Source organism: Theropithecus gelada, chromosome 9 (assembly GCF_003255815.1).
Source record: "Theropithecus gelada isolate Dixy chromosome 9, Tgel_1.0, whole genome shotgun sequence".
Taxonomy (NCBI): domain Eukaryota; kingdom Metazoa; phylum Chordata; class Mammalia; order Primates; family Cercopithecidae; genus Theropithecus; species Theropithecus gelada.
The window spans coordinates 14,138,413-14,209,967 of record NC_037677.1 but is presented as its reverse complement, the minus strand read 5'-3'; the positions used below and the strand labels follow the sequence as shown (position 1 = coordinate 14,209,967).

At 45.2% G+C, this 71,555-nt stretch overlaps 2 protein-coding genes across 7 annotated transcripts in view; both read left to right on the top strand.

Annotated features, from left to right (window-relative positions):
* Positions 1–5,043, top strand: part of CCNY (cyclin Y) — a 305,165-nt gene extending 300,122 nt beyond the window's left edge. For all 6 annotated transcript variants that reach the window (XM_025396336.1, XM_025396337.1, XM_025396335.1 and 3 more), the window contains one exon: positions 2,302–5,043. In XM_025396336.1, the coding sequence (XP_025252121.1) occupies positions 2,302–2,418 (117 nt within the window). In that variant the 3' untranslated portion in view covers positions 2,419–5,043. The remainder of the gene's footprint in view (positions 1–2,301) is intronic.
* Positions 5,044–39,542: 34,499 nt separating this feature from the next.
* Positions 39,543–43,102, top strand: GJD4 (gap junction protein delta 4). The gene is made up of 2 exons (XM_025397619.1): positions 39,543–39,779; positions 41,743–43,102. Exons 1-2 carry the CDS (start codon positions 39,716–39,718, stop codon positions 42,789–42,791), a joined length of 1,113 nt encoding a protein of 370 aa, XP_025253404.1. The 5' UTR covers positions 39,543–39,715; the 3' UTR covers positions 42,792–43,102.
* Positions 43,103–71,555: the final 28,453 nt, after the last annotated feature.

Below are 71,555 nucleotides of genomic sequence, written 5' to 3'. Positions count from 1 at the left end.
ACATCCACCTCCTGGGTTCAAGTGATTCTCCTGCCTCAGCCTCCCTAGTAGCTGGGACTACAGATGTGCGCCACTGTGCCCGGCTAATTTTTTTTGTATTTTTAGTAGAGACATACAGGATTTCATTATGTTGGCCAGGCTGGTCTAGAACTCCTGACCTTGTGATCTACCCACCTTGACCTCCCAAAGTGCTGGTATTACAGACATGAGCCACTGCAATTCTATTTTGAAATAAAATATTTTTTAAAACCCTTATCTTTGCAGATAGGTTTAAAAAAATTATAAGTCCCCCCAAAAAGCATTTCCCACCATATAAGCCCCTCAGAAAGGTATTTCTCAACCTGCACTTTTATAGGAAAAAGCTGCCAGATGATATTAACAATTGGGAATCCAAAAAGGTTTGATTCTGCTTTTGATTTTTTTTTCCAAAATATTTTTTCCATAGCCCAGTTAGAGCTGAGGGCAGCACCACCAGTCTTGGTCTGGGTTTTGGGCCATCGTTAAGCTGTGTAACTTTGGGTCTCATCACAGCATATTTGTATGTGCCTCCACCTCATATGCTCACCAGGCTCTTCCCACTTGACCTTTTGGCAAGAGGAAAAGGGATGGGGTGGTAATGAAGCAGGATCCCTGGGGAGAGACCCCTCCTCTAGAGAGGGTGTGCCCCAGCTTTTCCCCTCTGCACCTTTGTCCCCAGTCCTGCCTTGGTCTCATCCCACAGAGCCTTTCCAAGTAGTGGATGGCACAGCCGTATTCCCAGCTTGTGAGACCCAGAGGTCTTCGTGCTGCCCATGCCACTGCCCATCCCAGGTGGGATGTTGTCACTCAGTGCAGAGTTGGTGTGGCATTGTGATGGCCGGGCCACACGGTGGTCTAGAGCTGGGAGAAGAAAGCTGTTACGGATTACATGCTTAAGAAAGGAAAATGTTAAATAAAAATTTAAAAAGTAATATGTTAATTCCAAGAAGTAAACCATAGAAAAGACTGGATGCATAGCACTGGTTAGAAATAAAAATCCAGTGAGCGTTTCAGAACTCAACCATGCCCCTGTGATTGTGTGCCAGCCTTTGGAATGGAAAGCCCACCCAGTCTCCCAGTTACCTATTCGAGGAAAAATAGAAAACCCTCCCTCTGCAGGATTTCCTGCAAGGCAAATGTTGTGAAGCCTTTGCAAGCACAGATGTGAGGTAGAATCTGGCTTTCCCTGAGAGCGTGAGCCCCCTCTCAGCCTGTGCTGCGGTCCCTGGTCCCCCTCATCACCAGCCATGACTCCAGTGGCTGCTTCAGTGCTGATGAGACAAGCCGGAGCTCCTGGCAGCTACACAGCTCTGCAGGGAAGCGAGTCTGTGTTCTCTGCTGAAGAATATATGGGGCTCTGGGTCAGCCACCCTGAGAGCACAGGCCCAGGTTGGTGGAGTTGGTACCTGCCGTTCCGTCTGTTAAGTTTCTGCGAGTACGGAGAAGGGAGAGCTCACCTGCTTCTGGGGCTGCTGTACCACGGGCCCTAGGGTTTCACCGGGCCAGAAGAGAAGGCCAGTCTGTCCTGACAAGGCTGCTCTTTCTCTTCTCCAAATAATCAAAGCCTTCCCACGACTCAGACCATCCCCTCCTGGGACAGCGGGCTCAGCTTTTGTCATCAGCCGGTTCTAGCCACACCCAGTGGCAGCCCTGGGAGAGTTGTTCCCAGGGTAGCACAGCCCCTGTCCTCATCACCAAAGTGTTAATTATCTGCACATCTTAATGTTTTTGTGATCCTCCTAGGTCCCTCTTTCAGCAACCCTCTAGAGGTGACTTAAGTCCTCCATCCTTTTCTGCGGAGTCCCTAGCTGGTGGTCTGGCTGCAGCTCTCCTTGCCGACGGTGGCCGAGCTCTCCTCCCTGTGAGGCTCAGCTGCAAGCCTGTGCTTGACGCCAGCCCTGCCAGGATGGTGCTGTTCTTGCCCCGCTTGCAGATGAGGACGCTAAGGATTCGAAACAGCACCCGTGGGGGCAGGGCCGTCCCACACCCCTAGGGTGGGGAGCCAGCATTGACCGTGGTTGGGCCAATTGCAAGGTGACACTATCCTGTTATTTCACATCCTGAGAGTCTTTTCTCAGACCGTGAGCTCTTGGGAAACAAGAGCTGAGTCTACACTCCCTTGATATCTCCCTGCGGCCAGCAGAGAGCTGGGCTGCGGGCTGGAGCTCCAGAGGGGCAGGGGCTCTGCCTGTCCATCATGCAGCACCCTCGGCGCCCAGGACGAGTGAGCAATGGGCGCAGATATGGCCCGCCCTGACCCACACTGTCTCTCTTGCCCCTCAGGCCATCTCTCGCCTCTGCGAGGATAAGTACAAGGACCTGAGAAGATCTGCGAGGAAGCGCTCAGCCAGTGCAGACAACCTGACTCTGCCCCGGTGGTCCCCGGCCATCATTTCCTAACTGCGGAGGCCCGCCGGAGGCCACACCATCCCTTAGTTTCTCCTTTAGTTTGAGAAAAGACAGACTTGGGGTGGGTTTGTTTTTGTTTTTTCTTTCCTTTTCTTTTTTAACGCATAGTTCCGTCAGGCTGCCTGGATGAGCGCCCATGCAGCAAGGCTTGGAGGAAGCGTCAGTACCCTGGAGGTCCCAGCTCGCTCTCACCACTGTCAGCAACAGCACTTCCTTTGTGGAGGAAGCAGACTCGAATCCTGCAGGAGGAAATAAAGGGAAAGGGAAGTCGTGGAGAGGCAGGGAAAATGATTAAGCGGCCCGGCCCTCTGGAGCCCCCGTGGGGGCGGTAGCTGAAGTTGGTGAGCGCAGCGGTGGATGCAGAGCTGGCTGCACCCAGGGCTGGACCGGTGTGTCCTATAAGACTTCTTGCATTCCTTCTGCTGCTTTTTTGGGATGGGGGGGATTTTTGTTCGTTTGTTTTTTGCCCTGTTTTGATTTTGGTCCCACAGAGCAGGGGATGTAGTTTGTACCCACCATGGCGCAGACTTCCAAATAAATAGTACTGGTCATTTCTCTCCGCACTATTTCTGCGCGCTGTCTTCTGAGCTTTCTTCCTCACCAGTGGGCTGTGCTCGTTCCATTTCTGTACACCCTTATTTTATACCGTTTTTCTTCAACAATGGTGAAATTGACTGTAGTGCTGAACCAAAAGTATCCCTTTCCCTCCTTATTCCTCACCCCAAGAGCATTCTAGATCACATGGGTGCTTGTGCCTTCCAATTTTCTTGCATTTGTTTTTTTCCTGACCTGAAGTTGTTGTTACAAAATCAGTCAGACTTCGTGGGCTGAAGGACACTGTGCAGCAGAGGGTGTCCCCGTGAGAGTTCTGCAGAGTGCTGGGCGTGCACCCGAAGCTACCGAGTAGGAGCCATTTCTTTGTACCCCTGCCTAATCCATTCCTCTCCTTCCAAGTCCATTGTTGCAAGCAATATTCTTCTCAATTTTTATATGTTCACTTTAAATCAAAGTTAGTCTATTTGTATAAAATTTTTTAAAAATCTAAAAGAAAAAGAAAAAAAACAAGGGTGGGTTGGGTATTCCAGTGGGAAGATCATTGAAGGGAAAAATGTTACTATTTACTGAGGTATTTTTCACAGAATGACTGAATTTTAAAAAAACTCAACTTGCAATTTCATTGTGGGTGCTTAGAAAAGTTCTACAAAATTCAAACTGTGAAGGTTTATGCTTCATTAATTATGACCATACTTTTTCATTTTCTGACGATCCCTGATTTCCTTATGGGCTCAATAAGAATCTTGTATACCAAGTAAAATAAAAGAGTTAATGATAGAATATCAAATAGTGAATTTGATATGAAATCTAAGAATGTGAGTCACTTGCATATGTAATACTTTGGGTTTTTGCATATTTTCTTAGGTCACAGTGACAGGTTTCTGAGTTGTTTCCTTTTTCAAGTCTCTGGGAGGCCAGTGGCAGCAGCAGGTCTGTGTTTCACCTTCTTCCCATGTGAGCTTGGAAAACTTTGGCATTTTAATTAGTATTGAATCATGTACCTGATCCCCAAACATTGCCTGCTCTCAATGAAACATGCTTTGGAAATGGAAGGGACTCAGAAAGTCAGAATCCCAAGAACTCCAAGCCAAAAGTGCTAGGTTTTAGTGAAATTTGTGTCAAGTATAAGCAGACCTGTTTGGGCCAGAATTATCATCACAGCCTTTCTGGCCCAAACTTTCAAAAGCAAATAAACAGAATATAAAACATTAATTATCTTTCCATTGTAATTGTGATGATCTACTCTGTATGGGTACCAAAATCAGCTTCTCTCTTCAAGTCAGAGTTGAATTTAGAACTTTAAATGCAGGTCTAAAAATGTAGAAAATAGCATTTTATATTCCCTAATCTATATAGCTGAAAAAGGGATGTATTTTCTTAGCTGAATATGAATACCTCTTAAACATAAATTAGTTCCTCTCCAGTGAAGTATCTTATTTTACCAATCCATTTCAGGAAAGAGGTTCTGCTGCCTTAATAGCAGAATTTTATTTTTATCCCTTTTATTTGAATGAGAGATTTGAAAATTGAATTATGTAAATATTTCAATGCATCTGCTATTATTTTGTGGAGTTTATTAAACTACTTTAAAAAATTGTATAGTCTATTTATTGTATATATGTACATACAGTCTGATACCTAAAATTTAAAGTGGATTCCATAAAACCGGACTCAGTCTTGTTTAGACTACTGAATACTGTTTTAGCCTGTGCCCTCGACTCTACCTCTGTATAGGAAAATTTTCCATATTCATTAATTAGTATTGATCTGTATTAATTGGTTATGTTTCTTGCACTAAGGATGTTTAAAACTGCTGTAAGTGTAGATTTTAGTTTTACTGGCAGGATGAATCACTTAACACATAGTAGATACTTGAGGTTCATTTTCTTTCCTTTTTCTACATGATGACGAATAGTTATGTTTTCTTCTCTGATTTGTTCAAAGTTTGCCAAAAGAAAACACACAACCAGTACAGTACTTATTGATAAATCGTAGTTGACTGTAATTTGTTTGTAAGGCGAATTAATGCTCTACAATTAAAGCTGGATTACTGTTGAGGAACACATTGTCTTAGTGTAGTTTTTGAATGGAAAGTTTTTATCATTAATGAAGGATGAAGGAAACGACACAATTTGTTACTTTAATTTTAGATTTGATTTAAACAACAAAGTCATTGGGACAATAAATATATATCCCGATGAATCTTTTTTATTATTTGTTTTACATTTTCATTCTTTTTTTCTTTTTTTTTTTTTTTAACTAGAAAAAGAGAAAGAAGAAGTCAGGAGTTTAAAACCAAATGGGAGGGCAGATGAGAAATCCTGCCAAAACCGGGATGTGCCCTCATGCACGAGGTGAGCCCAGAGGTGGGGGCACCCATACCTGCCTCCTCTTCTGGTCTGGCTCTCCTGCCTGCCTTCTCTCGGGCTTGGGCAGAGCCATCTCCATTCTGGGGTTTCCTTTAAGCTGAGCTGCAAAGCAGAATTTGGGGAGTGAATGATATAAACTTTTCCTGCTGCTTTTGGTAACTTCTCACCTGGGGCCATATCTTACAGATTTGATTGTGGTGTTTTGTTTTTTTTTTTTTGAGATGGAGCCTTGCTCTTGTCACCCAGGGTGGTGTGCAGTGGCATGATCTGGGCTCACTGCAACCCCCACCTCCTGGGTTCAAACATTTCTCCTGCCTCAGCCTTCCGAGTAGCTGGGATTACAGGCGAGCACACCATGCCCAGATGATTTTTGTAGTTTTAGTAGAGACAGGGTTTCACCATGTTGGCCAGGCTGATCTCGAACTCCTGACCTCAAGTGATCCATCCGCCTCAGCCTCCCAAAGTGCTGGGATTACAGGCGTGAGCTACTGCGCCTGGCCGAGATTTGAAATTTTTAAAAAATGAAACACGATTCCTGGTTATTGTAGGTATCTAATAAATGTTAAATAAATACATACGTAGAACAAAGTAGTGCCTGCCTTCCTGCTGTGTTTTTTGTTGGTATGTTGAGATAAAATTCAGTAGGTTTTATGGATACTTAGTGAACCAGTTCTTTGCAAGAGCAGTGGTAGAAAGTGGTATTGGCCCTGTGTTCTTGAGCGACTCACACAGGTATGAGAGCTACTCCAGCAATTGAGAAAAGTGGCACAATAGAGACCTAATAGAACATGTCGCCTTCATATTGATACCCCATTTTGTCTGAAATCACTTGATCTCCCTTGATGTCATTGGAGTCAGTGTCTTGGGTGGGTCTTAAAGACATTATCTTCTGAAAAGTCAGCCATAATGAGGTCCTACCCTTGTTGAAAAAGAGAAGGAAACAAGAAACATGCTCTCGCACTGATACGGGAAAATGATACTTCAGTTTATATATCTTTTTTTTTTTTTGAAACAGAGTCTCACTTTGTCACCCTGCCTGGTGTGCAGTGGCACAATCATAGCTCACTGTAGCCTGAAACTCCTAGGCTCAAGTAATCCTCCTGCCTCGGCCTCCCTAGTCTCAGCCTCCCTGGGATGAAGGGTGTGTGCCACCATGCCCACCTAATTTACTTTTTATTTTTTATTTTTTGAAATGGAGTCTCGCACTGTCACCCAGGCTGGAGTGCAGTGGCACGATCTCAGCTCACTGCAACCTCCGCCTCCCAGGTTCAACTGATTGTCCCTCTCTCATCTCAGCCTCCCAAGTATCTGGGACTGCAGGCAAACACCACCAAACCCAGCTAATTTTTGTATTTTTCGTAGAGATGGGGTTTCACCGTGTTTGCCAGACTGGCCTCGAACTCCTGACCACAAGTGATCCTGCCACCTCTGCCTCCCAAAGTGCTGGGATTACAGGTGTGAGCCACCACACCTAGCCAGGCTAATTTATTTTTAAATTTTCTATACAAAGGGAGTCTTGCTTTGTTGGCCATGCCGGTCTTAAATTCCTGGCTTCAAGCGCTCTTCCTGCCTCATCCTCCCAGGGTGTTAACGTCTTAAGCTGCATGGATTTCAAGGCAAGGCCTGCAAACAGCTTGGTTAAGGGGCTGACTTGCTGTTATTGAATGCAGCGCCCTGTTGGAGCTGTTGCACCCAAACAGGGCTAGGGAGATGCCCAGGAGTACTTACAGTCACAGTGGTGGGGCTGGGGTTTATACCTCCAAGTCGGCGGGCTCCCTGCCTGTTTTCCTGTTAGATTTTCTTACTAAGTTTGCATATGTGAAGGGGCTAAAGGTCCTGTCTGTCACTCTCCTCATCAGTGATCAACCTCAAAATGAGCTTCTTAATCTGGCAGCTGCTGTCTGTGTGCACTGCAGCAGGTCTGAGCTGGGCACAGCACCCGGGTGAGGACTTGTCCTGGCAGCTATATCTGTCCTTCGTAGGTTTTTGTGAAAAGAGTTCTGCAGAACCTGTTACAGTGAGAAGTGAACTCAAACGTGATGTCTGACTTAATGATGTTCAGATTCTACACGTCTCAATAAACTTCCCTGTGTCCTTTAAGGGACTTCGTTTCACTGAGGGGCTTTCCTTTTAAGAATTTTTGTTTATATAAATAAGTTATTTCAAATAAGGGATAAAAGAATGGCATTACAAAATGTAGTTTGGGATAGAAGTATTAAATGTAGTGAGAATTTATGCCTAAGATGTTAACATTGGCATTGATTTGTATTGTCATGGAACCTTGGGTTTTAGTCTCAGTCCAAAAGATTAACTTGCTCTGTGACCTTGGACAAATTACTTGACCTCTCTGGACCTCTCAATGACCTTGGCTGTGAGGGAGACTCTTGTTTTCATCACCTGTCTTAGTCTGTTTCTGAACACGCTTTTCTCAGCCATTCAGTCACAATTGTTGGACGCTCCTCTAAATGTAGCAAGACTGGACATAGTAAAAGCCAAGTGCAAGCCTACTGGTGACAGAAAACCCAGGACGAGGGGAAGTCGGTTGTGTTCTGCAGGCCCTCTCCTAAAGAAGGGTGGCCATGGGTAGAAGCAGCAGGTCTTACAGGACCTGGGTACCGAGTTTTCCGCTGCTGTCCCTCCTTCCCCAGCTCTCCCCAGTACAGCTGAATGAATGCCCAGCGTGGCCTCTAGTTGGCCGTTCCTGGACCTGTTTTGTGAGTTCTTGTCCACATTGGTGGATGCTGGCAATCTCGAAACAATGGAGGTGGGTGTGTGAATCCACTGCCAAGTGCCTCTGTCCTGAAGAGGATGCTTTGTCATTTCTGTGAGCTCAGGAAGCCAGTCTTGGAAGATAAGGATTTTGCACCTCCTCCCGTACAGACACCAGCATTGGGTGGGGGCAGTGCGTGGTAATGATGACTCTGCAGGGGCAGGATCCCCCAGGACCAGGCCTTGGTGCAATGTAGTGGGTATGTGGTCTGGCAGGTCTCATGGCTGTGATCCATCCTGAGTCACTTCATCTTTAAAACAAAGAAATGTGTGACTTCCAGAGCCTTTCCCCTAATATCCCATTATGGTTATGCTGGGTTTTGCAGGAGCAACCTCGAGACTAATGAGAGGTTTAGTCACCCCTGCAATCTTTGAAAAACAACAAATACAGGATGTGGAAAAACCGAGAGTGAGGCACCCGGACCCCCGAATGCTGGGTAGCTCCTTCCCTAGTTTATGCAGCATCTTGTGCTGAGCTGCGGCCCCTTATGTGTAAGCAAAACTCAAAACAAAATTCCTGTTCTAGAATATTATCTAGAAAACGTGTACTTGTTTTATACGGATGTAATTCCTTCAACAAATATTGAGCTGGACACTGTCTAATTCATGTTGGGGATGGATGTGGCAGAAATAGACGAGGTCTTGGCTTGCTTTGGGGATGTTCTAGTGGAGCAGCTGGTCAAACAAGTTAGCATGTAAAAAGGATTGTGGTAAGTGTCAGGAGGGAAATTGAGTAGTTATGATAGTAACTAGGAGGTGGCAGCTTGGTGAACATGATCTTTTGAGTGGACATCTCCGTGGAAGAGATGGGGAGAAGGAAAGATGATTGGAGATGGGGATGTGGTTGGAGAAGAGCTGATCAGCCCAGGCCTCACGGGCATTGCTGAGGAACACAGATTTGAAGACCGATGGGAAACTACGGTAGAATTTAGTTAGACTGCACCATGCCAGGTACAGTTCTGGTGCTCAAGGAGTGGGTGTGACAGGCAGCACGGTTCCCACCTGGATGGCCACAAGCTGGAGAGAAGGGCCACATGCACTTCAGAGGTTACACATAGGAAAAGAAAGACCAGTTCTTGTCACACTTCTGGGATGAACCATCGGTAAGTTGTAACAGATAATGTGTTCCTGAGGTTAGTCCAAATCCTGAGTACCCATAATCTACCATGCAACATACATGATGGGACTATGTCAAGATGAAAAACCCGGGCCCCTTCTCTCAAAAGCTGTGTTTGGGCTGGATCAATGAAAACAGACACGTTTTCATCATAAACACATCTTCATCCTAGCATGAACATGAGGTGGAATCTCTGAACCTGTCTTTCCTAATAAAAATATAGACAAAGCGGTTCTTGAACATGATTTCTTCCTGCAGACACTCATGGGTTATATAGTCATTTATCTTGTGTTCAGTATTTTTTTTTTTTTTAGTACCTTGAAGCTAATGTGATTTCTACCAAGAAAATCTAGGAGAAACAATTGGAAAATTATAAGAATTCAGTAAGATTATAGTTACAAGATTAATACACAAAAATTGAGTTATCCAATTTACCAGCAGTAACCAATTAGAGAATATAATGGAGATGGCATTCAAAACAGCAACAAATTGTTACTATTTTGCTGCACATGCCTATAGTCTCAGCTACTCAGGAGGCTGAGGCAGGAGGATCACTTGAGCCCAGGAGTTCGAGACTGCAAAGAGCTGTGATGGCGTCACTGCACTCCAGCCTGGGTGACAGAGCAAGACCTTGTCTCTTAAGGAAAAAACCCAGACAACAAAATGGCAACAAATTATATCGAAGAACAAAAACATTTATTAAATGCTTATAGTGTGCCCTGCACAGTTTAAGCACTCAGCATTTGTTAATTCATTTAATCCCCATAACAATTTCATGAGGTAGGTGCTGTTATTCCCAGATGAAGGTGCTTATTAGGCTTGGAGAGGTGAAAACCCTGGTCAGTAAGTGGTAGAGCCAGAAAACCTGATTCCAGAGGTTTTTTTTTTTTAGAGGCAGGATCTCACTGTGTTGCCCAGGCTGGTCTTGAACTGGACTCAAGTGATCCTCCTGCCTTGGCCTCCCAGAAGGCTGGGATTACAGGCATGAGCCACTGCACTTGGCCCAATCCAGAGCTTTTTCCTCATCACTCTGCTACTTGGTCTTTCACTGCCGCTGATAAGGGAGAAACCCATCTAGAAACATGCTATGCTGGATTGAGTAGTGCCCTCTAAAAATTCATGCCAACCTGAAATGTACAGATGTGACCTTTTTTGGAAATAAGGTCTTTGCAGATGTAATTAGTTAAGATGAGGTCATATTGGACTAGAGTGGCCTAAATCCCTGTAAGGAGAGGGGGGTCGGCAGACACAGGGCCAACACACTGTGGAGGTGAAGGCAGAGGTTGGAATGAGGCAGCCGTAAGCCAAGGAATGCCAAGGTTGGCCAGGGCCAGCAAAAGCTGGAAGAGACAAGGAAGAATCCTTCCCTGGAGTTTCCAGAGCATATGGCCCTGCTGGCACCTTGATTTCACACTTCCAGCCCCCTAAATAGTGACAAAATAAATTTCTGTTGTTGTGAGCCATCCAGTGTGTAGACATTTGTTATGGCAGCCCTAGGAAACTGACACAGGTGCAATTCCTAAATCGAGAAAATGCCGGCCGGGCGCAGTGGCTCATGCCTGTAATCCCAGCACTTTGGGAGGCCGAGGCGGGCAGATTACTTGAGGTCAGGAGTTCGAGGCCAGCCTGGCCAACATGGTGAAACCCCGTCTTTACTACAAATACAAAAAGTTAGCTGGGCATGGTGGTGTGCGCTTGTAATCCCTCGGGAGGCTGAGGGAGGAGAATCACTGGGACCCGGAAGGCAGAGGTTGCAGTGAGCCGAGATCACACCACTGTATTCCAGCCTGGCCACCGAGCGAGACTCCAGCTCAAAAAAAAAAGAAAAGAAAATGCCAAACTTTGCTGGCAGTCATCACGAAAAACCTGAATGAAAGCGACGTGCCATGTTCCTGAGTGGGAAGTCATAGGACCCAACAAATGTCACATCTCTTGTTCCCACTCCCCCTTTTGTCCAGTGTGTTCTCTAAGTATACCAAGTTCTGTTCCGATTCAGGAACTTTTTCTGCGTTGTTGTTTCTGTCTGGCATGCTTCCCCCCGATACCTGCATTGCTCACTCTTCTCACTATCTGCTGTTTTTCTTGTTCACTTGATTATTGTCTGGTGTGGCATTTTTCCAGAAACAAAGCACTGATCTCATATTTGGAGGTACTTCCAATTGTCAAAGCTTTCTTCTGCAACTCCCTGATGTAGGTAGAACAGCTGTTCCATCCCTATTGCTTTTCAGTCGAGCCGAGGGCAGTGTTAGGGAAAGAGCAGTCTCAGTAAAGAAGCGTATCACAAATACAGGGGACTCTGGCTGTCAACTGAGGAAGTGTGAACAGTGTCAGTCTACAAATATGTGCCTTAAACGTAACATTTTTCCGGAAACACAGTACTGATCTCATATTTTGAGGTACTTCCAGTTTTCAAAGCTTTCTTCCTCATCTCCTCTGCAGCTCCCTGATGTAGGTAGAACAGACGTCTGCTTCAATGCCATGTCCTCACAGGCCTCCTCTGACCACCGCCCTCCGCCTGGGGAAGGGGCCCTCCTTGTTGCTCTTGTGTTGCCCAACCATAAGCCTTGCACGGCTCTCCCCACTATCTGCTGTTTTTCTTGTTCACTTGATTATTGTCTCGTGTGGCATTTTTCCAGAAACAAAGCACTGATCTCATATTTGGAGGTACTTCCAATTGTCAAAGCTTTCTTCTGCAACTCCCTGATGTAGGTAGAATGGCTGTTCTATCCCCATCACTTTTCAGTAGAGCTGAAGTGCAGATAGGGTAGGTGACTTGTCAAGGTCGCATCATCCGCAAGCAAACATCTTGCAGTTAATCTACAGCTGCCCCTAGAACCACAGAGCGTGGCAAGCCCTCCTGCACCTAGAATGCTGACCCATTCCCCACTGAACCCCAGGACCCGATACATGCCAGGCCCTGTCCAGTGAGTGAGTGGATGGGGTGAGGCACAGGTCCAGAAGATCAGGACAGGAGTCAAGGCATAGTCAAATCTTGAGCAAAAGGAGCAAAGCTGGAGGTATAGAAATGGAGATAAAGTGGTTCTTGAACATCATTTCTTCCTGCAGGCACTCATGGGTTCCACAGTCATTTATCTCGTGTTCAGTATTTTTTTAGTACCTTGAAGCTCACGTGATTGCTGCCAAGAAAACCTAGGAGAAACAACTGGAAAACTATCAGAATTCATCACACCTGTGAGAATGGTATGGAGAAAAGGACGTCCCTTTGCACTGCTGTTGCGAAGGCAAATTATTACAGCCATTCTAGAAGACAACATGGAGGTTCCTAAAAAGACTAAAAAGAGAACTGCCATGTGATCCAGCAATCCCACTTCTGGCTGTATATCCAGAAGAATCGAAATCAGTGTGCTGGAGAGACAGCTGCACTCCCATTAAAGCACTGTTCACAATAGCCCAGACAGGGAGGCAACGTAGGTGTCCATCACTATGTGAAATAAGCCAGGCACAGAAACAAATATCGAATCATTTCACTTACATGTAGAATCTAAAAAAAGCCGCACTCAGAAGTAGAAGAGTAGAGTGATGATTACCAGAGGATGGGAAAGGAGGAGGATGAACAAAGGGGAGAGCTTCACCAATGGGTACAAAATTTCAGTTAGCAGGAGTAAGCTCTAGTGATCTATTGCGCAAACAGCTACCATAATAAATGCATTGTGTATTCCAAAGTTGTAGATTTCAGTTGTTTTCACCACACACACAAATAACTATGTGAAGTGATGGACTTGTTCAATAGTTTGATTTAATCATTCCACAATGTAAAACATGTATCAGAACATATTGTACCCCATAAATATATACAATTGTTTGTCAATTAAAAATAAAAAGTAAAGCTATGAGGCAGCTTCAAGAAAGAGGCAGAGCTTGAAGCAGGTGTGTTGTAGAATCTGGATATGTAGAAAGGAAAGGAATTCCAGCAGGAAGCGCATGAACCAAGAGTCCGGAGCCCACCCGCTCAGCATTGCTGAGGACAGTGTTAGAGAAAGAGCGGTCTCAGAAGAGAAGCGTGTCACAAATACAGGGGACTCTGGCCGTCAAGTGAGGAAGTGTGAACAGTGTCATTCAGTCTACAAATATGTGCCTTAAACACAACATTTTTTCCAGAAACGCAGTATTGATCTCATATTTTGAAGTACTTCCAATTTTCAAAGCTTTCTTCTTCATCTCCTCTGCGACTCCCTGATGTAGGTAGAACAGATGTTCTATCCCCATCGCTTTTCAGATAGCGCTGAAGTGCAGAAAGGCTAAGTGACGTGGCAAAGGTCACGTCATCAGCAACCAAACATGACTTGCAGTTAATCTACAGCTGCCCCTAAACCACAGAGCGTGGCAGGCCACACCTGTCACATGAATCTCCATGCACGTTGTCTTTGGAGAAAAGACAGCTGCAACATTTTAGCTTTAAAAAGTACTTAGCAAATAATGCACCTACAAGCAAGAATGGTGTCTGGGGATCCTGTTATTTTTATTGTTGCTGGATATAGAGCCCACACAGATGGTAAGTCTGGCTTATTAATGGCATTTTGCAGAAATCTACGAGTTACTATTTCAGAATTGCTGCCTGGCCCCCAAGTGACATCCCCTCCCCACCAGGTCTCAGTTTAAGAGCTTCAGAGAATCTGGAAACTCAGGGATTTCATGCGTAGTCACCACCTGTCCCCTCTCTGAGGCTGTGGCCCCTACTTTAGCAGGTACGGTTCTGCTGGACTGGAGTTTTATTTTTCTGAGCTTGCAGTTTCTCATTTTGAGGTTTGAGGTGTTTTTCCAGCTCAAAACCCGCCCAGCCCATGACTTTCATTGAATGCCTCAGTAGGAATTTCCTTATTGTTCACGTCTTATCTCAAAAGTTGTGTCTTCATTGGCCTTTTCTGTGCAGCTCATCTAAAGTAGCACCAGTCCCTCTGTCTCACCCCATTGCTCACTGTCAGCCCTCCTGATTCGATTTCTTTGGCAGCATGTCATTTATCTGGTGGTACCCTGCTTATTCCTTACAATCTAAGTTGTGTGCCTCTCATCAAAGGCAGAGCCTACCCTTCCCCATCTGGAACAGAATGCTGACTTCCTTGCTTGCTAAGCAGGGGACAGTCTCTGAGCAAAGGGAAGAGCTGATCTCACACAGGGCCTTGGAAAGCATGAAGTTCAGGGATATCAGTGCCCGGAGCATTTAGGGATTGGTGGGCATTTGCCTATGTCAGCATGGTTACTTGAGCAAGACTTGCGGATTGCCTGGCCTTGGCTACTGATGTGAAATCCTTGTTGATCAAGGAGAATGGGTTTTAAATTGGTTCTGATGGTCACTTGTTTCTATGGCCAAATAACAACTAGCCCTCCCTAGGAGGATAGAAACTTCATATCCCCGGAGCTCAGTAAGAGCTCATACGCTCTGTGAAATCAAGGATCTTCTGTCTTGCTCATCTCTGCATACCAGAGCGGAGAAAAATGCCCACACTGGGTGAGTGAATAAAACAACCCAATGGGCTGGGCGCGGTGGCTCACGCCTGTAATCCCAACACTTTGGGAGGCCAAGGTGGGCGGATCACTTGAGGTCAGGAGTTTGAGGCCAGCCTGGCCAACATGGTGAAACCCCGTCTTTCCTAAAAATACAAAAATTAGCTGGGTGTGGTAGTGGGCACCTGTAGTCCCAACTAGTTGGGAGGCTGAGGCAGGAGAATGGCTTGAACCAGGGAGGCAGAGGTTGCAGTGAGCTGAGATTGAGCCATTGTACTCCAGCCTGGGAGACAGAGCGAGACTCCTTCTCAAAACAAACAAACAAAAAACTAATGAAGGACTGGCCCCAGCTTCTCCTGTGGTGGATGGAGCTGTGAGACCTTAACTTGGAAGGAAGGAAGGACTAAGCAAAGGTGAAAGACGGATGTTACTCTGTTATTGCAGAGGGCAGAACTGGAGCCAGGAATCAGCAAAAGTTTCTGAGACATGGATTTCCGCTCGGTATAAGGAAGACCCTTTAAGAGTTATAGTCGTGCAGAGTTAGAAACAGCCAGGGGCCACCTTCTCATAGGTTAACCAGCGGTTATTGTTGTCCGCTTGCTTTAGCACAAGCCTGTCATACAATGAGCTCCTCTGTGGAACCCCAGTATATACAGATCAGAGGCACGCAGATCTGTGTCAGTGGAAGAAACTGTGGAGAGCCAGTTCCAGCCACATGGCAACCCCTGACACACCCTGACCAGACTTTACGGTTCTAAGAAGCAAGTGCAAGAACCACTCATTACATTATTTAAAAATTCCTCCCGTTATTCTGTGCAGTGGGCGTCTGCATTTACCACTTTTCAGCTGAAAGGACTTAGGGGAAGAGAAGGTAACTTGAGGGTGGCAGAGCCAGGATTAGAACCCATGCTGCTCTGATTCTGAAGTCACGCTCACAATCATGCTACCCTATCACCTCCCATTGAAGTGAAACAAGATCGTCCATTGCTAAAAAGAAGTCTGGGGGGCAGGGCTTGGTGGTTCATGCTTGTAGTCCCAGCACTTTGGGAGGCCAAGGCAGGCGGATCACGAGGTTAGGAGATCGAGACCATCCTGGCTAACATGGTGAAACCCTGTCTCTACTAAAAATATAAAAAATTAGTCGGGCTTGATGGCGGGCGCCTGTAGTCCCAGCTACTCGGGAGGCTGAGGCAAGAGAATGGTGTGAACCCAGGAAGTGGAGCTTGCAGTGAGCCGAGATCATGCCACTGCACTCCAGCCTGGGTGACAGAGCAAGACTCTGTCTAAAAAAAAAAAAAAAAAAAAAAAAAGTATATGGGAGAAAGAACAAACTCCGTGTGATTTCTTAGTTTTTCAGATTCTATCTGTTAATTTTGCTTCCCTAGAAATCTTAATGACTTATTTATTGATGACAGAGATGAATCAAGAAAATATTGCTTTACAGGCAGGTGGATCACCTGAAGTCAGGAGTTCGAGACCAGCCTGGCCAACATGGTGAAACCCCGTCTCTACTAAAAACACAAAAATTAGTGGGGGGCGGTGGTGGTCACCAGTAAGCCCAGCTACCAGGTAGGCTGAGGCAGGAGAATGACTTGAACCTGGGAGGCGGAGGTTGCAGTGAGCTGAGATCACGCCACTGCACTCTAGCCTGGGTGACAGAGTGAGACTCTGTCTGAAAAAAAAAAAAAAAAGAAAAAGGAAAATACTGCTTCAAAAAAATCTTGTGAGTGCAAATTCATTGCTTGAAAGGAATTGAGGACATCTAAAAGGATTTTCTCACTAGCCACTGGACTATTTATTAGAGAACCTAGTAATAAACACCCATTAAAATATTTTCCCATCCATTGCCCCATTAGGTGTCCGGTTTGTTCATCCACAGTGCCTTCTTCATTCTTAACTTCATGCTCCAATAAATGGGGACTTTGAAAGGCCCGCCAGCTGGTACTGGACAAGGCATTTTGCACATGAAATTGTACATTCATGGGTGCTCGAGGTTTGTTTGTTTGTTTGTTTGTTTTTGTCATCTTTGTTTTTTGAGACAGGGGCTCTCTCTGTCACCCAGGCTGGAGTGCAGGGCTCACTGCAGCCTCGACTTCCCAGATTTGAGCGATCCGCCCTTCTCAGCCCTGCAAGTAGCTGGGACTACGGGCATGTACCACCACGCCTGGTTAATTTGTTTGAATGTTAGTAGAGACAGGATCTTGCTATGTTGGACACTGGTCTCCAATTCCTGAGCTTAAGCGATCCTCCCATCTTGGCCTCCCACAGACATGAGCCACCGTGCCTAGCCGGTGCTTGAGGTTTTCAGGTCCAATTACAACATTTTATCTTTTCACTCACTAGTCAGCAGCAGAGATTGCTCACAAGAAAGTATACTGAAGTACTGTATTTTATTATCTCCACTACAGGACCTTTCCTTTTGCAAACTGCTTGACGTATTCCTCCCTGAAACTTTTGTAATGCTGTAATTGTGCCACAAATATAAGCTCCAAGGACTCTGCTACAATAAAAACATTTAATGTGAACAAGGTAAGACAGGCTCTAAATCCTCCCCACGCCATTTTCATTTCCCCAGGACTGTTCTTTTTACTTTACAGAGAACACAGATTTGACCTATGGGAAAAATACATCCATGGTATCCAATCAGCCTAACTCAGTGCAACATCAACCTCATTCTGCTACTTTCCCCGAACAGGGATGGCCTTTATGCAGCTTCCCCTGAGTGTTAATGATCAATCTCTTTGAACCAAATCCTGGGGAAATCTGAATGCCTCTAGCTGTTGAAATATCTTTGATTTTGTGAATAATATTTTCATATACTTATGCATCTTGTTCTCTGTGTTCTCTGTGTAATCTGTTACAAAAATAAGAAGAGTTTCGGTATTCAATGACATGATGTCTTTCCCAACCACATTCTGCCTGCACATGAAACTCGTCAAAGTAAACGAGTCGACGGACAACCGGGTGCCCCTATGGTAACATTCTGGCAATCAGACCTGTGAGCAGGAAAATGTCCTGAAATAACCGGAGCCAACTGGGCACAGCGCACGACTTTCCAGCATTGCAGTTTATTGTTTTAGAGCCCAAGCCCCAGGCAGGGTGCTCAGGACCCGCGGTCCTTGGCGACTGGGGAAGATGGTAGAACATCACAGATGAGGGTGCTTTACAAGAGCTCACTCATTTGTGAGAGTCAACTCACTGTGGATTCAGGAGGTCTGAATGATTCCAGCCCTCTGTCTTTTCTTGGAGGAAGCCAATTCGGGCAAACCAATTGCCACCCACAGAGCATGGCTCTTCACCAAACCCCAGGAGGGCCCAGGCCCGAAGACTGCATTGCTCCAGCTTCCTATGGCAGAAAGAGGGTTATAAAAATAGCTGAGGCAGCAACCGTCTTGCTGCCTGAGGAGCATAACCTCATGCTTGTTTGGAAAGACTTGAACTGGTAGCTGAGGGTGCAAACAGGGCAGCTGCATTTGGAGAGAAAAGGATGAAAGAGGAATGAGGGGAGAAGGTGGGAGGCAAAAATCAAAGGTGTGGAAAAGATATGTTATGGTGGGTTAGGTTAGTGGATATCTCCACTTCAACAAGACCTTCCACAAAAAAACTGATGCCTCGTGCCGAAATCAAGGTCCTACTGCATCTGCAAGAAGGGAAGTTGCGTTTGGTGAGAGCCTGTGATACAAGTGATAAAGACGGAAGCTTACTGTTGAAGAACCATGAAATGCCTCCAATGGGCAGGCCATTAAACAGCAGTTCATCTACTTGAGTATTTCCAGGGCTTTGTCACCAGCTCAGGCTGTCCTCACATCCTGCTGTCACAGACACCTCTACTTGACGGAGGCCACCTTCCTCCCTCTCCCCGGCCCTGTGTCCCACACCTGTCGCTTCTTAATGAGGGACCCCATCTGCCTGGGTGCCTGGGCCAGGAGGCTTCCTCTCCTTAGGTTCTCTCCACCCTCATGCACACTGATCGCTCTGGACTTGGCCTCCTCATAACCCCTGGGTTCCATCCCGGGCAGCCTGGTGAGCACTCGTCTCCACCGCTGCCACCTTCTCACTCCTTCTCTTCACAGCAGGTGATGCCGTCTTCCTCAAGTGCAGATCCGATTGTGTCACCTCCAGCAGAGACCTTCAGTGACTTTCCATTGTCAATCGGGTAGAACCCACACTGTCCCAGGACCAAACAGGGCCCTGCTTCCACCCTCACCTTGTTCCCACCTGGGCTTTGTTTGTCCTGCATTTCAGACAGCGCCCGGTACCCTGCAGGTTCACTCCCAGCTCTGGGGTGTTGCATATGCTGCTTACTGCCCATCATGGCCTGGCGACCCTTGAGTCCCTTCGGAGCCCGCCACACCTCTCCTTTAGAAGCAGCCCTAACCGCAACACTGCGCCCTGCTGTGCTGCTGTCCTGAGGGAACCTTCCTGTATCCCATTCCACATGGAGACCCCCTGGGCAGAGACTGGGTCCCGTAGTATCCCTAGTGCCAAGCACGATGCCCACATGTGCCACTCACTGAATTAAAACTAGCAACTAAATAAAATGTGAACACTCAAACATATATCACACGCACTGGTTGCAGACATGCTGTGAAGGCATCTCACCTCACAAAGGTTGCATTTTGACTCTTCCTCAAGAGTAAATGGCCACAAGAGATTGGAAGTGGCTGAGCAGAAGGTGGTCTGCAGGAACTGCCCAGCACCCACCCCTGCCCCTTGGGAACACAGGTGGGTCTTCGCGGGTGGAAAACACACTCTGTAAATAGCCAAGTGAGTGATATTATGAAGTCAGGGGAGGCACTGTATGGAGAAAAGCTATAGAAGTGGAAATATATTAGCCAACCCAACTTTAAGGGAAATGACTGTCCCATGAAACTGGGCTGGAAATGCTCCAAGGCAGGCTGAGCTGGGACCTGATGCTGTGTGAAGAGCCCAGAGGGAAGGGTGAAGTGTGGAGAACTCAGACTGAATGTGACGGGTGTGAGCGCCCCACAGAAGTTCTGCATTGGAGGAACACCCACAAACTTAGGGAGTTGGCATCCAAGTAGCTTGGAGGTAAGCTGGAGTTATTTCTTCTTCCATTGTGCAAAGTCCTTCAAAAATATATTTGATCTAAGCTCTCAGGCACCACAGGAACACACAAGCATTTGCTCTCAGCCTGGGCGTGTTTGGTGGTGACAGCAAAGGCACCTGCCCTCTAGAACCGCCTAGAAACAGCTGGCAGAGAAGAGACAGCCTGTAGCTTACCCCAGCTTCTGTGGGTTCAGGCTCCCCCGCAGTGTGTGCTTGCTTTCCCTCCTTCCCTACCTCTCCCTCTTTCTCTCTCTCTGTCACACACACCCCGACACACCTCTATGTAAAATGCCTGTACCCCAAGAGATCAGAATTAGGGTGTTCGCTGCACCACCAGCTCTGCTTCTGAGTGTCCAGGGTCAGGTTTCTTGTGGCCACAGTAAGTATTGCTTGAATTGCACACAATTACCCCCCTCAGAGGCCCCTGTGCCTTAAGAGGACTATACAGAAAACACCCTCTGCAAGTGTGAGCCTCCTGCGTGTACCTACGTGTGTGTGTGTGTGTGTGTGTGTGTGGTCAGCTGTGGGGTAAACGGAAAGACCACAGCACTGGAAGAGGCGGCTCTGAGTCTAGATTCTTCTGTGATCTTGGGCAAATTCCCTCACTTTCTGCTAGGGCTGCAAGAACAAAATACCTCAGAGAACATGCGGTGTTTGGTTTTCTGTTCTTGGGATAGTTTGCTGAGAATGATGGTTTCCAGCTTCATCCATGTCCCTACAAAGGACACAAACTCATCCTTTTTTATAGCTGCATAGTATTCCATGGTGTATATGTGCCACATTTTCTTAATCCAGTCTGTCACTGATGGACATTTGGGTTGATTCCAAGTCTTTGCTATTGTGAATAGTGCCGCAATAAACATATGTGTGCATGTTGTTCTCACTCATAGGTGGGAACTGAACAATGAGATCACTTGGACTCGGGAAGGGGAACATCACACACCGGGGCCTATCATGGGGAGGGGGGAGGGGGGAGGGATTGCATTGGGAGTTATACCTGATGTAAATGACGAGTTGATGGGTGCTGACGAGTTGATGGGTGCAGCACAGCAACATGGCACAAGTATACATATGTAACAAACCTGCACGTTATGCACATGTACCCTAGAACTTAAAGTATAATAATAATAATAAAAAATAAATTAAAAAAAAATACCTCAGAGACTGGGCGACTTCTGCAGCAGAAACACCCTCTCACTGTCCTGGAGGCCAGAAAGCCGAGACAAAGGTGTGGGTGCCGTTGGTCCCTCCCGAGGCCTCTCTCCTTGGCTTGCAGATGGCGGCTTCACCCGGTGCCCGCAGCATCTTCCTTGTGCGCGTGCCTCCCTGGTGTCTCTCTCTGGTCCTAAGCTCTTCTTCTTAGGACACCAGTCAGATTGTATTAGGGCTCACCCTAATGGGCCCATTTTAGCTTCATTACCTCTTGAAAGGGCCTGTCTCCAAATACAGGCACGTTCTGAGGTACTGGGGGTTAGGATGTTAACAGATGGATGTTGGGGGGACGTGTTCAGCCCACAGCACTTTTCTCAGCTTCATTTTTGCTCTTGATGTCTGACAGAGTCGAGCTAGTGATTTCCGAAGTCCTCTCTGAATCAACCAGTACCGTCTGAGTGCTCTCTGTCTCTCTCTCTCTCTGTCTCCCCTGAGACTACAAATACTTAGGTGGCTGTGGCCATGTGGTTTTCTTTTTCTTTTTTTTGGAGATGGAGTCTCACTCTGTCGCCCAGGCTGGAGTGCAGTGGCATGATCTAGGCTGACTGCAACTTCTACCTCCCAGGTTCAAGCAATTCTCCCGCCTTAGCCTCCCAAGTAGCTGGGATTACAGGTGCCCGCCACCAGGCCCAACTAATTTTTGTATTTTTAGTAGAGACGGGGTTTCACCATGTTGGCCAGGCTGGTCTGGAACCCCTGACCTCAGGTGATCCACCTGCGTCGGCCTCCCAAAGTGCTGAGATTACAGGCGTGAGCCACTGCACCCAGCCAGCCTTGTGATTTTCTTTCTGCATGTCCCTCTCCATCTGAAGAGAACACCCCTCCCTCTCCATCTCTGTCAGTTGCTGGTGTTGTAGCTAAGGTAATCTGAGCTGTCCCCATCTCTAGCTTGCACTTCAGAGTGGCGGTCAGGGAACAGAAAGAAGGCAAGGCTCGCATGAAGGAAGATGGGGCCCAGCACAGTGCAGCCCTGCATGCAGGGCTCCTTGAGGTCACAGGACCATTCCTAGTTAGGGCTCCACCCGACGGGAGGCCCAGGCCGACCCTGGCTCTGGGCACATCCTCATTGTGAGTGTGTGGATCGGGAAATACACCTCACCCCACAGGTCTCGATTGGCTCCTGTATCTGCTACCAGCCCCATCCTAGTTCAGAATCGGTGAGTGTTACCACATTTTTTTTTCCTAAGAGATGAGGTCTCCCTCTGTTGCCCAGACTGGAGTGCAGTGGCATGGTCATAGCCTTTTCTCTTCTCAGCTCCAAAGAGAGGAAGCACATCTGTGTAGTTACTGTCAGAAGCTCATGCATATCCTGTCCTTGCTCCCTTAAATAATGGCTCCTAATGGCTATATTGAAAGAGCTGTACTCTGAGAGAACTTTGGATATCCAGCTCCTGGTCTGCCTCAGTATCCAATTTAACAGAAGAGAGAGAGAAACAGAGGCAACTGCTTTTAGAGTTTGGTTGTTCCTGAGAAATGGTAAAAGTGCCTTGCAATTTCCATCCTGTTTCAGTTCATTGCTAAGGCTTTTATTAAATAAGGGCTTAAAAAACAACCACAACAACAAACTTGAGCCAAAACCAAAACGACATAAACAAAGGCACATTTAATTTCAACCCATCTGTCTTTTGTCAGAAAAAGACCTTCTGTTTTTGATCACTCTGGCAACAGCATGGATTTTGTTTTTTAACAGCTAAGTAAGAAGTCAGAAATAGAAGTAAGAACTCCACACCTGTTGCTTTTAGGATCAATTATTTATTGATGTCATAAATTGCATAGAGGAAGGCATTTTGCTGCAGAAGCTAATGGAGCTACAGTACAGTAGCTGTGCTAATCAGCTCAGCTCGAATACTTTTTATTATTGTTGCTGTTTTTTTGTTTTTGGTTTTGTTTGTTTGTTGTTTAAGACAGAGCCTTGCTCTGTCACCCAGGCTGGAATGCAATGGCATGATCATGGCTCACTGCAGCCTCGACTTCCTGGGCTCAAGTGATCCTCCCAACTCAGCCTCCTTAGTAGCTGGGATGACAAGCATGCACCATCACACTGGCTAATTTTTTTTTATTTGTATTTTTCATAGAGGCGGAGCTTTGCCATGTTGCACAGGCTGCTGTCAAACTCCTGGGCTCAAGTGATCCTCCAACCTCAGCCTCCCAAAGTGTTGGCATTACAGGTGTGAGCCACTGCACCCAGCCCAGCTTTAGAAACAGGCTCAACCCTTTGGACTCTCCAGCACTCTACACCCACTTTCACTCTAGTACCAAAATTCACTGCTTCCTTTGGGAACTTTATATTTGTTTTAGTTGTTAAGTTAAAATATTTTCACAATCACAGGAGGCCATCAAGTTTTGATTTGCAATCTGAAAGGAAGACAGGGGATTCTTTATAAAGAAATGGACAACACGTTACCCTCATTACAGAAGATGTGGCGAGGGGTGTTATCCTCTATGCCTCGTGACGTTTCTCACAGAAACAGGGCTGTAATACCTGCATTGTGAGAGGAATTTCAGGCATGGGGGAGAATTAGGTGTTGAATTACCAAGACATTTCCTCACCTGTAAAGGTTGAGAGCTCCAAGTTTATAGTTTATTTATTGAAAAATAGAAAGCAGGCTGGATGTGGTAGCTCACGCCTGTAATCCCAGCACTTTGGGAGGCTGAGGCAGGAGGATTTCTTGAGCCCAGGAGTTTGAGACCAGCCTGGGCAACATAGCAAGACCCCATTTCTACAAAAATTTTAAAAATTAGCCAGGCATAGTGGCACGTGCCTGTGGTCCCAGCTACTCAGGAGGCTGAGGCAAGTGGATTGCTTGAGCCCAAGAGATTGGGGCTGCAGTGAGCCGTGATTGCGCCATGGCACTCCAGCCTGAGTGACAGAGCAAGATCATGCTAAACAAAATAACAATAATAATAATTGAAAAGTGGGAGGTAATAAACAGTATGGCATGCAAGGTTAAAAAATAATAGAACAAAACAACTTTTGTCACTGAGAAAAACAATATTTTACTCTTACTAGTATAAGAATTTCTTATCATAAGCATCCTTTTCCTTGCAAATGGGAGAAAACGCAATGAAAACAGAAATATTTTGGTTTCTTTTTCTAATCCATGTCTCAATGCTCACAGCATTTCTGGAGAGCCACAGGGCTGGAAGCAAGAGTCTTATTCTTTTGTAAAACTTCAGTCACGGAGAGTTACAATTCTAGTTCATTTTCCATGTCTGTTCTTTGCCCTAGTTCATTCAGGCTGCTATAAATAAATACCATAAACTGGGTGATTTATAAGCAACAGAAATTTACTTCTCACAGTTCTGGAGGCTGGGAAGTCCAAGGTCAAGGCATCAGCAGATTCAGTGTCTGGAGAGGGTGCTTCATGGTTCCTAGACCAGCACCTCCTTGCTGTGTCCTCACATGGTAGAAGAGGCAGGGCAGCTCTCCAGAGCTTCTTTGATAAGGGCACCAATCCCATTCATAAGTGCCCCACCCTCATGACCTGATCACCTCCCAAAGACCCCACCTCTTCATATCACATCACCTTGGGGGTTAGGATTTCAGCATATGGATTTGGGGAGCACATAAACATTCAGACCATGGCATTATTCTTTTTGCGATTTTTTTTCTTCTTCCTTCTCTTCTCCTTGGTTTTCCAGCTCTTCCTTTCTCTTGTTTTTCATTTTTGTTTCTTTCCTAAGGCTACATGGTCTGCCCCATACATGATCATGCCCAGGCTGACTTTATCATTTTCATGGCCTGGTTAGAATATTTTATTTCAGGTTGCTTGCAGAAAGGCAAGTACATACCTTCATATAGAAAAGACAGATTACAGATTCATGGGAGGAAGTATTTTACTCTATCTCTGCATCCCCAGGATAAAGGTAAATTGGGATCGAGGTTGATGCAGATGATCAGGCAGAGGTTTCTGCTCATGGCCAAGATAGAATAAATAGTACTGGAGTAGACCTCCCATTATAAATAACTTAAAAAACTAGACAAAATATGGGAAGCAATAATGTTTAGCTATTGAAAGCAGGCAGCAAAGGATCATGCTCTCAGACAGAATGGAAAGAAATGAAGTAAGTCCTATGATAGTTTGAGCTTTTACCTGGAGGCACTTTTTGAATGGCACCCAGGAGGCGTCCAGGTAGGGCATAGAGGTCTCACTGAGTTGAGAAGCCAGAGATCAGAGATTAGGGAGGCTGGCACAGTTGAGGTATGTAGGGCGAGACCCAGAGAGGAGGAAGCTATGCAGAACGCCAGAAATCTACATCGAAGTCCTCTTGAGTCTTGGGCTGAATATTAAACTGTGCATGCAAAGCATGGAACTTGAAGTGAACAGCTTTGGGTGGAAGCTTTAAGCTGAACAATTCTAAGTCTCACACAGGGCAAGGAGACATTTAAGTTCTGACCAGCTACAGTTGGGAGATCTCCTTAAACACCTGAGAAATTCAGTCAAGACTCAAGAAATATAAAATCTTGGTAGTAGGGCTAAGTTAGACCCATTTTAACAAAGCTTAAAATTAGCCTCAGAAAGACCAAGCTAATACACAAACAACTTAACTGCCTGCCAAACCAAAATTTAACACTGTTTAAAGGAAGACAAAATCAAGACATTCAACAACATAACACATATAATGTCCAGCATCCAATAAAAATAACTAGACAGATAAAGAAACAAGAAAATGTGACTCATAATAAGGAAAGAAATCAATCAGTATAAATAGATTCAGAAATAGATCCAGATGATGGAATTTACAGATGAGGAACTTTAGACCAGATGAGGAATTTTAGACCAGTTATTCTAAATATGGTAAAGAGTTTAAAAGAAAACAAATATAATGAGTAGAATCACTACATTGACATCAGAAAAATATTCTTCAGGATAAGAAATATTACTAGAAATGAAGAGGGACATTTTATAATGATAAAAAGGTAAATTCACCAAGAAGACATGCAAATCTTAATATGTACGCATCTGACAACAAAACTTCAAAATACATAAAACCAGCCAATCAGGAAATAACATCTATATCTACTGTTTTAAATTAAAAAAAAAAAATTCGACACAGATATTTGCAAGGTCATTTTTATCAACATAGATCTGTTAAGTACACTATCGTTGGGCATTAACCTAGGTGACAGGAAAACACTTTAACAGATTTGACGTTGGTCTTAAGAATCTCAAATAGGGTTGAAATACAAAACACATATACAGATATTAAAAGATCAAAAGATATGTGTCATGTTGTATTTTCCTTAAATGTTTGCCTCTCCATTTTTGAATCCAATAAATCATTAAGCTCTTGTTGGCTGTTTTCCATCTTGAAGTATTGGTGCTTAGCCTTACAAAGCTTGAGGTAGCTGCTTAGTCATCCCTGATATGTTCAAGTGTCTACATGAGCCCTCTCCTTGGGTCTGCCAGAACCTACAGAATTGGAAATCTATTGGAGACTCATTGCTAACATTACAGAAGACACGGGTCTAGAGGTCTCCTTTGGGGTTCCAGTTAGGCTTATACCGCAGCTGCCACCCCACTTTCTACCATTCTTCAGTCAAGTAGTGAGCTATGAGTGCACTCATGTTATGAAGAATACGTCTTGAAAAAGGAAAAGGATTAGTGTTCAGGGTGATTCACACCCATTATAGTTAAGCCAGCAAAGCCCCACTTAGGATGAGAGAGGAGCCACCCCTTGGGAAAATCATTTATATATCTGCTTTAAATACACACATTTAGTCTTTTAAAATTCAGTCCCATTTCCCAAGGAAATTGCCTGGAAGTAGTGTTGGGATTAGAATGGATTACCCTAACAGAGCCTTTCCATAAACCCAAACTGAGCTAACAAGAAGGGCTCTGTGTTGCCCTTAATCATCCGTTGAGTTTTCTTATGCCAGCTCTTTCCAAGAAAGATTGAAGTTGCTTGCCAGCACACCTGCTGTAGATCTTAGCTTGTTCCAGAAAGGAGAAGCAACTTCTCAAAGATATGTCTCTTCTAGTCTTTCCTGACAATGAGAACTTCTCCATGAAGCCCTCCGTGAGTCTCCCAGTGACTTCCATCTTTGTGTCAAGTGGAAAGAATATGGACTTTGGAGTCAAATCAATTGGTATAGAATCCCAGCCTTGTCATCTACAGCCTGCATGGTGTTAGGCAGTTGTGAAATCTCACAGAGACTTATTTTCTTCTCTGTAACTTACCTCACCCACAGGCATGTGTGTGTAATGCAAATACTATTCTTCATAGTGTGAGTGCACTCATAGCTCACCGCTTGCTTGGAGAATGGCTAGAAAATGGGGTGGCCACTGTGGGACAAGCCTAACTGGAACCCCAAAGGCGATCTCTACTCCCATGTCTTCTGTAACATTAACAACGAGTTTCCACTAGATTTCCAATTCTGTAGGTTCCGGCAGACTCTAGGGTGGGGGCATGTAGACACTTGGACTAGCAAGGATGACTAAGCAGCTCCCTCAACCTTTGTAAGGCTAAGTGCTAATGCTTCAAGATGGAAAACAGCCCCAGGTGTCTCCTTCTTGCTCTCTTCATACTCTATTATAGACCTTACTATTCATGATTGTTATGCGGCCATGCCTTCCGCCTCTGGGGACCTGGGAAGCTGGTCACCATACTTGCTGTTGGAAGTACACTCACCGGCCTCCCTCTCCTACAGGGGAAAGCTTACGTCTTACTCACCTGTTCGCAGTCCCAACACGTTGTCAGGCACACTGCAGATTGCTCGGTGTGTTGAAGGACACTCTCGTTCCTTTTCAGAAACACTCAATAATAAACTCTCATTCCCTCCTTTAGGGAAGTGAAAAACAGAACAACAAAAAAGCAAAAGCAAAAGGCTCCTTCCGTTTTCTCCTGTAGCTGCCTCACAGAATGGGTCCTCTTTAGGCTGAGGTCAACACTTCTGTGGCATATGGGGTGGGGAGAGTCCATGTTAGGCCCAGTTTCTCCCCTCACTGGATGGGTGGCCTTGACCCATCGAATACAGAAGTGAAGTGCATGTGCACCCACCAGGATTGGTGGCTCTCAGGGGAACCAGATCACACTCATGGGTATAAAAGTGATCCTTACGACAGTGGTGCCACCAGATCAGAATCGGCCCTTTCACCCACTTGATTTGAAGCTCTTGTCCGTTTTACTCATTCTTAATTTTCTCATACTTAATTTTCCTGCTTTGTTTTTTGTCTTTGCTTTCATGTGGAAATAGAGCTTGGCAATTGCATTGCTGGCTTCTGTGGAGATCCAGGCCATAGCCACAGTAAACAAAATGGAATGTTCCCTACCTTCCTTTCATTTGTGTTCCTTAAGAGAAAATTTGAATTAAAAAGACCTCCCAATATCACCTCTCTTCCAAATTGCTGGTGCAGCTGGGCGCAGTGGCTCACACCTGTAATCCCAACACTCTGGGAGGCCAAGGAAGGAGGATCGCTTGAGGCCAGGAGTTCATGACCAGCCTGGGTAACACAGTGAGACCCCTATTCTACAAAAATAAGTAAATTAGCAAGGCATGGTGGTGTGTGTGCCTGTGGTCCCAGCTACTTAGGCTAAGGCAGGCAGATTGCTTCAGCTCAGGAGCTTGAGGCTGCGGTGAGCTGTGACTGGGCTACTTCACTCCAGCCTGAGTGGTGATAGGCAGCAGAGAAAGACCCTGTCTCCAAAAAACAAAACAAAACAAAACAAAACAAAAACAATTGTCCCACAGGGTGGGACATTAGTTCAGAGATAAATTAGCTGTCGCCTCTGCTTCAAGACACCACTGTCTGGCCTTTCTGAATATATCCGCATTTGGAACAAACCTCGTCCTAAAAGTGGCTGTGAATGTTTGGAGGGTTGGCATCTAACAGTTGTGCATTTTAAAATAGATTGAATTCCTTCATTCCCTCTTCTAATATTTCATGGCAGAGAACAAAGAGAACGCATAGAGGGAAAACGTGGACTAGATCCTCTCTCTTAACAAGACTCATTCATCTGATGCTGAAGTCACCATGATGACAGCTGCCTGTATCTCTGTTCCCTCCCCTCCCTTCCTCTCTTCTCTTCCTTCCTCTCTTCTTTTCTCCCTTCCTCCCTCCCCGTTTCCTTCCTTCCTTCCCTCCCTCCCTCCCTCCTTCCTTCCTTCCTTCCCTCCCTCCCTCCCTCCCTCCCTTCCTTCCTTCCTTCCTCCCTCCCTTCCTCTTTCTTTCTCTTTCCTTCCTTCTTTCAGTTATTATCTAAAACATAAAAATGAACAGGAGGTCAATATGAGGACTCACTAATCCTGAATTTGGCCTTGCTCTGTGTGATGCTGGAGCTCTGCAGCATGGAAAAGTATCCGTGACATCCTATTGGCTCCCTTCCCCATCCCAGGCCCTTACCTTCACAGAAAGGCCTGCTTCCAGCAGCGGTGTTTCTAACTCACACTATAGTGAAGATGACTGATAAGACATAGTGAGTTGCCTCTCCCAGAGAGATTTTCATTTTTATCACCCTTAAAAGACAGAGGACCTCGAGAATTTAATATTTGATGTTAGACAAGAGGCATAGGTGTGTTGAGGCAGGAGGTCCTACCCAGGGTCCCTAAGCTGCCTGTCTGTTATCCAGAAGGGAAAGAAAACAATCATCTACATTTTTTTTTTGAGATGGACTCTCACTCTGTCACCCAGGCTGGAGTGCAGTGGCATGATGTTGGCTCACTGCAACCTCCACCTCCCAGGTTCAGACGATTCTCCTGCCTCAGCCTCCCAAGTAGCTGGGATTACAGGCGGGCACCACCATGCCCAGATAATTTTCATATTTTTCATAAAGTCGGGGTTTCACCATGTTGGCCAGGCTGGTCTTGAACTCCTGACCTCAGGTGATCTGCCTGCCTCGGCCTCCCAAAGTGCTGGGATTACAGGTGTGAGCTACCAGGCCCGGCCTCCTCCGTCTACTTTTACTACTTAGAAAAAAAGAATGTCAGAAGAAAGCTTTCTTAATAAGTCCCGGTGTGCTCTCGCATAGTGGGGTGACATAGTTAACAATAATGTGTTCTATATTTCCAAATAGCTAGAGAAGAGGATTTCGAATGTTCCTGTCACAAAGAAATGATAACTATTTGAGATGATGGATATGCTAATTATCCCAGTTTGATCATTACACGGGCTATACATGTATTGGAACATCACATGGTACCCATAACTATGTACAATTATCATGTGTCAATTTAAAAAGATTAACTTCTTTAATGGTATATACAACAAAGAGAAAAAAAACATAATTTAAAATTTTGCAAAAGCAAAGCCTGCACTGCTTCCAAGCAGAGAGGATCTCCTGCAAACATGCAGCGCTGCCATTTGTGAAACGCTGGTTGCAAAGCACAGGCGAACTCCAGCTGGCAGTGCATTGCCTGTGGGTGTCAGTGCTCATGGGACAAGCCCCCTCCATTCAGGGGTGCTGCCACGGATTGCTGGGGAGCTGTGCTCTTGGTAGGCCTCAGCGGGTCATGGAATCTGTTCCAGCAGAGAAACAGTGCAACACACTCTTGCTGATAATGAAGATTTGGACAAATGTCTGGCCATCGGGAGCCCTAGGCTTTGGAAAGGGCTGTGGACACAGAGAGGTCTGGACAGAATGGTTGATGGTGAACATCCCATCCCAGGGAACGTCGAGTCAGGAAAGGCTCGAGACATGAGAAATAGCTTCTGGTGTGTTGTGACTGCTTCATTCACTGAGCAAAGAGAAAGAACCACTCCAGTTTGTTGGACATGCTAAAAAAGGCCAGCCCTGTACGCAAAAAATGGACCATGTGAAAGAAGTATGAAAGACAAGAAGAAAGCCGGGTGCAGTGGCTCACGCCTGTAATCCCAGAACTTTAGGAGGCCGAGGTGGGTGGATCACGAGGTCAAGAGATCGAGATCATCCTGACCAACATAGTGAAACCCTATCTCTACTAAAAATAAAAAAATAGCTAGGCGTGGTGGCGTGCGCCTGTAGTCGCAGTTACTTGGGACGTTGAGGCAGTAGAATTGCTTGAACCCGGGAGGTGGAGGTTGCACTGAGCCAAGATGGTGCCACTGCACTCCAGCCTGGGCGACAGAGTGAGACTCCGTCTCAGAAAAAAAAAAAAGAAAGAAGCAGCAAAGCAAACCGAATTCTTCCTACTATTTCTCGGATGTTTCTGCTGCGCCGGGCAGTTTACACTTGTCTGTTCATTTCATTCTCTTATAACCCTGAGAAGTAGGAGCTTTGATTATCTCTGTTTCACAACTGAGTGAAAAAGATTCAGGATCCATAGGTGACTGAGACGGGCCCCATGTCTTCCCAGCATATTCTCGCTACTCTTGATGAAGTGGAGCTGACTTCCAGCTGAGGGAAAGTGAATGCAAAGGCAGATCTTGGCCAGGGAGGAGGACTAGAGCCTCACATGGTCTTGGACTGGGGGTGGCAGGACAGAGAAGCTGGGCAGGGCAGGCATTGCTCTGACAGTGCACATGCTTCTTGTTATAATGAGCACCGCAAGAGGAGGACACCCAATCCAGTCTTGGGCAAAGGAGACAGAAATCCCTGGGAACCAGTCAGAGAGAGGAAAGGGCTGCGGCAGGTCTCAGAGGCAGCAGAGATCAGAGGCTGTGCAAGAAGGTCAGTGCCATTGCAGGGTTTGGGGGAGTGAAGGGTGAGGCCCAAGAGGCAAGCGGAGTCCAGGGCTTGTAGGGCCGGGCAAGCTCTGTTTGGCACCATCAGTGGGGAGCCACTGAAGAGCTTTAAGCAGTGAAATTTTAAAATATATTTCAAGCAGATCAAGTACTGGTTTTCTTCTTGGGTGACATGGATCTTGGTGTCGCTCACCTAGAGAGAGAACCTGTGGCCGGGCGAGGTGGCTCATACCTGGAATCTCAATGCTTTGGGAGACTGAAGCAGGGGGATCATTTGAGGCCATGAGTTCAAGACCAGCCTGGGCAACATCATGATTAATGGCAAAAAGCGCAATTACTTCTGTGCCGACCTAATATTTGCTCAAGGTCAAACACTGGTCAGCGATCGGAACCAGAACTGAGCCCAGGTCCTCTACCCTTGAACTTTGTGCTGTTTTCCTCCTAATTACTTCTTTGACTACCAGCGACTGCTTGATGAGAAATTTTTCATTGATTTGACTCTAAAAATGAAAATTCCCATCTATGAAAGGAACAGGTGTGTTTGTGGCCAGTGCAGAGACCCCTGCTGGACACCTGTGTGTTCAAGAGAAAACGACACCTGGGAATGCTTCCACCAGGTCCCTGCTGGGTAGTGTCACTTTAGCCTGCGAGGGACAGGTGACAGGAGTTACAGACAGGCTACGGGAGGTGACTTGGTCCATGTGCATACACTATACAGAATTTTAGGACATTTTAGTAATTTTCAAAATGTGCCACGCAGCCACTGGTCTAAGTGAATTAGAAAAGAGAGCAGGAATTAATCAGGGAGGGCTCGTGGTCATAACATCTACGTGGCTGCCCCTTCACAGGCTTCTGTCTTTACTCAAATGTGTTCGGCTTAGGACACTGGCTACCCAATTAAACCTTGGCATCTACTACCCTCCGTAGATCTTATTACTGACTAACAGTCAATTTTGCTGAAGATATTTATCTTGTTCTTTGTCAGTTCTTCACACTAGGATGTAAGTTCAGTGAGGGCAGGAATTTTGATACTTCATTCTCTCCCATTTCCCTAGTGCCAAGAACAGTGCTGAAGACACAGAAGGTGCTCAGGGAACATTTATGGTACTGTGTTCATGATACTATTGGTAATGTTTCAGTAAGTCAAAGGGCATCGGTAGAAACAATGACAAGGAAGAAGATGAGTCCTTCCTGCCTGGATGGTGAGAACATGTGTTGGATATGATTGCAGCTGATATCACACATATTGTGTGATATATTGCTGACATATTGCTCAGGACCTGTGAGCAAAAAGGAAGCTAATGGTGAAGTCCTTTGCTTTTCTCACAAAGAAAACCCAATTCCCCAGTGGCAGCTGGGTGCCTTTGTCCTCTTCCTGCCTATATGACTTTTCTGCTCGCTTTCTTTTTCTTTCTTTCTCTTTCTTTCTTTCTTTCTTTCTTTCTTTCTTTCTTTCTTTCTTTCTTTCTTTCTTTCTTTCTTTCCTTTCTTTCTTTCTTTTTCTTTCTTTCTTTCTCTTTCTTTCTTTCTTTCTCTCTTTCTCTCTCTCTCTTTCTCTTTCTTTCCTTCCTTCCTTCCTTTCTTCCCCTTCCTTCCTTCCTCTTTCTTTCTTTCTTTCTCTTTCTTTCTTTCTTCTTTCTTTTCTTCCTTTCTCCTTTCCTTTCCCTTCCCTTCCTTCCTTCCTTCCTTCCTTCCTTCCTTCCTTCCTTCCTTCCTTCCTTCCTTCCTTTCTTTTTCTTTCTTTTTCTTTCTTTCTTTCTTTTCTTTTTTCTTTCTTTCTTTCTTTCTCTTTCTTTTCTCTTTCTTTCTTTCTTTCTTTCTTTCTTTCTTTCTTTCTTTCTTTCTTTCTTTCTTTCTTTCTTTCTTTCTTTCTTTCTTTCTCTGTCTTTCTTTCTTTTCCTCTTTTTTCCTTTTCTTTTTTCTTTTTCTTTCTTTCTTTTTTTTCTTTTTTGGAGACAGGGTCTCCCTCTGTGGCCCAGGCTGGACTGCAGTGACCTGGTGTGATCTCAGCTCACTGCAACCTCTGCCTCCCAGGCTCAAGCAATCCTCCTACCTCAGCCTCCCAGGTAGGCGGGACTACAGGCACACACCACTACGCCTGGCTAATTTTACTATTTTCAGTAGAGATGAGGTTTCTCCATGTTGGCCAGGCTGGTCTAGAGCTCCTGGGCTCAAGCAGTACACCTGCCTCAGCTTCCAAAATTGCTGGTATTGAAAGTGTGAGCCACCGCACCCGGCCTCTGCTCAGTTTCTGAAGGATGCCTTAGAAAGATTTCCATGGAAAAGTTAAAATAATACAATTTCGAACACTTGAAGGGCTAATATTGGGCTATCCAGATAACTGTATTTCTTAACATTTAGGACAGTTGAATTTTTTTGTGTGCTTTTGATGTGTTACAAATCAAAAGGCAGGGATAACAAATATCATTTAAGCTCTCTACTGAGGCTGGATGGTCTTGGCCACATCTTAATTTCACCTGAAAGTTGGGAAGGTGATTAAGTAGATTTTAAGGTGACTTCCATTTCCAAAGATGCCTGAGTCTGCGAGTCTGTGGAAAGTGGAATTTTAGGGGTCTGTGCGTTCCCCACTGGAGCCCGTCTTTGCTGCCTTGGGGAATGTGATTTAGCACATTGATGCACATCTCACAAGTGAGATGTCTATTAACCGGCAGCCTCATCTGACCTGCTTGCATCTAATAGGCAGTTGTTTAGTTCAGCACTTTCCTTTGGGATCTTCTTTGGCCAGCATGCCCTCCTGTGGCTTGGGGAGGAGGCATCATTTTGGTATGATTGAGAGAACGAATCTGTGTCTGTTCAGTGTCTCTTGGAAGATCTTACCTAGGACTATTGGAGGTGGGAACAGTGCTTGGAAGTTCTTTTACTCCCTTGGGAGACAAGCTATGCCTCTCTGCATAGAAGAACCAGCCCAACTGCCTCAAAAAGAAAGTCCAAGGGGCACTGTGAATGCTGTCTTGGTAGAGAGAAGACACTGAGGAGCTGTGCAGTTGAGTTGAACTGGAGGTGAAAATGTAGTCCAAGAGCGACAGTTTTGGGGACTTTAAGAGCAGGAAAAGGCTCAGCTGAAGAAAATAGGAAATTTCTTCCTTGTACCAGTGGTTAATTTTTAGCTCTAAGTCTTGTGAGGGGGAGTTTGTGGGTGTGGCTGGGGTGGAACAGCACGGACCTGGTTCACCCTACAGTACCTGTGCCAGTGGGAAACTAGATTGACAAGAAAGCAGTACAATCTATTTTTTGGGGTAGATTTGCATATGCAGATGAGATGCAACTGTAGGCATAATTAAACTGTTGTGTTGGTGCCTCTGGTAAATATTTGCTTTCTGTCTACAGTCCTGGAAAAGTCATTTACATCTTGATAACAACCCAAACATACATTTCTCAAATCAGATAAATGATTCCTTACACACAAACACACACACACACAGCAAAACAAAACAGATACCATCATTTCCTAGCCCTCCAGAAAATGAACTCTATTTCCTTGGGAGCCCTTTTCCCACCAGCCCTGGAGCTCCCACTGTCAAGAAAAAGCCACTCCAAGCCTCCTGCATCTTCACTGGTACATCATTCTTGGCAGGTAATAAAAATGAAAAGCCAGTGATTGGGTTCATGTTATTGGTGGGGCACCATTCTCTAGGCTTTAGGCATTTTCCCATGTATTCCTCGCCACCATTTTAGGGGGCAGGGAATTGTGATTCTACAGTGAAGACACTGAGTTAAGTGACTCCCCCACAATCATACAGTCAAGAAGCTAGAGTGGTAATCCAGGTAGTCAGACTGCAGAGCCTGTGTCCTTAACCTTGATATCAAGCTGCTTCTCATAATAATTCTCACGTAGGCCATCTCTTTTCCAACGTTTCTTTTTAGACGTAGAATTCTTTATCCAAGGGGAGTCTTGGCCAAAGCATAAAAGACAACACAGATAGCAGTGGAGGTGTTCTCACTGAAGCAGGAGTAAGAGGATGGGGTCTGGAGCCTGGATCCTTCTCCAGTTTTTGTGACTCCGAGTCCCTGGGGTTCCCAGGGATCCGTTTCTCTTCTGAAGTGGCTCTTCCTGGGACTCAGCTGCTCTTCTCGCTAGTTGATCCTTCTATTAAGTGCAGTCAGTCCTCATATTCACAGATTTCTTATTTGCAAGTTCATCTACTTGCTAAAATTTATTCATAATCCCAAAAGCAATACTCATAAGACTTTATCTGCCATTCATGGACACACGCAGAGCGGTGGGAAATGTGTGTTGTCTGACACATGCGCTCTTAGCTGGGGTGGAAGCAGGGGCTGCCCTGCCTTCTTGCTTCTGCTCTCACAATGCCAACGAGTACTTTCTCCCAAGGTCTCATTAGTGCCATATGTTTTGCATTTTTGTGCTTTTGGTTGGTGATTTTGCCATTTAAAGTGGTCCCCAATGGGCTTAGTGGTGAACACCTGTAGTCTCAGCACTTTGGGAAGCTGAGACAGGAGGACTGCCTGAGGCCAGGAGTTTGAGACTAGACTGGGCAATGTAGCAAGACCCCCATCTCTACAAAAAACTAAAAAATTAGCCAGGCCTGGTGGTACCACCCTGCAGTCCCAGCTACTCAGGAGGCTGAGACCGGAGGATGGCTTGAGCCCAGGAGTTCCAGGCTACAGTGAACTATGATCATGTCACTTTACTCCAGCTTGGGTGACAGAGCGAGACCCTGTCTCTAAATTTTTTCTTTAAATAATAAAATAAAATGGTCCCAAGCATAGTGCTGCATGAGTGCTGGCTGGTTCTTCTGAGTGCAGGAGGGCTGTGCCAGGGCTTGCAGAGAAAGTACATGTGTTAGATGGGTTTCATTCAGATGTGAATGATAGTGCTGTGGGCCATGATTTAATGTGAGTGGGTTAGTATATATTTAATATATATTAAATAAGGTGTATTTGAACAGAAACACACATAAAATAAGGCAATGTGTTAACTGGTTGGTGAAAGTGTTGTCACCTAACCGTGTATTTCCCCAAGGAGCCCCTAGTATTCACTATTGCAGTGTTGGTGGTAACTTTATAAAACATAGCTACTATGAATAATGAGAACTGACTGAACTCATCATATTTTGAAAGCTTCTCACTGGGCAGATAACATGCTAGAACCTTATTTAAATGAATCCTAATTCTCAACCCTGTACGCTTAGTATTATTACCCCAGTTTATAGATGGTAAAACTGAGGGCTAAACAATTTGCCAAAGTCACTACACTACAGAGAGGTGAGGCCAAGGCTGAGTGCCACGTAGCACTATTGTTATCTTTCCTTTTTGCTAACACTTTTTTTTTTTTCCTTTTTTCTAGATACAAGGACTTGCTTTGAGGCCCAAGGTGGAGTGCAATGGCATGATCATGGCTCACTGCAGCCTCGACCTCCTGGGCTCAACTGATCCTCCCACCTCAGCCTCCTGAGTAGCTGGGATTACAAGCATGCCAACACTTGGTTAATTTAAAGACATTTTTGTAGAGATGAGACTCTCTATGTTGCCCAGGCTGGTGTTGAACTCCTGGCCTCAAGTGATCCTCCATCCTCGGCCTCTCAAAGTGCTGGGATTACAGATGTGAGCCACAGGGCCCGTGCTGACCACCTGCGTTTAGTGAACTCTCCCACTTTGGCATCTTGTACACTTCAGCCCCTGACTCCCAGCTGGTTTCTTTGGCCATGGGTTGAACACAGTACTCCCCACATCTTCTCTCTACTCCACATACACATACAGAAACCCCATCGGCGCTGGGATGCTCTTACAGAGACAGTCGGGAGTTGATGCCCAGACACCTCCACCTTCTGTGCTTCCCTTACCTCTAGCTAGCTTCACATAGCCATTGGAGTTAGGATTTCTTTTCTTTTTTGAGACAGAGTCTCACTCTGTCACCCAGGCTGGAGTGCAGTGGCGCAATCTGGGCTCACTGCAACCTCTGCCTCCTGGGTTCAAGTGATTCTCCTGCCTCAGCCTTCCAAGTAGCAGGGACTACAGGTGCCCGCCACCACACCTGGCTAATTTTTGTATTTTTAGTACAGATGGGGTTTCACCATGTTGGCCAGGCTTGTCTCGAACTCCTGACCTCAAGTGATCCACCCGCCTCGGCCTCCCAAAGTGCTGGAATTTACAGGTGTGAGCCACTGGGCCTGGCCAGAGTTAGGATTTCCAAGTAAAGCAAAATGTCACCTAGCAGGAGAGAGGAAAAAAGGAGAAAGAGAAAAAAGACAAGGAATGGGGATGGGGTAGACTTCAAGGTGGAAGAGCAAAGGTGACCAGGATGAGAAGGGAGGTGGGTGGGCGTGGGCTGCTCAGAAGATGCGCTGAAGGGTGGGACCAGAGGAGCTGACCCTGAGATGCACCTGTCACTGACACTGGGTCATTCTTTACATTTCAAAATCATTTTCACATCTCTGGTCCCATTTTGCATATCACAGTCACTGTGAGTGGGTGAAGAACACATTCTTTTTTCCTGCTTCACTGATGAGAAAACTGAAGCATGAAGAGCTCCAGTGATTTGCTCATGGTCATGCAGTGCTAATTTATTCTGCATTTGGGACAGGCTATTTCTAGCACACAGCAAATTCAGTAATTGCTTTCCTGATATTTCATTTTTTTAAAAAAAGCCAATACCATAAGCAGTCTATTAGGAGACAAATTCTCCTTTATTTTATACACCCTGTGACTATTTCAATATTTTTACTTAACTACAATTTCTCCAATTTCATTGCTCATGTCGGAGCATTTGACTAAAATATAGCAAAACCACTGTTCCTTTCAAGGGGGTCAAAACGTTTTCCGTGGATGGGAGCGTGTCATGTGAGTAAAGATGAAAGTAGCTTTGTTGCACTCTTCTGGGAATCTTTCTAGGGATATTACTAAAGTCAAGAATAGATCAGAAATGAAGAAAAGATGGGGATATAAAGAATAGCTTTCATGGAAAATTGAAATCATTCCTTTTCAAGTTTACAATTTCCACCCTGATCATAGCTCCCCAACCCTGCAGGATGGGTTCTTCCCAGATATGAAGGTGGCTGCGGCGATAGGATTTTGATGCAACTGTGATTGATGTCAGCAGGTCCAGACCATGATAGTTCATGACAAATTTAACAGACATTTATTAAATAGATTCAATGGGAACAGCTCCAGGCTAGATGGGGCTGGGCGATACAAAGGGAAGATGTAATCTGTGAAGGTCGGAGGTGCCAGTGAGGGATTGAAATACCATGGATATGGGTTGTCATACACCCACTTCACACCAGTTGCTCTTATTCTATGCCATCATTTCACAGAAACCTCCCACAAATGCCGAGTGGAATGGCATGATTCTCCTTATTGCAAGATGAGACTGTCTGGAAGGATCCAGTGACTTCCCCAGTGAGTTGGGGACTGCCCCCAGCTTTGCACCCAGGCTTTTGTCTCTAAGGGAAGAGCTGTCACTCACTGCACAGGAAGCAGCAGGAGAATAACCAAGTCACGGTCTAAAGTTGGGACACCCGATTGAGATACAGATTTCTGCCTGCACCCATGATACAGGAATTCAGAATAAGGGTGAGATCCTTGTGGGCTCGTGTGATGGTGGCATGGCGATTCATGCTTGATTGAGAAGACAAAACATGAACACTTCTTTAAGACAAAACATGAACACTTTAAGGGCTTCTTGCACAAGTGAAGTGGTTGTGGAAATGTTTTCAAGGAGCAAATGCCTTTTTAATAGAAAAATTTACTTGACTAGTTAGCAGAAGTTTTTCTTTCTTGGGTTAAAAGTAGTTGCTGCTATTATATCCTGAAGCATCTGGCTGTCCTGATGGGGACACATGAGCGCTGCCACAGGCCTGGAATATCCCACGCGGGTAAGAATAGCCCACAATAAGAGATGACTGCTGCTTGCTCTGCTGGTCACTGCAGTTGTCAGGAATGTTTTGCCTCAGAGGCTTAGGGCCGTCTCAACTTGGAGACAGAAAAACCCATCTCCTACTCCTGGCTCAAAGCTTTGCTTTCTTATCTCCAGCTCACACCTTTAAGTCTTTTGTAATTAACGGACATTTATCCAGGCGAGGATTTTTCCACCACCTTGGAGAACACGCCCTCCAGTGTCTCCTGCAGCCTGGAGCCTGTGACATTCTGGAAGCATGGAAGGCGTGGACTTGCTAGGGTTTCTCATCATCACACTAAATTGCAACGTGACCATGGTGGGTGAGTATTGGGACCGTCTCCAAACTCCCGCGCAGTTTTTGTTTCCATTGCCATGGTGGAATTGAGTCCTTCTTTAAGGGTCCAGGTATTTCCTCATTTTCAGTGTGCAGGCACCAAGCTGAAAGTTCACCCACTGCCAAAACAAATGGCTGCTGTGCCTTTCTGGAGGAAAGAGAGCTGAGGCTTCTATTTTTTTAGAATGGTTCCGCGGTTCCTCTGTCATGTAAGGGTCTTGCGTGTGACATTGTTCTCTCACAGGCCCTCCTGTGCTGACACTGGGGTGCTGACTCCCAAGACTGGAGGGGTATTTGTGTGCAACCCTGGTGTGGCTACGTTACCAGGAAAAGGCACAGAACAGCAAATGTGAATGAGAAAGTGATCCCTTTAGGTTTTATCCTGGAAGCTTAATTTTTGTTTTTGTTTTTGGAGACAGAGTGTTACTCTGTCACCGAGGCTGGAGTGCAGTGGTGCGATCTCAGCTCACTGCAACCTCTGCCTCCCGGGTTTAAGTGATTCTCCTGCCTCAGCCTCCCGAGTAGCTGGGACTACAAGCACATGCCACCACGCCTGGCTAATTTTTTGTGTGTTTTTGGTAGAGACGGGGTTTCACCGTGTTAGCCAGGATGGTCTCGATCTCCTGACCTTGTGATCCACCTGCCTCAGCTTCCCAAAGTGCTGGGATTACAGGCGTGAGTTACCATGCCTGGCCTGGAAGCTTAATTTTTAAGGAGTAGCCATTTCTCTTGTGCACTTTAAACCAAATCCCAAGTTTAGTTATTTTTTTAACAAAGAAAATAACAGATTTTTGTTTAATGTAGATGACTCACATTTTCAGAGAGGTATGGGGGTCAGCAAAGGATGAATATATGCCAGAGATGTGGTTGATACTTTCCCGGCTCATTGTTTTGTAGATTTAGACAAGATCAACTTGATGTTAAAAGTTCAACTCAATGACTCATCACGTAGTGATATTATTCTTTGTTTGACTGTCTTTATTTATTTATTTTTGTTTTGTTTTGTTTTTCTGATGTCAGGCGATGTTTCTCTCATTTCAAAACACAATATTCACAAGTTATTTTGGCTGAGTTTTAAACACGTTTCGAAACAGTTGGTCGGTGCCATGAAAATAGGGCTTGACAGTTATTTTGGTTTCCCAGCTTGGTGTCACTCAGTCACCATACATTGAAGAAGGACAAGCCTCATTCATTCTTAATAGCTGGAAAAGGGGAAGAGGAATTCTGAATGATTAAAAAATCTGAACAATGGAATGTCCATAAAGAAATTCAATTTCAAAGGCCATAGACTAACATTAAATACAAGCCCTGTGATTAAATAGAGATCCCTGGACTGTTGTCATAAGTAAGAAGATTTACTGAAATCAGCAGCTCAAATTGGCTATACACAGTTACAGAAATATGCCAACCTCTTTTAAAAGGCTTATTCTCCTAAGAAGAAAATGTAAATCTTATTTACATCATTAATTTGCTCAGCCAAACTTTCTTTCTGGATCTGTCAGTCCAGGAGACATTACCAAAAGTCTGAATTAGCAGACAGATTAAAACACTTTTAATATAATGCTTTTAAAAAATCTGCTCATCTTGAAGCATCTTACAAACAAGGATGTTCAGTGCTCAATAAATACTTGTCAAATGAACTACCTGATACTCTTGCTGTGAGTAAAGACAAGCTGACAGGTGTGGTGGCTCATGCCTGCAATCCCAGCTACTTAGGAAGCCAAGGCGGCAGGAGCACTTGAGGTCAGGAGTTCAAGACCAGCCTGGGCAACATAGCACGACCCTATGTACAACAAACAAACAAACAAACAAACAAACAAACAGAAAACTAAAGACATGCTTACTGACGTCTCAGTTCCCCAATCTCAGCCCCAATACAAACTTTAAAACTGTTGTTCAAGGCAGTGTATTCCGGGGTGATGAGGCTATGCCTGCTTCCTCTCTTCCAGGAAAGCTCTGGTTCGTCCTCACCATGCTGCTACGGATGCTGGTGATCGTCTTGGCGGGGCGCCCCGTCTACCAGGACGAGCAGGAGAGATTTGTCTGTAACACGCTGCAGCCGGGATGCGCCAACGTTTGCTATGACGTCTTCTCCCCCGTGTCTCACCTGCGGTTCTGGCTGATCCAGGGCGTGTGCGTCCTCCTCCCCTCCGCTGTCTTCAGCGTCTATGTCCTGCACCGAGGAGCCACGCTAGCCGCGCTAGGCCCCCGCCGCTGCCCCGAACCCCGGGACACGGCCTGCGGGCAAAGACGCTGCCCGGGGTCCTGCAGGGAGCGCGGCGGCCTCGAGGTGCCCGACTTCTCGGCCGGCTACATCATCCACCTCCTCCTCCGGACCCTGCTGGAGGCAGCCTTCGGGGCCTTGAACTACCTTCTCTTTGGGTTCCTGGCCCCAAATAAGTTCCCTTGCACGCGTCCTCCGTGCACGGGCGTGGTGGACTGCTACGTGTCGCGGCCCACGGAGAAGTCCCTGCTGATGCTGTTCCTCTGGGCGGTCAGCGCACTGTCTTTCCTGCTGGGCCTCGCGGACCTGGTCTGCAGCCTGCGGCGGCGGATGCGCAGGAGGCCCGGACCCCCGACGAGCCCCTCCATCCGGAAGCAGAGCGGAGCCCTTGGCCACCCCGAGGGACGCCCGACGGACAAGGAGGGTGGGCGGGAGCAAGAGGGGGCGCCTGCGCCCCCGGTTGCACGCGCCGGAGGGGAGGGGGCCGGCAGCCCCAGGGTTACATCCAGGGTGTCAGGGCACACGAAGATTCCGGATGAGGATGAGAGTGAGGTGACATCCTCTGCCAGCGAAAAGTTGGGCAGGCAGCCCCGGGGCAGGCCCTACCGAGAGGCCGCGCAGGACCCGAGGGGCTCAGGATCCGAGGAGCAGCCCTCAGCAGCCCCCAGCCACCTAGCGGCGCACCCTTCCTGCAGCCGCCTGCAGCCCCCTGACCCGCCTGCCAGCTCCCTCGGTGCTCCCCACCTGAGAGCCAGGAAGTCTGAGTGGGTGTGAAAAAAACAGCACCTGGCCATGCCCCGGGGCTCACGCCTGTAATCCCGACACTTTGGGAGGCCCAAGCAGGAGGATCGCTTGAGAATGTATCTCCTTGCCCAGGAGTTTGAGACCAGCCTGGGCAACATAGTGAGACCCTCGTCTCTACAAAATATCTAAAAATTAGCTGGGCACAGTGGCTGCCGCCTGTAGTCCCAGCTACTTGGAGGGCTGAAGTGGGAGGACCATTTGAGCCTGGGAGATTGAGGCTGCAGTGAGCCAAGATCATGGCATGGCACTGCACTGCAGCCTGGGGAACAGAGTGATATTCTGTCAAAAAAAAAAAAAAAAAAAAAGCACAATGCAGAGCTGAGAGAGCCCAGCTGTCCTTTGCACACGGGAATGCCTGTGCCGATGCACACTCACTTTAGCACCTGGCAGAAGGGCGAGCTGACCTGGGGACACACGGACATCACAGGAGATATATTTTCAGTACGGATTTAATTTAGATAACACTTTTTTTTTTTTTTTTTTTTTGAGACGGAGTCTCGCTCTGTCGCCCAGACTGGAGTGCAGTGGCCGGATCTCAGCTCACTGCAAGCTCCGCCTCCTGGGTTCACGCCATTCTTCCGCCTCAGCCTCCCGAGTAGCTGGGACCACAGGCGCCCGCCACCTCGCCCGGCTAATTTTTTTGTATTTTTTAGTAGAGACGGGGTTTCACCGTGTTAGCCAGCATGGTCTCGATCTCCTGACCTCGTGATCCGCCCGTCTCGGCCTCCCAAAGTGCTGGGATTACAGGGTTGAGCCACCGCGCCCGGCCTAATTTAGATAACACTTTTTTATTTTTTTTAAAAAGCACATGACATTCAATGTCCCAGCAAAACTAAAGTGATGAACTGGAGTCGGCTTTCTGATAATGGTGAGATGGTTCTGTCGGCCACACTCTCCCGGTTCTGCTATCAAATTCTTTGCCATGTATTTCATGTAAGGCATGTTTTCTTCCGTTAGTATATTGATGTTTAATATTTTCTAGTGAATTATGAGGTTTTTTTTGTTTTTGTTATTCTGCTTTGGATGAAAGAAACATCTGTTATGTGTGTCATAAATAGAGAGACATTAAACTTCTCCTAACCCCTTAATAAAATTGTATTAGTTCATTTCATACTGCTATGAAGAAATACCCGAGACTGGGTAATTTATAAAGAAAAAGAAGATTTTTTGTTTTGTTTTGTTTTTTGTTTTTTGAGTTGGAGTCTCACTCTGTCACCCAGGCTGGAGTGCAGTGGCGTGATGCTCACTGCAAGCTCCACCCTCTTGTTTCACACCATTCTCCTGCCTCAGCCTCCCGAGTAGCTGGGACTACAGGGGCACGCCACCAGGCCTGGCTAATTTTTTGTGTATTTAGTAAAGATGGGGTTTCACCATGTTCGCCAGGATGGTCTTGATCTCCTGACCTCGTGATCCACCCATCTTGTCCTCCCAAAGTGCTGGGATTACAGGCATGAGCCACTGTGCCCGGCAGAAAAAGAAGTTTAATGGACTCACAATTCTACATGGCTGGGCAGACCTCACCACAATCATGGCAGAAGGTGAAGGAGGAGCAAAGTCACACCTTACATGGTGGCAGGCAAGAGAGCATGTGCAGGGGAACTCCCCTGTATAAACCGGTCAGATCTTGTGAGACTTACTATCGTGAGAATAGCAGGGGAAAACCCGCCCCATGATTCAATTACCTCCTACCAGGTCCCTCCCACAACACACGGGGACTATGGGAGCTACAATTCAACTTGAGATTTGGGTGGGGACACAACCAAACCATACAAAAAATTAATGCTGATTGCATTATAATATCATGCTTCATACATCATTGTGTTAGAGCAGAAATGACAAATGCAGAAAATATGGCTAATAAACAGTTGGTTTGAGGGGGGCATCGTATACTATTCCTGTGTATGGGTGTAAAGTGCACAAGATGTAGGATGAGTTGTCCCTGTGTGTGTATGCTGGGTGGCTGTCTTCACTGCATAGAGGGAGTGCTTTTGCTGTAGAGGAGTGACCATAGATTTGTCACAAGTTTTTTAGTTCAGGCTTTGTCTGTGCCCTTTAGAGAGTCATACAATTCAGACTTCCCTGAGAATCTTCATGTTCCAGTGGAGAAGATGAAAAAAACCATGGGTATTGTGGAATGCACAGTCTGTGTTTATGAATTTTGTGTAGCAACAGACAACTGCCCCAAGTCTTGGGCTGGGCTTCTGATCCAGGCCTTTCTGCACTGCTTAGCATCATTCTAGCTTTGATCTAGGTGCTGCCCAAGTTCAGGTGTGACGTCCAAGTTTAGTGCTGGCTGAAATCAGGCAGGTGGGAGGATACAGTAGAGCAGATATTTGCTATGGGACGAGATTAATCTGCTCACCCTAATCAAGAGAGGAAAGAGGCATCTGCATGTAGTTCAGAAATAGATGACTATTCCCTGGTTTCCAAGTATGGAAGGGCTGAGGAGCGGCACCACCCTTCACTCCAGCAAATAACAAAAAAGGTGAACCAACTCCTCATCAAGACGATGGGCACTTTGACTCTTCTAAAGAAGACCTTGACGATGAAATACCCTCAAACATGGAGAATAACAGCCTGCTTGGTGTATCTGCAGGGTATCAAGGCAGTTGGTCCAAACTTTAAACAAAAATCCCAAATTGGTTTTGGCATAAAGCTATTTGAATGTATGTGCCCATTTTAATATATTATCTCCTCCTCTCTCTCCTCTCTCTTTCTCTCACTTTTGCTCCTTAAGCCACTGAAAGCTGTGAGCCATGCCTCCGACCCCTGTCTTCAATATTTAGATCAATGTCTGGCACATAGTGGCTGCTCAAAAAACTGTTTTGTTTTCTTTTTTTCATCTGATATTCCCGAAGCATTCAGGGGCAAATCTTGTTGTTCCTTGTAGTGTCCAATTCTGGTGGACTTCCCAAGTCTCTCTAAGTCTTCCCAGTCTTATAGAGATAAAGGATTTCTTTATTTCTTTCTCCTTCCTTCCTCCCTCCCTCTCTTCCTCCCTCCCTCTCTCTTTTCCTTCCTTCCTTCCTTCTTTCCTTCCTCCCTTCCTTCCTTCCTTTCCCTTTCCTTTCCTTTCCTTTCCCTTCCCCTTCCTTCCTTCCTTCCTTCCTTCCTCCCTCCCTCCCTCCCTCCCTCCCTCCCTCCCTCTCTCTCTCTCTCTCTCTCTCTCTTTCTTTCTTTCTTTCTTTCTTTCTTTCTTTCTTTCTTTCTTTCTTTCTTTCTTTCTTTCTTTCGTCTCTTTCTTTTCTTCTGATCTTCCTTCTTTCCATTTTTGAGGCAGGATCTTGCTCTGTCACCCAGGCTGGAGTGCAGTGATCATGGTTCACTGCATGAGCTCCCTCTGGGACAGGTAGGGTAAGGGGGAGGGTAAGGGGCCCAGGGTAGGAGATCCGGGCTCTGGCCTCACGCCCACCATTGCCTAGCAGGTCGGTCCCTCCCCTGGGCCCCTCATGATGAGAGGCCCTGACCAGGGGATTCTTTAGTGCTCTACGAGGGTCAGACTCTGTCAGTGAGATGTGCGGTTGTCAGTCACCTTAGCATTAACAGGGACTCATTTATGAGGCCTATCCAGCTACCTGCCTGCATGCAGGTTTTGATCAGATGAAAATGGTAAGAACAATAGAGGCCTGTGTGTCCTCAGAGGAGCTGCCATGGCGAGGATGTAGAGAAAAGGGAACTCTCATTCTCTGTTGTGCACTGTTGGTGGGAATGTAAATTAGTACTACCACTATGGAGAACAGCATGGAGGTTTCTCAAAAAACTGAAAATAGAGATACAGGATCCAGCAATCCCGCTGCTGGGTATGTACCCCAAAGAAAAGAAACCAGAATGACAACGAGATAGCTGCACTCCCATGTTTATTGCAACACTAGTCACAATAGCAAAGATTTGGAAACAACCTAAGGGTCCATCGATTGATGGATGGATAAAGAAAATGTGGTTTATATGCAGAATGGAGTACTATTCAGACATAAAAAAGATGAAATCTTGTTATTGGCAGCAACATGGATGGATCTGGAGGATATTATTTTATGTGAAATGAACCAGGCACAGAAAGACAGATGTCATAGGCTCTCACTTCTACGTGGGAGCTGAAGAAGTGGATCTCATGGAGGTAGAGAGTAGAGTGGGGGTCACCAGAGAAGGGGAAGGCGAGGGGGCCTGAAGGGAAAAAGAAAGAATACAAATGCACTTATTACCACCAAGGTGTACACTGAACAGTGATAAAGATGGTAGATTATGTATGTCTATTTTACCTCCATAAAAATAAATGTTAAGAAAAGAAGAGCTGTCAAAACAGAGACAGGGATCCCGTGGAAAGTGGGGGCAGATGGTCCGAGCACGAATCCTCAACTTCATATTCTACTGAGTGATGACTGAGAGTTGAGTGGACAGACCTGGGGGCCACAGAAGACATCTGATGGGACCCTGCCCTGTGAGGAGCAAGGTGGCGGAAGAGGCATTGCCTGTCTTAGAGCTTGGCTGGCCATGCTCACGTCACCGTGACTGTGCTGTGAAAGGTGCTAATGCAGGTGTCCTTCTTTCTCTTCTCTTTGCTGTCACACTGGGTGCTGAAGATCTCTCCTAGTTTTGTAACTTAGGTTGTGAAGCCTTAAATATTTTTTCCAGTCCATGGCCAGGTGTGGTGGCTTGCGCCTATAATCCCAACACTTTGGCAGGCCAGGTGGGTGGATCACTTGAGGTCAGGGGTTTGAGACCAGCCTGGCCAACATGGTGAAACCCTGTCTTTTTTTAAAAAAGACAAAAATTAGCTGGGCATGGTGATGGGTGCCTGTAATTCGAGCTACTCAGAAGGTCAAGGCAGGAAAATTGCTTGAACCCAAAAGGCAGAGGCTGCAGTGAGCCGAGATCATGCCATTGCACTCCAGTCTGGGCCACAAAGCGAAAGTCCATCTCAAAAAAAAAGAAAAAAAAAAAAGAAAACTTTTTCCAGTCCTTTAAAGGGAGAGGGAAAAAATCTTCGACTATATTCAAAAGGCTAAAAAATAAAAATAAAAAACAACAAACAAACAGTAGAAAATCATGTGGCTTCCATCTTCCTTTTCAGACTTCAATCTGTGGCTTTGCATGTTGACACCGAATGATTGAAAGATGGCTCACAGGTCTGCATCCCTCCCACAGACAGTTAAGGAGGATCCTATGGCTTAGGGCAGAGACAGTGTGCAAGTTAATGTAACTGCAGCTGCAATAACAGGCAAACCCTGATTTTAGCCACTTAATGCAGACGAAGCCTCAATGAGTACAAAGTGTCTATTCCTGATGTGAGCAGCTCTGATCCAGGTGGTGACTCAGGGACCGCTCCATCCTGTGGCACCAACATCTTCTGCCCACGTTGCTGATTGCTTTTGGGGAGGACAAGAGGGGCTCCCTAGGCCTGGCCTCAAAATGGCACTGGCCATGTTCTCTAACTAGAACTCAGTCCCAGCTGCAAGGGAAGCTATGAAAGGTGGCTTAGCTACGTGCCCAGAAAGAGGGAGGAAAAGTTGGGGTGAACAGGGAGCCAGTGTTTGCCTAAGGCAGCAATTATTATCTGGGCACCTTCCCTGTAAGAGGCGTTTAATAAATCCTAGTGACCAACAAATTGATCTCTACGGAAAGCTAAGCAGGGCCATTGGCTCAGGTCCTCAGATGATGATGGAGAGAAAAGAAAGGAGGTGACAAGGATAAAGACAACTGACTGAATTAGGCACAGAACCCAAATCTCTCATATTGAGGGACTGTCCTCTTAATTACAATCATTTTAAATAAAAAGGGATCTTAACTGGTTTAAGTGTGTGCACATTTGGGTTTTAGTTGAGCTCTTTGGTCTTTGCACAGCACAAAAAGCTCATGAGATAATTGGCATCTAACTTTCCAGGGACTTTAATTCAGAAATCTCTTCCCAGGGCAATCTGCGGGTGGATTCTAGTGTGCAATTCAAGCTCTGACCTGACACGTGCAGCTGGCTACCTGCAGAGACACAAATGAACTATTATGAAGATCACTGAGATTATGCTTATAAAGCAGTTTGTGCGTAGCCAAGAACAGCATTTACAGAATTAACAGATGTGACTCTGTTTGGGTAGGATGTTGCAATCTGCTGAGGGAACCTATTTTGAATCTTCTGAGTGTAATTTTGGTTTCAGATAAGAAGTGCTGAGGAGGGGGTTGCTTTACAGATGAGGAGAGGGGACACTGGATTTCTCCAGCACAAATTTGCTGAAGATCCTCTACGATGTACACACCTCCCACCGTGGACCCCAACACTCCAGCTTTAGGAGTGAGACCGGCAGCAGAGTCTAGTAAATCTCACCAACTGTATTTTGGCTGTGCTGTGGGATAAATGTTTCCTAGGGACAAAACAGACAGCTTTCCCCCTGCATTCAAAATGTATGCATCCATATGTCTGCTCCCTCCTGTCCACCATAGAGCAAACCTCTTTCTCCGGGAAATTTCTAGTTGAGCTCCATCTCTGTGACCTGAGAGGGGCAGTTGGGAGGGGCGCACAGCAGAGCCAAAAGAAGGGACTACATGCTCCGTTAAACTGAACCTGGATGAAAGGTGTTTCGTGGAGAATCCAGGAAATTAAAAGCCAATGGACAAACTAGATTTTGGTAAAAAGAGTTTCCTTCTTCCCCAGGTGGGTGAAACAGAGAAGTGCATGACATGTTTAAAAGATCAAATGATTATAGAGAGCGCACCCAACTGGCATGACCCTGCACCTAGAAGTTAATTTTTTGGTTCTTTTTCTTTTTTTTTTTCCTATGGAGCTAAAAAACAAAACAAAACAAACAATCAACCTGCCAGGCACAGTGGCTCATGCTTATAATCCCAGCACTTAGGGAGGCTGAGGTGGGAAGATTGCTTGAGCCCAGGAGATCAAGCCTGGGCAACATAGCAAAACAAAACAACAAAACAAAACAAAACTTGGCCAGGCTTGGTGGCACGCACCTGTGGTCTCTGCTACTTATGAGGCTAAGGTAGAAGGATCTCTGTAGCTTAGTTTGAGGCTGCAGTGAGCTTCAATCGTGCTACCACACTCCAGCCTGGGTATTAGACAAGACCCTGTCTTAAAAAAGAAAAAAAATAATCGACTTATCACATGAGCACCAGCAACCTGTGGTGGGAAGAGTTTTAGCAAAAGGTCATTGTCTCAGTTCTGCCTGACTCCCCCAACTCCTGTGAACCTTAATCTCAGTGCTGAGATGGGCAGATCACAGCTACCTTACTTCGTGGGCTTGCTGGGAAGTTCAGATGAGATGGTGGATGTGGAAACCCCTGAGAGGAACATAGCCATGTGTCACCGTAGGCGCTTCCTAGGCTGCAAGATCACCAATGCTTGGGCAGATCACTGCAAACGCTTCTCTTTGGGAATGTGTGATGTACAACGCTTGCTTGGGGGAGAAGGATGTCCACAGACTTAGGGCATCGCAGCCTCCTTCCTGCACCCTGTCTTACCAGCAGAGGCCTCTCTTGGACCATATTTAAGATGCAGTATTTATAAGCTCCAAAATAAAATGTTAATTAATTCTGGTGGTACCTCTTGGCCACGTTCATGAGCTTATTCTTTCCATTCTTCTTTCTTATTTCTCTCTCCCCAGAAAAAGTAGGATCTAAGAATTCTCAGCAATCGATCTGGGAATTCTAGTAGGTGACTTTGAATAGCAGAGGGGGTAAGAAAGTTGGGGATAATGGAGAAATTGTGGGCAAGCTGGCTTCCTGGGAAGGGACTAATTGAACAAGACAATGATTTATGCTTTCGGGGTTCAGAGGCAGCTTGTTAATTTGAATTATTTTCTTTATTTTTGCCCACAAGTGTTTGATTGTCTTTTTCCCTGGCTTTTCACATGATCAGGCTGCAGGCTGCAGAAGGGTGGCTTGTGCTGCAGATTTGTAATAAAAGATGACAGCTGAGACAGACAGTGGTGGAACCGGTAGATCTTGCACACCTGCACGGTGTGGCTGCTCGGGAGGCTGTCTAGTGGACCTGCCAACAGAGCACAAATATTCTCTCTTCCTCATTTCAGATTCCTCCTTCCAGCTGTTTACTAAACAGCTACAAAAACTCCCTCTTGGCTGTAACTTGTCAAATAAAGTCCCTGCAAAGTGATATGATTTTCCTCCCCTCGGTTTATGAAATGGTGTGTTATTTTACATTTGAGAAACTTCCCCCCTTTTCTTGTTGCTTTAGAAAGTTAAAGTGCTTTTGGCTGGGCACGGTGGCTCACAACTGTAATCCCAGCGCTATAGGAAGCTGAGGCGGTCAGATCACCTGAGGTCAGAGGCTCAAGAGTAGCCCGGCCAACATGGGGAAGGACTCTGTCTCTACTAAAAATACAAAAATTAGCCAGGCATGGTGGTGGGTGCCTGTAATCCCAGCTACCTGGGAGGCTGAGGCAGAAGAATCTCTTGAATCCAGGAGGTGGAGGTTGCAGTGAGCTGGGATGGCACTATTGCCCTCAAGCCTGGGTGACAGAGTGTGACTCTGTCTCAAAAAAACAACAAAAAAAAGTTAACGTGCTTTTGATCTCAGAAATGATATTTGAGAAGCAATTAAATGTCTGTCAACTGGTCTTCCTCACCTGGGATATTTGATCCAGAAAAAAAGCCTCAGGTGTTATTTAAGTTTAAACCAAGCATATTTAGTGCTATTCCTTCAGAAATGAAAATTCAGTAATTTTATAGATGTAGTTTGTGGGATTGGCCATTTTAAGGAAAAATTTTAAAAGTCTTACGCTAAAACAAGTTCATCAAATTTTGTTGTATGGCCAGAATGGTTCTTTAGAGAGAAGTTAATAGAGTGGTTAAGACGTGCATTCAATGGGGCTGAGTGCAGTGGCTCACACCTGTAATCCCAACACTTTGGGAGCTGAAGCGGGAGGATTACTTGAGGTCAGGAGTTCAGGACCAGTCTGGGCAACATAGCAAGACCCTGTCCCTACAAAAATAACTACAGAAAGCAGCTGGGCATGATGATGCACACCTGTGTTCCCAGCTACTTGGGAGGCTGAGCAGGGAGGATCACCTGAGCCCTGGGAGGTCGAGGCTGCAGTGAGCTGTGGTCATGCCACTGTACTCCAGCCTGGAGTGTGCTCTGGAGTGCAGAGTGATACCCTGTCTCCAGGAAAAAAAAAAAAAGGTATCACTCAATGGGCCCAGGGTGTGGGGCTCACATCTGTCATCCCACCACTTTGGGACTTTGGGAAGCTGAAGTTTGAGGTTTGACTGAGGCCAGGAGGTCAGGACCAGCCTGGGCAGCATGGCAAGACCCTGTCTTTACAAAAAATAAAATAAAAAAAATAAAAGACCCTCCCTAGCTACACGGGAGACTGAGGTGGGAGGATTGCTTAAGCCCAGGAGTTTGAGCTATGATTGTGCCACTGCACTCCAACCTGGGTGACAGAGTGAGATCCTGTCTGTAAAAAAAAAAAAAAAAGACTTGCAGTCAATGCACTAGGAAATATTTTCATTGTCTCATTAGCTAAGGACTCTGCAAACATGAGCTTTTCTTTGTGTACTTTTATTTCTCATCTATAAAACAAAGATGTCATCCCTTCTACCTGGAAATATGAAATGATATTTCCTATCAGAATGTGGATTAAGGGGTTTTTACCCCTTTGGAAGTAAGATAAGCATAAACATTGAGGATGACTTAATTTGCATATTTGTTCAGCATCTTTGATATAGCTGATGCTTGTACAAGGCATGGGATAAGGGGCAAGAGAGTGATAAGGAAAGACTATGCATACGTTTAAGGATCTCTTTCTAAGAAATAAATGGGGACTATATGAAGGCAGCATATGACACAAAATTAAATTTCATGGCTCAGACTTGAATATTGAAATTTTTATTTTTTTGTAAGTCAGCCCACATTGAGTCAGACAGCAAAGCTTCTTGCATCAAGTAAAGGAACGGGGGCGCTGCCTGCATACTCTGCTGGGGCATGGGAGAAGCTGGGCTTTGGTGTTATCCTCCTATGCCCTCCTGTGATCCCGACTCCCTTGGGCGCCCCTCCCTCAGGTGCTGCCCCCTCACTGCCTGTCTAACCATGGCCCCTCACCCATACTGTGCCCCTCAGGAACCTCCTGAGCCCAAGTCCCATCATGGCGTCCTCAACTTGCCAGGGAGGTTGGTGACTGTACTCTAGTTCATTTCACACCTGAAAAAATGAAGGTCCAGGATGGCGATGTAACTCATCTAAAACAATCTGGTCAATTGGTGGCTAAATCTTCTCATTCCGAGCTGGTGTTGGCTCTAGAATTCCATTGCTCCAGGTTGCCTTCTTGAAGGTCATTGGATAGAAGGGATTACTGTTCACAATAGCTTGATGTATAAGCTTTCTAGGAGCATTAGCAAATTAACAGAGGGCTCAGGGGCCCAATAGAATGCATCTCTGTTTTTTTATTTTTTAGAGACAGGGTCTTGCTCTGTCGCTCAGGCTGGAATACAATGGCGTGATCATAGCTCCAATGCAGCCATAAACTCCTGGGCTCAAGTGATCCTACCGCCTTAGCCTCCTGAGTAGCTAGGACTATAGGCCTAGCTAATCGTTTTATTTTAAAACATTTTGCCCACTTTTTGATGGGGTTGTTTGTTTTTTTCTTGTAAATTTGTTTGAGTTCTTTGTAGGTTCTGGATATTAGCCCTTTGTCAGATGAGTAGATTGAAATAATTTTCTCCCATTCTGTAGGTTGCCTGTTCACTTTGATGGTAGTTTCTTTTGCTGTGCAGAAGCTCTTTAGTTTAATTACATCCCATTTGTCAATTTTGGCTTTTGTCGTCGTTGCTTTTGGTGTTTTAGACATGAAGTCCTTGCCCATGCCTATGTCCTGAATGGTATTACCTAGGTTTTCTTCTAGGGTTTTTATGGTATTAGGTCTAACATTTAAGTCTCTAATCCATCTTGAATTAATTTTTGTATAAGGAGTAAGGAAAGGATCCAGTTTCAGCTTTCTACTTATGGCTAGCCAATTTTCCCAGCACCATTTATTAAATAGGGAATCCTTTCCCTATTTCTTGTTTTTCTCAGGTTTGTCAAAGATGAGATGGCTGTAGATGTGTGATATTACTTCTGAGGACTCTGTTTTGTTCCATTGGTCTATATCTCTGTTTTGGTGAACAGACTTTTTTCAAAAGAAGACATTCATACAGCCAACAGACACATGAAAAAATGCTCATCATCACTGGCCATCAGAGAAATGCAAATCAAAACCACAATGAGATACCATCTCACGCCAGTTAGAATGGCAATCATTAAAAAGTCAAGAAACAACAGGTGCTGGAGAGGATGTGGAGAAATAGGAACAGTTTTACACTGTTGGTGGGATTGTAAACTAGTTCAACCATTATGGAAAACAGTATGGCGATTCCTCAAGGATCTAGAACTAGAAGTACCATATGACCCAGCCATCCCATTACTGGGTAAATACCCAAAGGATTATAAATCATGCTGCTATAAAGACACATGCACACGTATGTTTATTGTGGCACTATTCACAATAGCAAAGACTTGGAATCAACCCAAATGTCCATCAGTGACAGACTGGATTAAGAAAATGTGGCACATATACACCATGGAATACTATGCAGCCATAAAAAAGGATGAGTTTGTGTCCTTTGTAGAGACATGGATGCAGTTGGAAACCATCATTCTCAGCAAACTATCGCAAGAACAGGAAACCAAACACCGCATGTTCTCACTCATAGGTGGGAACTGAACAATGAGATCACTTGGACTCGGGAAGGGGAACATCACACCCTGGGGCCTATCATGGGGAGGGAGGAGGGGGGAAGGATGGCATTGGGAGTTATACCTGATGTAAATGACGAGTTGATGGGTGCTGAAGAGTTGATGGGTACAGCACACCAACATGGCACAAGTATACATATGTAACAAACCTGCACGTTATGCACATATACCCTAGAACTTAAAGTACAATAATAATAATTTAAAAAAAAAACAAAAAACATTTTTTGTAAAGCAAGTTCTCGCTGTGTTGCCCAGGCTGGTCTCAAACTCCTGGCCTCAAGCAATTCTCCTGCCTCAGCCTCCCAAAGTGTTGGGATTACAGGTGTGAGCCACCACACCTGGCCCAGAATGGATTTTTAATAGTGCTATTTGAGGCAATATAAAGGGTCTACAGGTGACCTATAGAATAAGAATAGAATTGGTTTTTGATGACGGATTATAGTGGCAATCATTTCTTGAAGTTAGACAGTTATGATAGAAATATAAAAACACAGAAGTTTAGAAATAATGCCCCATCCTCCCTCAATAACACATCAACCTGTTTCTATTCGTAGCCTCTTAGGTTTTAAAATTTATAGGTGTATTTGTATTATGTCCTTTCTGTGTTTTTCACTTGCTAATACATCGTACACATTTTTCATGGTTCTCCAGTCTTCTTTACTTACCACTTTGAATGATGGCAGGAGTCTATGAAGCGATGGCTCTCTGATCATCTCCCCCAGCCTCTGTTGAACAAAATACTGCCAGCCTTTTGATATTACAAAATAACACAGCATGGGTACACAAGATTTTCCCTCACATTTTGGATTATTTCCTTTAATAGTTTTCTAGAAATTTTTAATTTTTAAAATTTAGGAACAGTGTCTCTCTCTGCTGCCCAGGCTGAGTGCAGTGGTATGATCAAAGCTGGCTGCAGTCTCAAATTCCTAGGCACACACGATCCTCCTGCCTCAGCCTCCCAAGTAGCTGGGACTACAGACATGTGCCACCATCCCCAACTAATTTAAAAATAAATATTTTTGTAGAGATGGGGTCTTACTTACTGTGTTGCCCAGGCTGGTCTTGACCTCCTGGGCTAAGGGATCCTCCTGCCTTGGCCTCCCAAAATGCTGAGATTATAGGTGTGAGCCACTGCTTCCAGCCTAAAAAAATTTTAAGTTCACATACATTCTCAATGGATTATTAAGCTATTAATAGTGTCAACCACATGCAGATTACTCTTTGTTAAGCTGCCATAATTTCACAAGTTGATCTTGTGATGCGAAACCAGCAGGGTGCAGTGGCTTGTGCCTGTAATCGCAGCTACTCAGAAAGCTGAGATAGAAGGACTGCTGGAAGCCAGGAGTTTGAGACCAATCTGGGCAACATAGTGAGACCCCATCTCTCTCTCTCTCTCTCAAAAAAAAAAAAAAAAAAAAAAGGCCAGGTGCAGTGGCTCACACCTGTAATCCCAGCACTTTGGGAGGCCGAGGCGGGTGGATCATGAGGTCAGGAGATCGAGACCATCCTGGCTAACACAATGAAACCCCGTCTCTACTAAAAATACAAAAATACAAAAAAGAAAAAAAAAAATTAGCCAGGCGTGGTGGCAGGAGCCTGTAGTCCCAGCTACTTGGGAGGCTGAGTCAGGAGAATGGCGTGAACCCAGGAGGCGGAGCTTGCAGTGAGCCGAGATCGCGCCACTGCACTCCAGCCTGGGTGACAGAGCGAGACTCCGTCTAAAAAAAAACCAAAAATACAAAAAAACAAAACCAAAAAAAAAAAACCAAAAAAACCCAAAACTGCTAACCTTGAAGATGCTGTTTCTTTCTGGCGCTTTGTCTTGAACTTCAGAAACCTCCCTCCGAGTAGCCAGGGTACCTGAGCTCTCCCCAGTGAGCCTCAGTGACGTTTTCCACAGGTGTGTTTAACAGACTCATAGATGAAGCATGTTAATTACACATTAGTAATTAACCAGTTATTACAGTTGTTATGCTCACATGCTTGAGAATTTAACTTCAATAAGCTTCACAAATTGAGCCAACTTTTAAAGGTGCTTGATCAGCTAGGTGCACCTTTTACATTGTGATTTTTTAAAACATAATTTACCTTTCTGGAATACATTTCAATCCAGATTAAACTCAGAAACCCAAATCTACCATTCCAGCCTGTGCTTTCCCACTGCTCTAATGAAGAGATGGTCTTCCCATATTCCCCGGCCCCCTGCCGGATCTTCTCTGTTTCAGCTTCGAGGGGAGGAGGGAGGCAGAGTGGCCAGCGTCTACGGGAGGCAGATAACCAGGGAATCTGCACGGCTGTGTGACTGGCTGGATCAGGGGATGAGGGGCAGGAATGAGGAAGAGGGAGGAGAGCCTGGGTTAATTTTCTTGGTCACCAATTAACCTTGCCTGTATTAGTCCATTTGTACTGCTATAAAGGAACACCTGATGCTGGGTAATTTATAAGGAAAAGAGGTTTATTTGGCTCATGATTCTGCAAGCTGTATAGGAAGCATGGTGCCAACATATGGTATGGTTTGGCTGTGTCCCCACCCAAATCTCATTTTGAATTGTAGCTCCCATAATCTCCACATATCATGGGAAGGACCCAGTAGAGGTAATTGAATCATCGGGGTGGGTCTTCCCCATGCTGTTCTTGTGATAGTGAATAAGTCTGACGAGATCTGATGGCTTAATAAAGGGCAGTTTCCCTGTACACGCTCTCTTGCCTGCCACCATGTAAGATGTGCCTTTGCTCCTCCTTTGCCTTCTGCCATGATTGTGTAGCACCCCCCCCAGCCATGTGCAGCTGTGAGTCCATTAAACCTCTATTTCTTTATAAGTTACCCAGTCTGGGGTATGTCTTTATTAACAGTGGGAGAACAGACTAATATAGTCATATTCACCCAAGTAGCACACCCTGGAGGAGGAGATGGATTGCTGATAGTTTCTGGTTTGTTTTTTTTTTTATTTTTACAATTTATTTTATTACTATTATTTTTTAGAGACAGGATCTTGCTCTGTCACCCAGGCAGAGTGCAATGGTGTGACCATAGCTCACTGCAGCCTTGAACTCCTGGGGACATGTGATCCTCCCACTTCAGCCTCCTGAGTAGCTGAGACTATAGGCATGCACCACCATATCCAGCTAGTTTTTAATTTTTTTTTTTAATAGAGATGGGGTCTTGCTATGTTGTCTAGGCTGGTCTTGAATTCCTGGGCTCAAACAATCCTCCTGCCTTGGCCTCCTAAAGTGCTGGAATTACAGGCATGAGCCACCTTGCCCTGTCAGTTTCTGGTGTAGAAATGTCAAGGTGAAGTTGCATTTGGGGTATTTTGGAGGAGATGCTGAGTAGGAAGTTGGACTGGTTGAATCAGAGCACAGAGAGGAGTTGGGCTGGAGACAGATTGTGGAGTCATCACACAGAGCTGCTTTCGAGTCCTTGGGTGTGGCAGCCTCGTCTCCCTCTGCTTCAGACAACCCCACACCTCCTTGGTGACCATAAGGGACAGGGAAAGCAGGTGGCATCAGGAAGGATAGCAGGATCCCTACAATCACTCCTAGAAGGGTGAATTCTTTTGTTTTCCAGCTGAAGAAGATCTTATAGCAAAACTGCCCTGATTTATTTACCCCGTGTGGTGACTAGGTCAGTGGGATAAACAGCAGATCTGCGGTGTTTCTAAGGTTCTCAAGTATCTGTGCTGACATATTTCTTTTCTGTTTCTTTTCTTTTCTTCTCTTTTTTTTTTTTTTTTGAGACAGAGTCTTGCTCTGTTGCCCAGCCTGGAGTGCAGTGGCGCAATCTCTACTCACTGCAACCTTTGCCTCCTGGGTTCAAGAGATTCTCCTGCCTCAGCCTCCCGAGTAGCTGGGATTACAGGTGTCTGCCACCATGCCTGGCTAATTTTTGCATTTTTCATAGAGATGGGGTTTCTCCATGTTGGCCAGGCTGGTCTGGAACTTTGGACCTGGAGTGATCCTCCTGCCTCAGCCTTCCAAAGTGCTGGGATGACAGGTGTGAGCCACCATGCCCCGCCTATGCAGACATATTTCTGTTAAACTCCAAGCTCTTGTCCTGTGTTTCCTCTCCTCATACCACCCAGGTTTCCACCCACAATCTCTGAGGGATGGACGGTCTGGATCTGCCCCAGGTGAGCCTACAGAGCTGCCTCCTTCTCTGACCAAATTAGGTTCTCCCTGGACCCCTGTGTCCCTCCCTTGTATTTCTATGTCGTTCCAAGAGGGGAAGAGTCCGGTGTCCTATACTACGTTATTTGATGGAAAGAGCAGAGTTACTTATTTACTTAACTATACTTTTGTAGGCATGAATGAGTTGGTGTTAAACGGATCTTTTTTTTTTTTTTAAATACCATCCTTACGCTGTTGTTTCCATTTCTGTTGTTGTTGCCGGATTAAATTTACTTTTTTGGGAAATATTGTTTAAATTTCAGCATGCTAATATATACATATACATATACATATTTTTTGTTTGTTTGTTTGTTTTTTGAGACATAGTCTTGCTCTGTCTCCCAGGCTGGAGTGCAGTGGCACGATCTCGGCTCACTGCAACCTCTGCCTCCCGTGTTCAAGTGTTTCTCCTGCCTTGGCCTCCCGAAGTGCTGGGACTACAGGCGTGAGCCACCATGCCCGGCCGCCAATTTTACTCTCTAGACGCAAATGCACAAGGCATTCCAGGGACAGCTCATCAAGTCCTGGGAAGAATGTGTGGCCGGAGGGGCTGCCTAGTGGCTAGCCTTTTTGGAGACAATGGTCCAAGCCCCCAAATTGGTGCCATTCTACATTTGTGGCCTCTAGGAGCGCCTCCAGCACTGTATCCTCAGCTCCATGTTCCTAATTCATTTACTGTCTGAGCTTCCCACCATCCATGTAAGCCTCTTCTGCTCTTCTCATACCTTGGCAGGTGGCCTCGCTTCCTATGGACAGAGAAGACATTTGATGGGGACTTCTCTCTGCCCACCACATTCCACCCCATTCCCTGCCTTCTTGTTTACCTTGTATTTCTCGCTACATTCTAACATGAAATGAGGACCTACTATGTAACAGGCAGCGTTTTGTGCCTTGTCTGGACTTTCTAATTTAACCCATCGTCACACCCCTTTGAGACAGGCAAAGTTTTATAGTGGGACTCCATGTACAGATGAGGAAACTGTGATTAGGGGAGGTTCTGCAAAGTTCAAGTTCCCACAGTAGCCTCCATATATGGTGTAGTGTCAGGACTGGACAGGTGTTCAATGAACAATTTTTTGACTTTATTTTATTTTACTTTATGTATTTATTTTTAAAGACAGGGTCTCACTCTCACTCAGGGTGGAGTGTAGTGGCATGATCTTGGCTCACTGTAGCCACAACCTCCCAGACTCAGGTGATCCTCCCACCTCAGCCTTCTGAGTAACTGGGAGTAAAGGTGCATATACCACCACACCCAGCTAATTTTTAAAATTTTTTAAACTTTTGTACAGACAGAGTCTTGCTATGTTGCCCAGGCTGGTCTTGAACTCCTGGCCTCAAGGGAGCCTCCTGCCCCGGCCTCTCAAAGTGTTGACATTAAAGGAGTGAGCCATCATGCCCAGCCTGAATTAATTTTGATATAGGAGAAATGCAAAGCCCATGAGGCAGAGGCAGCACACAGGGAAGGTTTGCAGGCAGAAGGTAAAGAGGGAAGCAGTAACAGAATAGTTATGAGAGTTGACAGAGGACCCAACAGAGAATACGGGTCAGGGGATTGGCTTTGAGGAGAAGGGAGAAGACTCCTTCAGAGGAAAGGGGCAAAGATGGGACTAAACGAGGCTATTCATTACAGGATGAGGGGTTTCTAGAGGCCAGTGTGGTCGGGGAGAGGGCTGAGGCACCAAGAGTGGCGGCTTGGGAAGAGTCAAGTCAGCTATTCCAATAGCTGCTGTAAGGACTGGGGAAGGAAGCTGACCAGGAACACACAAAAAATCACCTGGTATCCCATGGCTGGAGGAGAAGGGTGTTCATTGAGTGCCTACTGCATGCTGAGAGCACGGGTCCAGTCATTTGATCCTCTCAGTAGCCCCATGAGCTCTATTTTACAGATGAGGAAACTGAGGCTCGCTGGTAATTTTCTCTGGGCCACACACAGGAGGAAACTGGGGTCAGAATCTAGATCTGACTTCGAAAACTTGTGTTCTCAGCCAGGCGCAGTGGCTCACACCTATAATCTCAGCACTGTGGGAGGCCAAGGGAGGAGGATCACTTGAGGTCAGGAGTTCAAGACCAGCCTGGGCAACATGGTGAAACCCCGCCTCTACTGAAAATACAAAAATTAGCTGGGTGTGGTGGCGCCTTCCTGTAATTCGAGCTACTTGGGAGACTGAGGTAGGATAATTGCTTGAACCTGGGAGGTGGAGGTTGCAGTGAGCCGAGATTGCACTGCACTCCAGCCTGGGTGACAGAGAGAGACTCTGTCTCAAAACAAAAACAAAAACAAAAACCAACAACAAAAAAACCTTGTGTTCTTTCTCCACACGCTACCGCCCCTTGCAAGCTTTTGGCTTATGACAGGAGAAAAGCCCTTCCCACACCTTAATCAACCCTTGGTTTGCTCAAGGCTTTTTCATCACTTTTTTTCAGGTCCAAGAACAGAGAGAGGATGCTTATGGATTAACTTTGCCAACTTCTGATTTTGTAATCAGAATAGGATTCACAAGCTGAGAACGCGTCCAGTGCTTCTCTCTTCCTATCAAGCGTGTAGAAGTTTGTATGCACTTGGTCCTTTTATCAGATCCCCGGCATGCACAGAATCTGCTCTGGGAGTGAGTAACTTAAACCTTGTTGATTACATGTATTAGTCCATTTGTGTTACTATAAGGGAACACTTGAAACTGGGTAGTTTATAAGGAAAAAAGGCTTACTTGGCTCATGGTTCTACAAGCAGTATAGGAAGCATGCTGCCAGCATTTGCTTGTGGGAAAGCCTCAGGAGGCTTCTGCTCATGGCAGAAGATGAAAGGGAAGCAGGTGCATCACAGGGCAAGAGAGAGAGCAAGAGATGCCAGGGGCCTTTAAACAACCAGCTCTAGCGCGAACGAGCAGAGCAAGCACTCACTCACTACCGTGGAGCATTCAAGAGGGATCCACCCCCATGACCTAACACCTCCCACTAGGCCCCACCCCCAACACTGGGGACCCCATTTCAACATGAGTTTTGGAAGGGACAAACTTTCAAACTATATCATTGTCTTTTTATAGAACTTAAATACCAAAAGTGATGTAAAACCTCCCCTAACAAACCATTAAGACAGAGGTGTGAAATGATATTTATATAACTCTTGGAATTTTTTTCTAGTTGGGTAGGACCCACCTAGGGTTGGTATTTGAAATTACCCACCAAAGCTGTGCACAGTGGCTCACGCCTGTAATCCCAGCACTTTGGGGGGCCGAGGCAGGTGGATCACTTGAGGTCAGGAGTTCGAGACCAGCCTGGCCAACATGGTGAAACCCCGTCTTTACTAAAAATACAAAATTAGCCAGGTGTGGTGGCAGGCACTTGTAGTTCCAGCTACTTGGGAGGCTGAGGTGGGACAACTGCTTGAACCCGGGAAGTGGAGGTTGTAGTGAGCTGAGATCACACCACTGCACTCTAGCCTGGGCAGCAGAGTGAAACTCTGTCTAAAAAAAAAAAATAATAATAAAAATAAAAAAATACCCACCAACGACCCAGAGCTGGGATCCCTTTACCATCCAAATATCCAAATGCCTTGGGAAGAAGGCAGGCAGAAGGCCTCCCTGTGTCAGCTAATTACCCGCTGTTGAGCATGACAGCTTAGAGAAATGATGAGAAAAGGAGGGTGAAGATGAAATGAGGGCCTGCATGGACTTCATGGGGATGGAGGGGAGAAAGAGTTTGCACCAAAGAGGCGACAGGAAGAAAAGGAGAACAGAGGCCGGGCGCGGTGGCTCAAGCCTGTAATCCCAGCACTTTGGGAGGCCGAGATGGGCGGATCACAAGGTCAGGAGATCAAGACCATCCTGGCTAACACGGTGAAACCCCGTCTCTACTAAAAAATACAAAAATCTAGCCGGGCGAGGTGGCGGGCGCCTGTAGTCCCAGCTACTCGGGAGGCTGAGGCAGGAGAATGGCATAAACCTGGGAGGCGGAGCTTGCAGTGAGCTGAGATCCGGCCACTGCACTCCAGCCTGGGCGACAGAGGGAGACTCCGCCTCAAAAAAAAAAAAAAAAAAAGGAGAACAGACTGGAGTCACAGAGACTAAGTCTGTGTAAGAGACAGCGAGAGACAGAGAAGGGAGCCCAAGCAGGGAACAGCGGAACAGGCGGCTCCTGTGCTTGAGGAGATCAAGGACCAGAGGGCAGGAAACAGAGGTTCAGGGCAGTGAGTTTGGAGCTGCAGAGAGGCTGGGGGAGCAGCATGCAGGCTAGGGTGCAGGGTGGAGCCTGGTGGCTTTGAACACTTGGGGGAACGGTGGTTTGCCTTGTGAGCGTATGATCAGAGGGGCCTAAAGGGCCCCAGTGAGGACTAACTGACATGTCAGCAGCTTCATACCTCCAATGGGGCCATCCGAGGTGCAGCAGACTCCTTTGGGTCAGGCCAAGGTCAAGGAGTTGTGCAGCTTCCTCAGTGGTAGGATGAATGGGGTGCTGAAAAACTTCTCTGGGCAAGTGGACTCTGCCAATACCCTGGATGTGTTTCTGACACCAACACTTCTTTCTTTCTTTCTAACCTTTATTTTAGGTTCGGGGATACATGTGCAGATTTGTTACACAGGTAGATTGCCTGTTGCAAGGCTTTGGTGTACAGATAATTTTGCGATTCGGGTAATCAACATAATACCCCAAAGGTGGTTTTCCAACCCTAACCTTCCTCCTACCCTCATCCTCAAGTGGGCCCTGGCGCCTGTTGTTTCTCTCTTTGTGTCCATGCGGACTCAATGTTTAGCTTCCACTTACAAGGGAGAACATGTGGAATTTGGTTTTCTGTTGATGTATTAATTTGCTGAGGTTAATGGTCTCCAGCTCCATCCATATTGCTGCAGAGGATGTGATTTCTTTCTTTCTGATGGCTGTTTAGTATTCCATGGTGTGTATGCTAATCCCCTTTATCTAATCCCCTGTTGATGGGCATCTGGGTTGATTCCATGTCTTTGCTTTTGTGAAGAGTGCTGCAGTGAACATGCGTGTGTCTGTATCTTTACGGTAGGATGACTTTTTTTCCTCTGGGTGTATACCCATTCATGAGATTGCTGGGTCGAATGGTATTTCTATATTAAGTCCTCTGAGAAATCTCCACACGGCTCTCCACAGTGGCTAAACTAATTTACCTTCCCACCAGCGGTATAGAAACATTCTTGTTTCTCTGCAACTTCACCAGCATCTATTGTTTTTTCACTTTTTAGTAATAGTGATTCAGACTGGTGTGAGGTAGTATCTCACTGTGGCTTTGATTTACATTTCCCTAATGATTAGCGATGTTGAGCATTTTTTTGCATGCTTGTTGGTTGCATGTATGTCTTCTTTTGAGAAATGTCTCTTCATGTTGTTTATCCACTTCTTAGTGGAAATTTTTAAATCTTTTTATTTTATTTATTATTTTTTAAAAATTATACTTTATGTTCTAGGGTACATGTGCACAATGTGCAGGTTTGTTACATATGTATACATGTGCCATGTTGGTGTGCTGCACCCATTAACTCGTTATTTACATTAGGTATATCTCCTAATGCTATCCCTCCCCACTCTGCCCACCCCACAACAGGCCCCAGTGTGTGATGTTCCCCTTCCTGTGTCCAACTGATCTCATTGTTCAATTCCCACCTATGAGTGAGAACATGTGGTGTTTGGTTTTCTGTTCTTGCGATAGTTTGCTGAAAATGATGGTTTCCAGTGGCATCCATGTCCCTACAAAGGACACAAACTCATCCTTTTTTATGGCTGCATAGTGTTCCATGGTATATATGTGCCACATTTTCTTAATTCAGTCTGTCATTGATGAACATTTGGGTTGGTTCCAAGTCTTTGCTATTGTGAATAGTGCTGCAGTAAACATACGTGTGCATGTGTCTTTATAGCAACATGATTTATAATCCTTTGGGTATATACCCAGTAATGGGATGGCTGGGTCAAATGGTATTTCTAGTTCTAAAGCCTTGAAGTAGAACTTTTTAGTGGATTTTTTTTTTTTTTTTTTTTTTTTTGCCTGTTGATTTGTCTAACACCACCATTTCTTTTTTTCTTTTTTTAAGACTGAGTCTCACTCTGTTGCTGAGGCTGGAGTACAGTGGCATGATCTCGGGTCACTGAAACCTCTGCCTCTCAGGTTCAAATAATTCTCCTGCCTTAGCCTCCCAAGTAGCTGGGATTACAGGTGCATGCCACCATGCCTTGCCAACTTTCGTATTTTTAGTAGAGACGGGGTTTTGCCATTTTGGCCAGGCTGGTCTCGAACTCCTCACCTCAGGTGATCCACCTGCCTTGGGATTATAGGCGTGAGCCACTGCACCCGGCCTAACACCAACATTTCTTGATCGATTTTTACTTATTAGGCAGTGTTTGGCCATAAATCATACTCTCTATATTATATATTTTTATACCTCACAGAAAGCCTGGTATGGACAGGATGTGTATTTTGTTTTCCTTTTCTTGGAGTCTTGATGGGATGGGTAGCAAAGAGATGAATAACACATTTCACAGTAAATAAAAGATACAGACTAGAACTCACGACTGGAGAGAGAAATATGGAAGTCACCTAAGAGGAGGTCACAGAAAGAGGGCCAGGGGGTACTCCAGGGACATATTTCACCTGCTTCTCAAATTGGTTCCCAGCCCAAGTCCAGTAGGCTGTCTCCAATAGTAGATTTAGAAGCAATTATGGTAGATTTTGAAGCAAAGTTTAGCTCTGGAAATCCCATGAAATGCAGAGTAGAATGGCATCCAATTGTTTTGATGAAGTCTTGATTGTGCTAGGGAAATAACACCGCTGATAATCCAAATGGAATTAACACCTTTTGTCATTAACTTGACACTTCTCGAACAAGCTAATGAACAGCTCAATCGGTAACTTTAGGGGCCTAGAAAACTGGGATATTGACTCACTTCGGACCCACCCTTCCTTTATTGAATTTGGAAACATCTGTGTGAGTCTTGCACTAATCCTTCTTGAGTTGGCGCAACACGATGGTGTTGGAAAGTTTCACGGAATTCGCCACATTCATCCTTTAATTAGACTAAACTTGGATTTAAAAGCTTCTGTGTGATTTGAAAAAAATCCAATCTTTGGTCTCAGACTGCTAAATCCTTTGGGAATTTTGAAGTGCAAATACACAAAATCATAATACAGTGTAAGGTTCTGTTAATCTTAAGAATATGTGAGTCATTTTAAACCTAGAGTATTTCAGGTTTAGTCATTTCCTTCATATGAAATCCAACTTTCCAGCATAAAAATTATAAAGCATAAATATGGTTTTCCAGCATGTAGAATTACAAGCCTAAAATACGAAAACTGTGTATGGCTGGAATTTGCTAACGTGGCTGCAGCATTTTGTTGAAATTCTGATTTAAAAAATATTTTTTTACTTCATCTGAACTTTTCTTTTTTTCTGAGACAGGGTCTTGCTCTTTGACCCAGGCTGGAGTGCAGTGGTGTGATCATGGCTCACTGCAGCCTTGACCTTCAGGGCTCAAGCAATCTTTCTACCTCAACCTCCTGAGTAGCTGGGACCACAGGCACACACCACCACATCCAGCTAATTTTTTTTGATTTTTTTGTAGAGGTAGGGTCTCCCTTTGTTGCCCAGGTTGGTCTCAAACTCCTGGGCTCAAGCAATCCTCCTGTCTTGGCCTCCCAAAGTGTTGGGATTACAGGCGTGAGCCACCGCGCCTGGCTGGTCTGAGCTTTTCTTCTTATAATCTTTCTTCTCTATTCTTTCTTGCTTTTCTTTTCTCACTGTTCAGTTTTACGTATGTTCATTTTCTCCATGAATCAGTTGGTTTCATACAAAGAAGTGTCTACAGCAGAGTATGGTCCTCCTAAAGTTCCCCCACCCCCGCATTATGGTAGTCAATGGAGACACTGAAAATAATTCCCAGTTCTTTGGGCAAAGTAGTTTGTTCAACGAATATGTATCGAATGAATGAGTTTTTTGAACAGCACAAATTTAAAGACAGATGAATTTTATTTTTTGAGTAGGTTAAAGCACCTATATTTAACCGTTTTGACTACTTTGGAAGTCACACACATCTCATTGAAAAGTATAATATCTTGAACAATATTGATGATAGATGAATGAATGAATGGACCAACATAATAATTCAAGATTTATCTATTTATTTTTTGAGACAGGATCTCTCTTTGTCACCCAGACTGGAGTGCAGCCTGGTGTGATCTCGGCTCACTGCGGTCTTGACCTTCTAGACTCAGGTGATCCTCCCACCTCATCCTCCCAAGTAGTTGGGACTACTGGCATGCGCCATGACAATGAACTAATTTGTGTATTATTATTATTTTTACTATTATTATTGTTAGAGATGGGGTTTTGCCACATTGCCTAGGCTGGTTTCAAACTCCTGGGCTCAGGTGATCTGCCTGCCTCAGCCTCTCAAATTGTTGGGATTATAGGGTTGGGCCATCACACTTGGCCTGTAACTAGAGGTTTAAAATGTACTGTTTTTATTTCAATCATGTCATTTGTTTCCTAGAAGACTCATGTGAGAAGGGCAGACCAATAATTATTAGCCTCATTTCATAGATGCAGAAAATCAGGTTCAGAAAAGTTAACAAGATTTCAGGTTCATAAAACACAAGGGCAAGAGTGCAGCAGTTTGACCTTCATTAGTTCTTTTTATTTTTACTTTACTACCTTCAGTAGAAGGCAGAGGTAACTATGGCAGAGAGAGAGGGGACATGTGACTGTATTAGTGTGGAGAACTATGGAAATCATTATTGCCATTTAATGAATACTTCCAGTTTTTCTTTTTCTGGGCAAGTGGTAGGATTAGTTTCCTGCACCATTTGGGGTGCCATATGCCTATACGACTTCCTTTGGCAATGACATATGTAGGACTTTGGCCAATGACACATGTAGGTATGATGTGCGCCTTTTCCAGGCAGATTCTTTAAGATTCAGTGCACGAATTGATATATTCCTTCCCCACTGATGCAAGGATTACAGAAACACATGCCAAGATTAAACTTTAGTCAAATTGGATCTTTGAATGCCCAGGGTGAAGAGAATCTCTTCACTGACATGCACTGGACATATGTAAAGTCATAAATTACTTTTTGTTGTGTTAAGCCTCTGAGATTTTGGAATTGTTTGTTATTGCAGCAAAACCTAACTTATTCTGATTGATATAGAAATTAAGGAGCATAAATGGGTAAAGAATGCATGGATCAATGGGTGGGTGGATGGTTAGATGAACGAATGAATGGACCAACATAATAATTAGCAGCATGGTGGTTCCTCAAAAAGTTAAAAATAGAAGTATCATATCATCCAGGAATCCCACTTCTGGGTATATATCCAAAAGAATTGAAAGCAGGATCTTTGAAGAGAGATTTGCACAGCCATGTTCGTAGCAGCACTACTTGCAACACCCACGAGGTGGAAGCAACTCGAATGTCCATCCATGGATGACAGGATAAGTAAAATGTGGGTATGCACATACAATGGAACATTGTTCAGCCTTAAAAAAGAAAGGAAGTTCTGTCCCATGCTACAACACGGATGAACCTTGAGCAAATTATGTTAAGTGAAATAAGCTGGTCACAAAAAGACAAATACTGTCTGATTCCACTTATACAAGGTGCCTATTGTAGTCAAATTCATAGAAACAGGAAGCAGAATGGTGGTTTTCAAGAGTTGGGGGTGAGGGGAAGGGAGTAATTGTTTAATGGGTATGGAGTTTCAGTTTTGCAAGATGAAAAAGTTCTGGTGATCTATTTCACCACAATGTAAAAATACACTTAGCACTACAGAACTATATACTTACAAATGGTTAAGATAGTAAATAAAGTTTATGTGTTTTTGTTTGTTTTTTTTTTTTTGCGATGGAGTTTTGCTCCTGTTACCCAGGCTGGAGTACAGTGGCACAATCTCGGCTCACTGTAACCTCCTGGGTTCAAGTGATTCTCCTGTCTCAGCCTCCCAAGTAGCTGGCCCAAGTAGCAGGCACCTGCCACCATGCCTGGTTAATTTTTGTATTTTCAGTAGAGACAGGGTTTCACTATGTTGGCCAGGCTGGTCTTGAACTCTTGACCTCAGGTGATCCGCCTGCTTCGGCCTCCCAAAGTGCTGGGATAACAGGTGTGAGCCACCGTGCCTGGCCTATGTGTTTTTTTTAATCACAATAAAAATTAAATAAACAAAACAAAAATGCACATGGAAACATTTTTATTTAATACAATAAAACAAAAAAAATTTTTTTTTCTTTTTTTGAGATGAGTTGCACTCTATCGCCCAGGCTGGAGTGCAGTGGCACCATCTCAGCTCACTGCAACCTCTGCCTCCTGCCTCATCCTCCCAAGTAGTTGGGATTACAGACATGTACCACCATGCCCAGCTAATTTTTGTGTTTTTTTTTAGTGGAGACAGGGTTTCACCATATTGGCCAGGCTGGTCTTGAACTCCTGGCCTCAAGTGATTCACCTGCCTCAGCCTTCCAAAGTGCTAGGATTACAAGTGTGAGCCACCATTCCTAGGCTGATAAAACAAATTCTTTATTGATGGCACCTGGCACTTACTCATCCAGGCAGGCACTGTTCTTTGCATTTTATCTGTACCAGAAGTTAATCCTTACAACAACCCTATAAAATGGATGCTGTTCTTATTTCCATTTCACAGAGAGGAGGAAACTGAGGGAAACAGAGGCTGAGTAACTTGCCAAAGATCATTCACTAAAAGAGCCAGGCAGTGGGGTTGAGTCTGCTCTTAATCCCTCATTGTTACTGGCTTTCTGCAACTTCCTGGAGATTTTTCTAAGTTAATTAAGTTAAGATGGTGTTCATTAAGAGATATTTTCCGGAATGATTAAGTTATTAGCTTCTTTTTGGTTCACACTGAGTATGGCCAAGAGATGTTTTTTGATGATATTGTGCAAAGTTTGCATCCCTGTTGTGGGTTTAACCTATGACCCTCTATTTAGGCTTTTTCTTACAGAATAATGATAAATGTAGCAGTGAAGCTCTAACACCATACACATCATCCAGAGTCAGGAAAACCTCTGCACTTACTTGGGAAAGTGGATTTCACTTTCTAGGGCTTCAGTTAAGGTCTCATAACTTCTTGTATTGTACCCAGACACACAGCAGATTTCTGCACCAAATGAATGCTATCCTATAATTCTACAACTTTAGCAATGTGCCAGCATGAGTAAGGTACTATCAGGTTCCTTTTAAAGAGGTGAGGTGAAGACACACGTATTGACACGCATTCAGGATTCCCCTTGAATCCTGGCTTGACCAACAGTGGGTCTACAATACCACCCTGCACCAGGTCTTAGAAAGTCAGGCCTTTCTTTGGTCACTGCAGACTGAACTTTCATTTCTATCTGAGTTGGTCTCAATACATAAACATCTACTGAACAAGAAGAGAACATTTTATTTTATTTTATGTTTTTTACATTCAGGGAATACATGTGCTGGTTTGTTACATGGATATATTGTGTGATACTGAGGTTTAAGCTTCTACTGAACCCACTGCCCAAATAGTGAACATAATTCCCAATAAAAAGCTTTTCACCTTGCCTTCCTTTTTACCTCCCACCTTCTGGAGTCCCAGTGTCTATAATTCCCGTCTTTATGTCCATATGTGGTCAATGTGTAGTTCCCCCTTAGAAGTGAGAACATGTGGTATTTGATTTTCTGTTCCTGTGTTAATTCACTTAGGATAATGGCCTCTAGTGTCATGTTGCTGCAAAGGACATGATTTCCTTCTTTTTTATGGCTGCATAGTATTCTATGATGTATAGCATACCACATTTTAAAAATCCAATTCACTGTTGATGGGCACCTAGGTTGATTCTACGTCTTTGTTACTGTGAATAGTGCTGCAATAATCATATGAGTGCAGGTGTCCTTTTGGTTGGAAGATAATATTTGAATATCTTTACTAACTAACACATCCACCTTGTTGATTCCTCCTAACTTCACAGGTTGGGTTTAATTTCTAGTTTAATAGAATCATACCCTATGTGCACAATTCTTTGTTATTTCCTTATAGGCGAAAAAGCAGTTATCAAAAACCATGTAGTGAGAAGTTCTTTCTTGGGGCCAGGTGAGGGCACTCCTGTCATCTCCCAAATACCTCTCACGGTGACAAAAATTAAAAATAACTGCTTTCTTTTAAAGTAGTCAAGTTAGATGACAATAGCTAGTTTGCTTAGCTAATTTCTATATATCTATATAGATCTATATGTCTACAGATCTATATATCTATAAATACATCTATATATCTAGATCTATATCCATTTCTATATATTTCATTTTAGATGATAATACTGCATTCAATTACATTCACTGGTTTTCAACTCTGGCTGCACATGGGAATTGCCTGGGGAAGTTTTACAAAACTTTGAATTCTCAGCTGGCACCCACCAAAATTCTGATTCTATTGGTCTGGGGTGCAACTGGGGCATTGGTAATGATTAAAAAAAAAACCCACCTCAAGTGCCTCTAACATGTAAGCGGGGTGAGAACTACTGCTGGAGTGCTAGTTAGTTAAAAATGGGCTCGTTGGGGGGAAAATGTTAGAAATTGGTTTTCTAATTTCAATCAGTGTATGATTCACCTGCATGACAAACATGGTGCTATAAAAGCATGCGTTTGTCACCTGTGAAGAATGGCTGTGCCTCCAGACTCGGAAAAGCTATCCACCTTGGGTTGTTTCGCTAACAATGATCCTAACTTTGCCTTTTGCCCTGGGGTAATTCTTTCCTTCTGTCACCTTTCTCTGGCTACTGGTTGACCTTTTCAGGTGCCACCCATGCTCTTGGCTCCCTCCTGGGCACAGCCT

What these genes read in the sequence shown, in the direction of transcription:
- GJD4 (XM_025397619.1), top strand. Translation starts at nt 39,716, where the DNA reads ATGGAAGGCGTGGACTTGCTAGGGTTTCTCATCATCACACTAAATTGC. An exon ending in TTGCAACGTGACCATGGTGG is followed by an intron (nt 39,780 to 41,742) that starts GTGAGTATTGGG and finishes CCTCTCTTCCAG; the next exon opens with GAAAGCTCTGGTTCGTCCTC.